Raw genomic sequence first — 72,089 nt, forward strand, 5'->3', positions numbered from 1 at the left:
ATAAAACACACAATAAAACAATACAAACAAAAATTGTAAAAATTACAAATACATCAAAATCAAACAAATTCCCAAGCCCAACCAAACATCCATCCCACCCTCAGTCTTCCACATACAAAAAATTCAAAAAGGAAAAAGAGAATTTTTAAACATTTTAAAAAGAACTCTGCTCCCCTCCGAGTCCTCCTGGACAGTAGCAGCAGTAGCAGCAACCATCCTTATGAGGCCTGTCAGGCCCCACCCTGGGCCAGGTGGTGAGTAGCAAGAGCGGGGACCTCCTGATGACTATTAAAATTGACAATTTGGGTCAAAAAGTGACCAATTTTGGACAAAAAGTGAATATCTATACAGAAACTATTCAGGAATCAACACAGGAATTTATTTTGATATGGCAAACTGTGGAGAACGCGAGGGAGAAAGTTGTTGTTGCTGAACCTAAAGTAATACAAGTGGAGAGGGAGGGAGCCCCAGTTTTACAGAGGGAATTTGATGATTATAAGTTGTTGCCTTCTATGAGTGAATTCAGAGAAAGTCAGATTTTGAGGATTGGAGCCCTGCTTGGACTGGAGAAGGAAAGTTGGATAGATCCCCTCATGCAGGGATTTACTGACCTTTGGGACCTGGACCTGGGTCAGGAGGAGATTGGAGTTGTGGGGACCTTCAGATTTGGAGGAATTTTGAAAAATGTCCTGAAATATCTTTTGGATTTTAGTTTTAACTACGGAGATTTGGCTGACCTGTCGAGAAGGAATAAAAACATTGCTAGGTCGGAGCTTCCCCGAGATCTACTCTTCAGCATCAAAGGAAGGAAATTAAGAACAAGATCAGCAGAAGACAAAGTAAAGTGCATGTATAAATATGAAGAAGACATGCAGAAGGGACTTGGAAAAGAGTTAAGAGCCTCGGACAGAAGATCACCAGGTTGATGTACTATATGGAATTGACGGAAATGACTGGCAGAATCCGAGACCAGGGAGAAGAGACGGTGGAAGAAGATTGGTAAAAGTTTAAAGTTTATTTATAGAAATATTGTAAAATTAATGAGTGTTAGAAAAATGTTGGAATGAAATTATATGGCTTTAGTAGAAATGTTATAAGGAGTTAAGCATAAATAAGTATTATAGTATTAATGGAAAATAAGGTTAAAATAAGTCAAGATAATTATAAGACAGAAAATAGAGAAAGATGGAAAGGAATTGCTGAAACAATTAATAGAATTGGAATACAAAAAGGGAGGTGAGAGGAGGTCGAGGAAACAAGGGAATGAAGGATAAGACATGGAAATGGTATGATGTATGTTTTTTTAAAAAAAATAATTTTTATTAACAGGCCAATCACATCACATTATTCAAATCACATTGGTTCCAAATTATACAGCCAAATTTTAAATTTTTAGAGGTACCCATATATCAAGCTCCGCACGAGTCCAAACTACACCACGCAACAAGCTGTAGAATACAAGTTTAAAATGCAAGCTTTCCTTTGCTTCTTGCAGAACTTTAAATGTAATTCGTGGCTTTTTTCACCTGTCCTCCAAACTTAGGTCTTTTTGCCATTCTTTAAATGGGAAATCAGTAGTCAAGCCATACTTTTTGGTAAAACGTTCGTCTGGATCCCAGAAGTCCTACCTGAGAAGAACAATGGGAGTTTCCGCTAGCACCAGCCACTTCTCCTTCTGCAAGCAGCGCCACCCGAATTCCCACCTGGGATGAGCTGCTTGGCGCACTAAACTGAGCCGCCGCCGGAGAAAGACTGGGGCAGGCGGCAAGTGGGAGGGAGAAGGGTGTGCGTGTGCGTGATCTGAAACACTGGCCTTGGCAACTTGACTGAGCTACCTTGGGCCAGTCCTTGGGCTAGCTTAGCCTCCTTCACAGAGGGTTGTTCTGAAGATACACTCAGGAAAACACCCGAGGCCATGGACATGGGGAGGGAGACCAGGCTGGAAGGAGCGAAGAGGGGGCATGAAGAAGAAGAACAAGGAGAATGGGGTCTGGAAAGGGAAGTGGGGAGCAATACCCCCCCCAGCTGCTCCAGGATGGGAAGTGCGTCCCAGGGGAAACGGGATTCAGGCGGAGGAGGACGTCAGGTTGGGTGGGGGTTGCCAGGAGCAGCATGGTGTCCCTTGAACCCCCGGGTTCCACTCTCCAGGCAGGCGCCCAACGTGGCCAGCTGGCAAGGGCTCTTTCTTACTCCAGCCTTGGCGTGCAGATCCCGGGTTCAGATCCCGGGTTCAGCCCCAGATCTCTGGTGTGGAAAGGCTCTTGGGCGTGAATATGAAAGGCAGCATCTGTCAGAATAGGTCATACTGAGCCAGTACAGATGAACATGACTATTGGTTCGCTTCCTCTGCTATCTGCCTTTTAGGGCACCTCAGAGGTGGTAGAGAGAGGCAGGAGAGAGACTCCGGCCTCTACAGAAGGCTGCACCCCTTACCTCCATGTCCCCACCCCAACTCTTAGGACCAGAAGCAAGAGACAGCTTTTCTGAGCACGTGCCCCTTGCATGGCGAGTTCCTCCCCCCCCCCACTGGAAATAAAAACACATGACACCAATATTTTAGGTTAATGGGAGAAAATTGGCCACAACTTTATTGGTTACAGGTAATGAGCGGTATTGGCTTAGGCATTGGTCCTACCGACTATCCGGCTTCAGCCTGATTGCTTGAAGGGTTAACCACCAGTAGGGGGAGTCCTGCTAATGCACATCAACTAGGAACTCCCCCGGGGTCACCGCTCGGGGGCGTGGCCTTAGGTCCACACCTCCTTAGGCTTCGGACAGGGCCACGCCCCCCAGAATCCTTTACCGGACTACCCTCCGATATGGGGGGAGGTGATGGCGCTTCCTCCCCCCCTCATCTACGTAACAATACCCTTAACAATGCCTAACCGCCACTCGAGCAAGAGCCGTAAATGCTCCACATCAAATCCACACCTTTTCGATAGGCCAAGTCATTCTCCCCCAGGCTGGACGACCAGGACATCCAGCGGGCCTTCCGAAGCGACTCTAGCCTTCACCTCTGGCATAAATTCAGCCCAGCACATTCCCCTCCGAGCAATCCAAGCCACTTCAGCATTTGGAGGTAAGTCCAGCCCGCTCCCCAGGCCAATGCTGATGGCGCGGCTTCTTGCCCAGTGGATGATACTGTGGCCCACGATCCAAATGCGTACCCTCACGCCTCCTGGAAAGGAAATGAAACGACAGGCTCTGGTCAGGTATGGAGCATTTTGTCATAAATTCTTTCTAGCATACCCTTTATAACCATCCAATTTCCATCGACCCATGTCCTTTATCCTTTCTGCCGAGAGACCTAAGTGTACCGCCGTAGTGGCCGCCCCAATACGAAAAGAGTGAGCTGCAAACTCAGCCAGGGGGAGGCCGCAAGCCTTGCCAGGCGGGAGCCATCTACATATATTAAGAATGGGCCGGCAACATTAGGTCTCACATAAAAGAAACGTCTAGTGTCCTTCACTGGGCATGGCCCCGTTTTCTGCGTTGCTAAAAGCCGAATAAGGGCCCCTTTTCCCTGTTGCTCGGTCTTTGAGCTTTGTATATGTATAACTAAATCTGAGCGGGATAACGTCAAGTCGCTCAAAAGGATTCCTCGTGAATTGGAATCCGGGCCACCCTCGCACACAACTTCACCAATGCAAAGTGCGCCAAAGAAGGCGATGGAATAAATGGGCTTCATATTTTGACCAACATATCGCTCTTAGTTTTCTATGAATTTGGCATAGGATGTCATAAGTTATGGGTCGCCTCCTGTGGCTGCTGGGAGGCTGTAGCCTGTGCCAACCTTCCAAAGCCTTATGCACTAGGAAGTCTGCGCAAGGGTCTGAGGAGTAGACGGCCTTGCAGAAAAAAGAGATTGCAGCAGACTGTATGTTAAGAGTCTTTGCTGCCCGGCCCAATCCCTTCAAATGCACCAGGTACCGAATGTCCATTAAACTTTGATTAGTTTAATGTTAAGTAAACGTCCAGTGCGCTTCCAACGCCATAAGTCTTATCTCAGCAGAGAATTTCGTGCAGCGGCTGAAGGAGGCAGGAGAGTCAGTACCTTTTTCTAAATGAAGAATCCTGGAGCAAGCACTTTGGAACTCAGGAAAAAACTTTATTCACAAAAGCAAAACCCTGGCGATAAAGCACACATGCTTTTATCTCCGGCATAAAGAAAAACTTTACTCTAAACTTAACTCATATCAGCAAACACACCCACGGCCACAAACTGAGTCTGCGAGTCAGGTCAAGGGGGGAAGAGAGAGAGAAACACGGGTGAACTGACTATTTATACAAACTAACTCACATTCCTGGATGCTTAATGACTTTCAGCTGCTCAGTGATTAGAGCGACTTGTTACCTCTTAACCCTTTAGTACCAACACCCCCTCTCGCTCGTAACACTGAGCTGTACCAACCTTAATTCAAATTTAAACCTGAACAGAAATATTTATGAGACTGCGGACTCAAAGCTTTTGTAAAACCGTCTGCGAGATTTTCTTTGCTTGGACAATACTTTAGTTCAATTAAACCTTGTTTTACACTTTGGCATACATTTTGATAATGGAGATCCAAGTGTTTTGTGAGTGCCTTGAATTGACCTGATTTAGCTAGTTTAATACAAGGTTGATTGTCTTCCCACACTCTGATAGGTAGGGAACATTCTCCAAACAATTCTTGTACCAATTGCTTATAAAATTCCAGTTCTCTACATACATCTGATAATGCATTGAACTCAGATTCAGTTGAACTTAAAGCTCTAAGTGATTGCTTTCTTGATCTCCAACCAATTAGTGCATTTCCAAATTTTATCGCCATTCCTGACACTGATTTTCTATCTGGTCCAGCATCTGCCCAACTGCTGTCGGCCCAACATTCAAGTTGTGTGCTGCCCTCTGCTGATAGTTTTAAGCGAAACCTTTTGGTAGTTTGGAGATACCTTAAAACTCTTTTTATTCCTTGCCAAGCATGCATTGATGGTTTTTCAGCTTGTCTGCACAGCATGTTGACAGCATATGTTATATCGGGCCGAGTCCACTGTGCAATGTGGAGTAGACTGCCTATCGCTGGCTGGTAAACCCCAGGATTACTGAACTCTGCCTGTTGCTTGGCTTGAACATCCTTTGTGTAACTTAACTCCATTGGGGTTTTAACACCAGCACAGTTGTCCATTTTAAACCTTCCCAGCAACTGCTGGATCTTAGCTTCTTGGCTGAGCCAATAGTTCCCATTTTCATCTTCTTGAATTTTAACTCCTAGATAAACAGATACAGTACCTAGTGATTTTATCTGAAACTTTTCTCCAAGCTTTGTGGCAAATTGTTGTGCAAGTTTATCGTCCTTTCCACTGTATAATAAATCATCAACAAATATCAAAACTGCTTCTTGTTCATATCCCGAGCCTTTTAGATAAAGACACGCATCTGCTGCGCTCTTTCTGAATGCCATGCTCTCTAGAGCATCGTTTAAGCAGGAATTCCAATTACAGGCAGACTGTTTCAACCCATAAATGGATTTGTGTAGGCGCCAGACCTGGTTTGGCTTGTCTCCTTCAAAACCTGGTGGTGGTGTCATATAGACTTCCTCCTGTAAGTCTGCATTTAAATAAGCCACATTGACATCAAAATGAAACAGCTTATTTCCCTTCTTAGCTGAAGAGGCTAGAAGCATTCTTAATGACTCCGATCTTGAAGTAGGGGCATAGTTTTGAGAATAGTGAACACCTTTGCGCTGCGAAAAATCCTTTTGCAACTAGTCGGGCTTTATATTGCAACTCCTCAGTAGTTGTGGGCTTTAAACGATATACCCATCGACAACCTACAGCTTGTTGCCCTTTCGGAAGCTCTGTACTTGTAAACACACCGAGAGACTTCATCTCCTTTTCCATTGCTTCCTGCCACTTTACGGCTTCTGAGCTTGGAATCTGTTGTACCTCTATATAGCTATCTGGCTCACACTGTGCCATATTTACGTATACACTTGTCACCTTAAACCGCTCTGGTGGTTTGCCCTTTGTGGCACGGTTTGACCTGCGCAATTGTTCCTCTTGTGCCCCCTCTGACCGTTGGCTGTCATAATCTGTCTCAGACTTTATATCTGGATGCGCCTCTAGGGATAAAGACCTCCGTTTAGATACCTCCCTTGGGCTTGGTGTTGCAGGCGACCTGCTTCGCTTTTGCTGTCTGCTAGGCCTACTGACTGGCGATGTTGGAACACTCCTAGATTCTGGCTTTTCTACCTTAGGAGAAGAACCTTATGCCTGGTCAGAATCTGCATCTGAACCATGTGCACCATACCCTTCTGGCTCACCACCCTCTGGACTTTCATTCTCAGCATAAATGCCTATATCATCTCTCAAAATGTCAGGGTTAGCATGTAAGTGAGTCCATCCGGATTGCTCACAAAATTCAGCGCTCCTACTGATGACCACTCTAGTAGTATCCCCATTTGGGTTCACGAACCTCCAAGATTTGGCGTGTGGTTCGTACCCACAAAAGATGAGTTTCCTAGCCCTTGGACTTCCCTTTTTCCTTAACGCTTTTGGGATAAGTACATAGGCTTGAGATCCAAACACCCGAAAGTAATTAACTTTGGGCTTCTTCCCATATAAAGCAAAATATGGCGTAGTGTCAATTACCGAATTATATACTCGGTTCAGAATATGAGTCGCCGTCTGCCAGGCTTCCGCCCAGTAACTTTGAGGGAGTTTAGAATCAAACAACATAGAGTTTGCCAACTCTTGTAGAACCCTGTTTTTACGTTTGGCCACGCCTCCTTCTTGGGGGGAATAAGGTGTAGACAGACGATGCTTGATTCCCTTTCTCTTAAAGAAATTCTGCAACACAGACCCGGTAAATTCTGACCCTCTGTCTGTCTGAAAAGCAAGTACTCTAGTACCAAATTAAAGTTCTACTGCACGAACCCAATTTTTAACTGTTTCTGCAGTATCTGCTTTTGTTTTGAGAGGAAAAAACCATGTGACTTTTGTTTTGTCATCCGAGAGACACAGTGCATACCTTGAACCTCCCATGCTAGCAACAGGCATTGGGCCACATAGGTCCATATGCACAAGTTGGAATACTTTGTCAGATTTCCTATCTGAACTGGGATAACTGCATCTATGAACCTTCGCCCTTTTGCACACAGTACAATCCAAATACTTAGTACATTTGTTCATTTTGCACCCTTCTGATAATTCAGGTTGCCTTTTAACATACTGAAAATTAATATGTCCCAAACGGCGGTGCCATAAATGAACACAAGAATTATGGGTGGGCGAGTTCACACAACCAGCATGAACCTGTTCAACTTCATCTGGACTTGTCTCAAAATAATATAACCCATTTCTGCATTCCACCTGCAAAAGAGATACGTTATTCTTTGAAATAGTGCAAACCCTGATTGACATATGGAGGGTTAAGAACCCCCTAGGAAAAGAAGGAACTTTCTTTTCTGAAGCTCATCTGTCATGGACACGAATCGACCAAATATGGATAACTAAAGGACTGGCACCTAAGACTAGAAAAGTGGAAATCTGCCCAAGAACCTGCTCCGACCATAATGCCTTGAAAGTGGAATTGAGATTAAATACAACCGGATCCTTCAGATGGAAAATGAATGACACATTACTAAGAGATCAGGAGATTGTTAAGAAGGCCCAAAAAACTCTAAAGGACTATTTTGAGATAAACTTAAACACTACGGTGGAAAAAAGAACAATCTGGGACGCAAGCAAAGCAGTCATGAGAGGGTTTCTAATACAACAAAATACGATAAAGAAAAGACTCTGGAATGAAAAGAAGGAGAAGATATTGGAGAAAATAAGAGAAGGAGAGAAAAAATTAAGATCTAGGCCTAAGTCGAAGGAAGTGCTGAGAGAAGTGAAATTTTTCCAAGCACAATATTCGAAATTGATAAACCAAGAAGTGGAATGGAAAATTAAGCAAATGAAACAAAGATCTTTTGAATCAGCTAACAAGTGTGGGAAACTGCTAGCATGGCAGTTGAAAAAAAGACAAAAATTAAATATAGTTACAAATCTAGAGATTGAAGGGAGAATTGTTCAGAAACCCGAGGAAATTAGAAAGTGTTTCCAGAGATATTTCAAAGAACTTTATGCACAAGGGCCGCAGAAAGAGTTTGAGGTGGATCAATATGTCAAAACCAATGGATTACAAAAAATACCCCAGGAAATGAGAACAATCCTGAATGGTAAAATTACACGGCAGGAAATCGAAAGTGTCATACAGAACCTCCAACTAGGCAAATCTCCAGGCCCTGATGGACTTACCTCCAAATATTACAAAGTTTTGAAGGACTACTTGATACAACCCTTGATGGAGGTCTGTAATCAGATTATGGAGGGGAGGAAGGCACCGGAAACGTGGAAAGAAGCTTTCATCACATTGATACCTAAACTAGAAACTGAAAAGACCCAACTTAAGAACTACCGTCCCATCTCACTCCTAAATGTGGATTATAAAATCTTTGCGGACATTTTGGCAAATAGATTTTAAAAAGTCCTTAATGAAGTGATCCATAAGGACCAGGCAGGCTTTCTCCCTGGTAGGCATTTGTTTGATAACACAAGAAACATCATCGACATTTTGGAACTTTTACAAACAAATCTTAACACTAGAGCGGTGTTAATATTTATTGATGCGGAGAAAGCCTTTGACAACATTTCTTGGATGTTTATGAAGAAAAATTTGGAAGGGATGGGAGTGGGACGGGGGTTTGAAAATGGAATAGAAGCAATTTATTCAGAGCAAAAAGCTAAATTGATTGTTAACAATGTGGTGACAGAGGAGTTCAAAATGGAAAAAGGGACACGACAGGGGTGCCCCCTATCCCCTCTATTATTTATTTCAGTCCTGGAGGTGCTATTGAACATGATCAGAAAGGACCGGTTGGTACAAGGAATCGAGGTCGGAGTGAAACAATACAAACTGAAAGCATTTGCAGATGACTTGGTATTAACATTACAGGAGCCAGTCTCTAGTTCTAAAAGAGTTTTAGAATTAATTTCTGATTTTGGTCGAGTGGCGGGATTCAAGTTGAACAAGCAAAAGACTAAGGTTTTAGCAAAAAATTTGACATCTACAGAAACAGATGAGTTCCTGAAAGAGACAGAATTAAATGTGGTTAAAAAAGTGAAATACCTAGGGGTGTATCTGACCTCCAAAAATTTGAATTTGTTTAAAGATAATTATGAGAAATGTTGGTCAGAAATTAAACGAGACATGGAAATTTGGTCAAGATTGAAACTTTCCTTGTTAGGTCGAATAGCAGCTATAAAGATGAATGTATTGCCGAAAATGTTATTTTTGTTTCAGACCCTACAGATCGTGGACAAGGTGGAATGTTTTGGAAAGTGGCAGAAGGATATTTCTAAGTTTGTTTGGCAGGGCAAAAAGCCCCGAATAAAGTTTAAAATTTTAACTGATGCGAAAGAAAGAGGGGGATTTGCCCTGCCAGACTTGAGGTTATATTATGAATCTGCAGCCTTCTGCTGGATGAAAGATTGGATTTTGCTGGAGAACACTGATGTCCTAGATCTGGAAGGGTTTGATAATGCTTTTGGGTGGCATGCATATTTGTGGTATGACAAGGTTAAAGTTCATAAACTGTTTAAAAACCATATTGTTAGAAGAGCAATTTTTATGGTCTGGACAAAATACAAAGACTTATTGGAAAGTAAGACCCCGAGGTGGCTTTCACCGGTGGAGGCCAAGGCACGTAAGAGACTCAGTATGGAGGCCTATTGGCCAAAATACTGGGAAATAATTGAAAAAATTGGAGACAATTGGAGGTTACAGAGCTTGGAAAAATTAAAAAACAAGGTGCGAGATTGGTTGCATTATGCCCAAATTCAGGAGGTTTTTAAAGTGGACAAAAAGGTGGGATTCCAGGTGGAAAAATCGAAATTAGAGACAGAATTGTTAGAACCAAAAAATAAACTGCTCTCCAGAATGTACAACTTGCTGCTTAAATGGAACACACAGGACGAGATAGTCAAATCCGCCATGATAAAGTGGGCACAGGATATTGGACACAACATTATGTTTGAAGACTGGGAAAGGTTATGGAACACCGGAATGAAATTCACGGCATGTAGTGCCTTGAAGGAAAATATTATGAAAATGATATACCGGTGGTACATGACCCCAGTCAAGCTTGCTAAGATATATCACCTGTCTGATAATAAATGTTGGAAGTGTAAGGAGGCGGAAGGGACATTCTTTCACCTCTGATGGACATGTCCGAAAGTGAGGGCCTTCTGGGAGATGATTTATAATGAGCTAAAAAAGGTATTTAGATATACCTTACCTAAGAAACCGGAGGCCTTTCTTCTGGGCATTGTAGACCAGAATGTGTTAAAGAAGGATAGAACCTTTTTTATGTATGCTACTACTGCAGCAAGAATTCTCATCGCAAAGCATTGGAAGACACAAGATTTACCCACGCTGGAGGAATGGCAGACGCAGTTGATGGACTATATGGAATTGGCTGAAATGACTGGCAGAATCCGAGACTTGGGAGAAGAAGCAATGGAAGAGGACTGGAAAAAATTTAAGGACTATCTACAAAAATATTATAAGTTGTATGAATGCTAAGAAAATGCACCATTTAGGAAATCTTAGCCCCAGCAATAGCAATTAGGTGAAATGAAAATTAAGGTACAAGAAATTTGAGGTGGAATTAGGAAATAATTTTATTGTGTTTTAATTAAAATATATAAGAATTGGTGTACAATATTTGGAATTTGATAACATGATAAATTGAAAGATACAATAAGTTATGAAATAAGATGACAAATTGCTGAAGTTTGTATTATAAATAATGCAAGGTCTGGAGGATGTGGGGAAGTCCAGTAGATTTGATAAAAGGATTACGGAAATTTGAAACTTTTATATTCTTTTTCTTTTATCTGTTTTTCTTTTCTGTATCTCTGTATCCTGTAAAATTAATAAAAACATTAAAAAAAAATGAAATAGTGCAAACCCCATTTTCAAACACAGTTTTAAACCCATCTCTATCAAGTTCTGACACAGACAAAATAAACCCCTTCATTCCCTTTAGCACATAGGCATCAATTTCTGTATGCAAACAATTCAAGAACACTGTGCCTACGGTCTCTAAGGAACGCTTAGTTGAATCTGCCATTGTCACAACTTTAGGGGTTTGCAAATGCCTGCACTTCTGCAAATGGACACTAGATGGCGCCACCAGGTGGTGAGATGCACCACTGGGAATTTAAAGTGTATATATGGAGATTTTTAATGAGAGATGGAAAAATCGTGGAATGAAATTTTTATGACCCTAGGGGAAATGTCTTAAGAGATTAAGCTCAAATATATTAGTTTTAAGGAGAAATAAGATTAAACAAAGTAAAAATGGATGATTAATTGGTGAAAGAAGAGAATGTTAAATTACAGCATATTAAGATAAATTATTAGGATAAAAACAAAGATGAAGGATTTGCTGAAATATCTAACTGAACCAGAATACAAAGAGGGGAGGTGTGAGGAGGTCAAGGAAATAAGCTAAAGAAAGAAAGTTATGCAAAGGTTTGATTTGTTCTTTTTTTATTGTATGCATTTTTTTCTTATTTTTTTCTTTTTTGTCTGTTTTCTTTTTTATCTTTTTTCTTTGATGGGACTTGTTTTTATGTATTGATTTGCTTTCTTTTTTGGTTTAATTGGGTGTTTTTCTGCTGTTATTTTTTTTATTACTCATGTAACCTTTAAAATTTTAATAAAAATCTATTAAAAAAGAAAAAGAAAAAACAACAACAAAGGAAGTAAACCAGGACATGATGTAAACAGCTTGTTATGCTGTGAACAGAGTGCTTTCGATTTCAGATCAGTCGCTGTACTGAGAGAGAAGGACGCAGAGAAAATGCAGCTACACTCTGATGGCTGTTATGGATTGTAAATACGCTATTTGTTTTCAATAAAGAGATAATAGGATAGAAGTAACATCTGGACTTATTTACTGCCCTTTCTACACAAAGACGCTGTACAATTCTGCTAATTGCTTTACGACGCTCCGAAGCTACACTGCGTAAACAGAAGCTGCAGAGGTCCGCAAGGGAAGCGTGGCTGGGCGCCAAACAATAAAGCAATAAATCTATCAAAAGGTTATGGGTCAATGCGAAGCATGTGAGAAAGGGCTTGGAAGACTTTAAAAGACTGGACGTCAGCTTGATCGATTGCCAAGGTTTCAGAGATCAAAGGGCAGATCGGAGGAGGCTGATGGAGAGAAGGAGCTTCGATGCCAAGGCTTTCCAGGACGCCCGGTTGGCAGAAATAAGTGAGTACTCAAGCCACAGAAGGGAGAGGGAAAGCATGGCTCAGCCCCAGGGACATGGCTTTGATTTTAAAATGCCATGTAAGAAACTGACTAGCCAAAATTGGCTAGAATGGAGTTTTGAAATGGAATTCTTGCTGGTGGGGGAGCAGCTATGGGACTTGGTCCAGCCCCCACAGTCTGCAGCTGGGAAAGCAGAGGCAGAGACGGCTGCAGTTCAAAGTGATTTGGAGCAGCGTGTGTTAGAAATTTTGGCTGAAAATGTGGAAGCTTATCTAGTGCCAGTTTTACTGGGTGCAAGAAAGCCAGAGGCCGCTTGGTAAGCACTCTGGAAAGCTTGTGAAGCTGGGGTGGGAAGCAAGGGCCGAGACATGGCTGCAACAAAGAGAGAGAGCCAAGATGGCGCCGGCCACACTCTTGAGAGCTTATACAAAGCTGAGAGGAGCTTTGAGCCCCCACGGGGGGGGGGGCAAAAGGACTGTTGCTGTTGCTGGTGTGCCTGGTGTCTGGATGCTGCAATGTGTCTGTGTGAGAAACCAGGAGAGAGGCCAAGAGTTGGGAGCCCCGTACCCATCAGAAGGGGTGCAGGCAAAGGTCCTGGAAGCCCCGTGAGCAGTGAAAGCTCAGAGAAGCCTCTTTCTCCAAAAGCTGCCAAGTGTTGTTTACTTCGTGAGCCGGAGCATAGCCATGGGAAGCTGAGTAAGCATAGCCATGGGAATCATAGAATCATAGAATCATAGAGTTGGAAGAGACCACAAGGGCCATCGAGTCCAACCCCCTGCCAAGCAGGAAACACCATCAGAGCACTCCTGACATATGGTTGTCAAGCCTCTGCTTAAAGACCTCCAAAGAAGGAGACTCCACCACACTCCTTGGCAGCAAATGCTCTCACTTTGGCTTTGAAGTTCTAAATCTTGGATCTCTTCACAGGTATACACATCCCTGACATATAACGCCACTCCTCCTCCTTTCTTGCCTTTCTTGTCTGGTCTGTTTTTCTGAAATAGATTGTATCCCTCCATTATTACATTCCAGTCGTGGGACTTATCCCACCAGGTTTCAGTGATGCCTATTATGTCATATTTAGTTTGCTGTACCAAGAGCTCAAGCTCATCTTGTTTATTACCCATGCTTTGCGCATTAGTGTACAGACATTGAAGTCCATTAATCATTCCCCCGTGTCTCTTATTTAAGGATTTTTTCCTCCCACCACTAGGTCTGCGTGCTGTTTGCTCCATTTGGTCTATGACATTTGGATGATCATGTTCATCAATTGATAGACTCCTACCTTCAGACAGCACAGGCAGCACAGATAAGAGCTTCGCAGAAGTGTGGGAACGCCGAGACAAGTCCAGTCTCCATGGCAACTGAGAGAGTTGCATCTACGGAAGCTGTGAAGGTCGTGGGCAAGTCTCCCTGCCGGGGGAAGTCTGTTGCCGTGACAACCAGAGAGGACGTCTGCAGAGGCCCCAGAGAGGGGGGCAGCAAGGGGAGTGTTGCTATGGCAATGATCCAGGAATGTCAACAACAAGACTTTCTTACTGTCGTCATCGACAGTGGAGCCACAAACACTCTCGCACCATCTGCTGGTCTTTTAAGGAATTGCAGGACAGTAAAAACTGATAAATATGTGACGCTTGCGGATGGAAGTAGAAAAAAGGCTCACACAGTCAGGCCTTTTTTACTGTTCCTTCCTTAAACATGAAGTCAAAGCTTTTGCGGTGCCAGGCTTAGCCAACTGTTTGTTAAGTGTGCATGATTTACTTGCTGATGGTTTTTGTGTGTCTTTTGCAGGTACCCAATGTGAGTTTTCCAAGAATGGGAAGCACATGTACACAGTGAAGTCCAAAGGCAATTTGTTTATTGTAAATGTGCCTGTTTCTACAGAAGAGGATGACACCGAAGATGCAAAGGGGCAATGTGTGAATGTGGTGCCCCACGATGGTTGTCCACATTTATGGCACCGCAGATTTGCCCATCTGAATTGGGGGTTCGTTAAGAAGGCGCCAGAACTGACACAAGGGTGCAAATTTAAAGCTTGTGACAAATTTTTAGACTGTAATGCTTGTAAGCAGGCAAAGATTGTGACATGCTCCTATCCAAAGTCAGAGAGACAGACCATGCAACCCTTTGAGTTAATTCATGGAGATTTGTGTGGCCCCGTGTCAGTTGAGTCACTGGGGGGATCAAAGTACTCTCTGCTTCTGACTGATGATTTCTCGAGGTCTGCTTCGACATTTGCCCTGAAAACTAAAGGGGAGGTGGCTAAAATAATCAGGGATTGGATCACCGCAGTTGAGGTAACCTTATTCACCAGAGTGCGTGGCTTTCAAAGTGACAGAGGTTCTGAGTTCACTGGTTTTGCTTTACAGGATTTCTTTAGGGAGAAGGGGATTAACCATCGATTGACCGCTCCTTACTCTCCGCAACAGAATGGGCTGGCAGAGAGAAAGAACAGGACGGTGCAGGAAGCAGTATCTTCTGTTCTGTGGGATGCAGGGCTACCCCAGAAATATTGGTCTGAGGCCTGGCACTACGGAGTTCATACGCAGAACAGAGTGTACAACTCAAGTGTAGGAAATACACCTTATTTCTTGCTGCATGGAAAGAAGCCTAAGGTACACTACCTTCGTGTGTTTGGTTGTGACGCCTGGGTTCTTATTCCAAAGGCTCTACACAAGAAAGGTGAGCCAAGATCTAAAAGAATGATCTTTCTAGGGTATGAGCCTGGCTCAAAGGCCTGGCGGTTTGCGTACCCAAGTGGAAACCAGTCAAGGTTGGTTATCAGCAATAGCGCTGGGTTCTGTGAGCAAGCTGGTTGGAAACGTCTGCACGCTAATCCAGACGTGATTCCACAGCCGTTCTATGACTCAGACGTTGAGGAAGAAGAGGAACCTGTTGCTGGGGACCATGGTCCAGAGCAACAGGGTCTCCCACAGGGACAGAGTCCAAGGCAGGGACAGCTCAGGATCCCTCAGAGGCGGGAACCTAGAACACCTCCTCAGGCAAGTGTCAACTCTGAGCTAAAAAGTGAGCCTTCCTCACCTGCTGGACCAGCTGTAAGGCCCAAGAGGCGCAGCAGGTCAGAGGGGGAAGACACTGAAGTTGAGGATGATTTAGCTGGACCCAGTGAGGCAGCAGTGACACCAGGGTTCATACTGAGGAGATCAGCGAGGACAAGGAGGCCTCCTGATCGGTATGACGCTTCAGGCGTCTGGGTATGTTCAGCCAGGTGTGAACCTGAATCCTTCGAGGATATTCAGAGTTTACCTCAGGAAGAAGCAGGTAAGTGGCACAGGGCAATGGACAAAGAGATGAGGTCCATGGAAGATCTAGGTGTGTTCTCACTCACAGAGTTGCCACCGGGCAAGCAGGCTGTGAGTTGCAGATGGGTTTACTGTTACGAAAAGGAGCAATGCAGCAGCGAGCTGCAGCTGGCTGGAAAAGCCAAACAGGGAGCTTCCGGAGACGGCGCAAAACGGCAATGGCGGTCCTCTTTACCCTGTGAAGAGGGGCTCCGCGAAAAAGGGTCGTCCGCTGCGGCAAAGCGGAGACCCGTTAAGAAAAACCACAGGCAGAGCGAGCCTGTGGCCGTGGGACTCGGCGGGCGCCAAAAGCCCCCCCAGAAACGTAGAAGGAACCTCGTAAGGGGCTCCGGAACGTGAAAGGGGGAGCGGCGCTGTGAGTTCATCGCTCTTTTCGTGGATGCAAAGCCGCGCTGCTGCTGCCAATGAGCGCTGAACTTTCTTCTTGAAAACATCGAATTTGACAGCTACATACCCGTGAGTAAGGGGTACTAAATTTTGGACTAATTTTATGGATTTGGACTGAAAACGGGAGGCGAGTAACAGGAAGTCCGTCTTCCGATCCTGCTAACTAGATCAAAGCAAGGGCTGAAGTGCGCTGTAGCGCCCAAAAAGGATCGTAAAAACAGAACAAAGGTGCATTGATAGACCTTGTTTCTAGAAGTTAAAAGGGAAACTTTTGTGAAGCTTGTGGACTTAATTTTCGGAACTTTCTTCCTATTTTTGAGCTATACGGAGTTAAAAGGGACAACCTAGTCGTCGGGCTGCCAGAGTGTAATAGAGAACTGTCAAACTGCTGATACTGTTGCTGAAGTTCAAACTGTTACATAGACTGAGATATTAACGTTTAAACATTGTTTCTGGGACCATTCTTGACACCTTGTGGCTTTTAATCAAGAAATAGAAAGCTTTGGGAACCTTCCTTTTGTACTCAGGAATTACAAAGACTTAATACGGGATTATAGGAACTTCAATGGCGGAAAAGAGTTCTTTCCTTTCTTGAAACTTTGAAATACTCCCCCTAGAGGATTGTGGAGACATAGAGGCCTGGGAACTGGACTTTATTGAGACTTCTTGTGGTTTAATTGTTTATATTTTGAACTTGTCTCTCTCATGGAATAAAAGACAATTTGACCTTGAACTGAGGCAGGTGTGGAATGAGTGGCCCAGGGAAAACAAGAGCAGCCAAAGCTAAAGAAAAAGAAAAAGAAAAGAAATCTGTGCAACTTGTTCAAACAACTTTAACTCATCAACGCAGATCATCTGTCCCAACTGTGCTAACAGCACAGGAGGTGGAAATCGAGCAGCCTGCTACAGAAGATATGGCAACTGGAGGATCTGAAACAGTCCTGAAACAAATTTTGGAGCAACTGGCAATTTTAAACCAAAAGGTGGACAATCAATCATTAAAAATTGACCAAGCTACATCCTCTATTAGTAAATTATCTGATCAGGTTTCCCAGCATACTCAGGCAATAGAGAATTTGCAAGGAGCTACGGCTGAAAATTATAAATTAGCTGTGGAAGCCAATCAAAAAGCAGAGCAGGCAAACCGAAAAGTTGATGAGATTAAGGGGGAAGTAAGGCCTCTGAAAAGACAGGTAGGGGAACAACAAGCCTACCTGTCACTGGTTGAATTGAAAAGTAAGGAAAATAATCTCAGGTTAAGGGCCATCCCAGAATTGGAGGCAGGCAACTTAGAGGGATTTCTGACACTTCTATTTTCCAAATTCTGGGGAATTGAGGAAGATAAAGATTTCAAAATCGTGACGGCCTTTAGACTGGGAAGATCGGTAAAGAAAGATAAGGCTAGAGACTGTTTGGTTATTTTGAGATCAAGAGAGGAAAGAGATAAGATATTAGGCCTACATTTTAAAAAATCCTTGGAGATAGAAGGTAAAAAGGCTGAAATCTACAGAGATATACCTAAACATTTATTGGATCTTAGGACCACTTACACAGACCTGACCAAATTGTTAAGACATAACGCAATTCCTTATAGGTGGGAGTTTCCACAAGGACTATCATTTACTTATAAAGAAAGGAAAGTAAGAATCAAAACACCTGAGGATCAGCAGAAGTTCCTACACGACCACGAGGAGGACCTCCAAAAAGGAGCTGCAGCTTCTTGGCCACCACCACCACCAGGACCACCACCAAAACCTATACCGTCTGGATCTGGACCAGCACCACCACCTCCGGGACCGGAGGAAAACCTAGACACCCCATTGTAAGACCCACCAATTAAACCAGGATGTCTCTGCAGCTTCTTAGCTGGAATATAAATGGCGGAAACTCTCCGGAAAAAAGAAGGAAAGTATTTCATATTTTGAAAAAAGAACAATTGGACATTATTTGCCTGCAAGAAACACATGTGACAAGGCTCCACAGAAAAGTGTTAATCAATAAAAGATTAGGTCAAGAATTTATTTCTTCGGATAAAGTCAAGAAAAGAGGAGTGGTGATTTATGCAAAGGAGAGCCTGTCACCGAAATTTCTATTTAAAGATGAACATGGCAGAATTTTGGCGATTGAAATTCAGACGCAAGGAGAAAAATTTTTGATACTAGGAATATATGCTCCAAATGAAGGAAAATCGGAATTCTTTAGGAAGCTGCATGAGATTATGCTGGACTATTTAGACTATAACAACATCATTATGTTGGGCGATATGAATGGGGTTGTATCTGTAAACATGGATAAGTCGCAAAGTGCTAACATAACGAAAGATGGCAGACTACCTAAAACTTTCTTTGAAATGACTGACAATATGGACTTAATTGACATATGGAGGGTTAAGAACCCCTTAGGAAAAGAAGGAACTTTCTTTTCTGAAGCTCATCTGACATGGACACGAATAGACCAAATATGGACAACTAGAGGACTGGCACCTAAGACTAGAAAAGTGGAAATCTGCCCAAAAACCTGCTCCGACCATAATGCGTTGAAAGTGGAATTGAGACTAAACATAACCGGATCCTTTAGATGGAAAATGAATGACACCTTATTAAGGGATCAGGAGATTGTTAAGAAGGCCCAAAAAACTTTAAAGGACTGTTTTGAAATAAATCTAAACACCACTGTGGAAAAAAGAACAATCTGGGACGCAAGTAAAGCAGTTATGAGAGGGTTTCTAATACAACAAAATACGATTAAGAAAAAGCTCTGGAATGAAAAGAGGGAGAAGATATTGGAGAAAATAAGAGAAGGAGAGAAAAAATTAAGATCTAGGCCTAAGTCGGTGGAAGTGCTCAGAGAAGTGAAATTTTTCCAGGCACAATATTTGAAATTGATAAATCAGGAGGTGGAATGGAAAATTAAACAGATGAAACAAAGATCCTTTGAATCAGCAAACAAGTGTGGGAAACTGCTAGCATGGCAGTTGAAAAAGAGACAAAAACTTAACACAGTTACAAATCTAGAGATTGAAGGGAGAATGGTTCAGAAACCCGAGGAAATTAGAAAGTGTTTCCAGAGATATTTTAAAGAACTCTATTCACAAGGGCCACAGAAAGACTTTGAGATGGATCAATTCCTTAAAACTAATGGATTACAAAAAATAACTCAAGAAATGAGAACTATCCTGAATAGTAATATCACCCAGCAAGAAATTGAAAGTGCCATCCAGAATCTTCAATTAGGCAAATTTCCAGGCCCTGATGGACTTACCTCCAAATACTATAAGGTTTTGAAGGATTATTTGATACAACCTTTGATGGAGGTCTGTAATCAGATTATGGAGGGGAGGAAGGCACCGGAGACGTGGAAAGAAGCCTTCATCACATTGATACCTAAACAAGAAACTGAAAAGACCCAGCTTAAGAACTACCGCCCCATCTCACTCCTAAACGTGGATTACAAAATTTTTGCGTATATTTTGGCAAGTAGGTTTAAAAAGGTGCTTAATGAAGTGATCCATAAGGATCAGGCCGGCTTTCTCCCCGGTAGGCATTTGTTTGATAATACAAGAAATATCATTGACATTTTGGAACTCCTACAAACAAATCTTAATACTAGAGCGGTTTTAATTTTCATTGATGCGGAGAAAGCCTTCGACAACATTTCTTGGATGTTCATGAAGAAAAATTTGGAAGGGATGGGTGTGGGGCGGGGGTTTGAAAATGGAATAGAAGCAATTTATTCAGAGCAAAAAGCTAAATTGATTGTTAATAATGTGGTGACAGAGGAGTTCAAAATAGAAAAAGGGACACGACAGGGGTGCCCCCTATCCCCCCTATTGTTTATTTCAGTCCTGGAGGTGCTACTGAACATGATTAGAAAGGACCGGTCTGTACAAGGAATTGAGGTCGGAGTGAAACAGTATAAACTGAAAGCTTTTGCAGACGACTTGGTATTAACATTACAGGAGCCGGTCTCTAGTACTAAAAGAGTGTTAGAATTAATTTCTGATTTTGGTCGGGTGGCGGGATTTAAGTTGAACAAGCAAAAAACTAAGGTTCTAGCAAAAAATTTGACAACTACAGAAACAGATGAGTTCCTGAAAGAAACGGAATTAAATGTGGTTAAAAAAGTAAAATACCTAGGGGTGTATCTGACCTCCAAAAATCTGAATTTGTTTAAAGATAATTATGAGAAATGCTGGTCAGAAATTAAAAGAGATTTGGAAATATGGTCAAGATTGAAACTTTCCTTGTTGGGCCGAATAGCAGCTATAAAGATGAATGTATTGCCGAAAATGTTATTTCTGTTCCAGGCCCTGCAGATCGTGGACAAAGTGGAATGTTTTGGAAAATGGCAGAAGGATATTTCCAAGTTTGTTTGGCAGGGCAAAAAGCCCCGAATAAAGTTTAAAATACTAACTGATGCGAAAGAAAGAGGGGGATTTGCCCTGCCGGACTTGAGGTTATATTATGAATCTGCAGCCTTCTGCTGGTTGAAAGATTGGATTCTATTGGAAAACACTGATGTCCTAGATCTGGAGGGGTTTGATAATGCTTTTGGGTGGCATGCATATTTGTGGTATGACAAGGTTAAAGTTCATAAATTGTTTAAAAACCATATTGTCAGAAGAGCAATTTTGATGGTCTGGACAAAATATAAGGACTTATTGGAGAGTAAGACTCCGAGGTGGCTCTCACCGGTGGAGGCCAAGGCACGTAAGAGACTTAACATGGAAGCCTACTGGCCTAAATATTGGGAAATAATTGAAAAAATTGGAGACAATTGGAGGTTGCTGAGCTTGGAAAAATTGAAAAACAAGGTGCGAGATTGGTTGCACTATGCTCAAATCCAGGAGGTTTTTAAAGTGGATAAAAAGGTTGGATTCCAGGTGGAAAAATCGAAATTAGAGACAGAATTGTTAGAGCCAAAAAATAAACTACTTTCGAGAATGTATAACTTGCTACTTAAATGGAATACACAGGACGAGACAGTCAAATCCGCCATGATAAAATGGGCACAGGACTTGGGGCACAACATTATGTTTGAAGACTGGGAAAGGTTATGGAACACCGGAATGAAATTTACGGCATGTAGTGCCTTGAAGGAAAATATTATGAAAATGATATACCGGTGGTACATGACCCCAGTCAAGCTTGCTAAGATATATCACCTGTCTGATAACAAATGTTGGAAATGTAAAGAGGCGGAAGGGACATTCTTCCATCTCTGGTGGACTTGCCCGAAAGTGAAGGCCTTTTGGGAGATGATTCATAATGAACTAAAAAAGGTACTTAGATTTACCTTACCTAAGAAACCGGAGGCCTTTCTTCTGGGCATTGTAGACCAGAGAGTACTTAAGAAAGATAGAATCTTTTTTATGTATGCTACCACAGCAGCAAGGGTCCTGATTGCTAAGCATTGGAAGACACAAGATTTACCCACGCTGGAGGAATGGCAGACGCAGTTGATGGACTATATGGAACTGGCCGAAATGACTGGCAGAATCCGAGAATTGGGAGAAGAAACAATCGAGGAGGACTGGGAAAAATTTAAAGACTATTTGAAAAAACATTACAAGTTGTATGAATGTTAAAAAATGCACTTTTTAGAAATTCTTGCTTCAGCATCGGTAAATTAATGAAATGGAAATTAAGGTACAAGAAGTCAAAGGTGGAATAATGAAATAACTTTATTATGTTTAAGCTAAAACATATAAGATTTGGGTTACAATAGTTTTGAAATTAGGCAACATGATAAAATGAAAGATACAATAAGCTTTGAAATAAGTTAACAAATTGCTGATGTTTTGTATTACAGAGAATGCAGGGTTTGGAGGATGTGGGGAAGTCCAATAGATGTGCTGGAAAAAAGGATTATGGAAATTTGTAATTTCTCTACTGTATTTTCTATTTCTGTCTTTATCTCTTTTTTCTGTATTTCATAAACTTAATAAAAATATTATAACAGAAAAAAAAGGAAAAGCCAAACAGGATGTTGATGTTTGTGACTGTACCGTGGGAGCAAAAGTACAGTTTATTCACTGTACTGAGCACCGGATGTTAGCTCAGTGTGTCACCTGACATGTACTGGAAGTACAGGGGTGGAGTTTACTCTCTCTGCTGTTGGTGTTTGAAGAGTAGGGACGTGTTTCTCTGTACTGCTGCATAGACAGAAATAAAGGCATGTAAATACATTTCTGTCTGTCTCTTCCCCCCCTCCTGGGGAAAACAGGGAGGAGGGAGAGTGGTGTGTTCTTCTCACGTTTGAGAAGGATCGCCGATAGAGACCCCGCCTGTCTCCTGAAGACAGGGAGGTCAACAAGTAATCGGAGCCGGGTGCCTGGAGTATGGCACATTCCTCTGACTAGGCTCGAAGATTACAACATTTACCGTCTTAAGCCCACTGACGCTGGAGAACCACAGTATAAAGCTAGGTTAGTTGCTCGAGGATTCACTCAGAGAAAGGCAATACACTTCACGGAGGTGTATTCGCCAACCTCACGAACAGAGACTCTGAGAACGCTTTTAGCTTGTGCAGCACAGAGAGGCTGGAAGGTAAACCACTTTGATGTGGATGTTGCCTACCTAAACTCAGATCTCCAGGAGGAGCTGTACATGATTCCCCCTCCAGGGTTTGAGATCTTGAGACAAGGTGTTGTGTGGAGATTGCACAAATCCATCTATGGATTACGTCAATCTGTCAGAAACTGGAACATGTGCCTGAATGAAGCCTTAGAAGAGCTAGGTTTCAGAAGAAGTGTTGCTGATAGTTGCCTTTATTTAAGAGGAACAGGTGCAACACAAGAATTTCTTCAACTTTGGGTTGATGATTTGTTATTTTTCTCAGAGACAGATAAACAGGCAGAGAAGTTCGTCAAAGAGCTAGGTAAACGGTTCAAGCTTAAGCAGCTTGGGGCTGTCAAAACCTATCTAGGTGTGAATGTTGACCGAGCACAGGATGGAAGCTTCTTGCTCAGCCAGAGAGGCAAAATTGAGCAACTGCTTCAGAAGTTCAGGATGAGTGATTGTGCAGGAGTGAGAAGTCCTGTGGAGACTAGTTTTGTGAAGGACAGTCAGCAAGTAGAACGCGCCGTGTTCGAAAATGCTGAGGTGTTTCAGTCAGACCTAGGGAGCTTGCTGTACTTGTCCCAGTGGAGCAGACCTGATATAGCGTTTGCTGTCAATCTGCTCAGCAGGGAAGCTTCAAACCCTAGTGTGCAAGCCTGGAATGGCATCAAGAGAGTTCTGAGGTATTTGCAGGAAACCAAAGATTTTTGTCTTAGGTTGCCAGCGCAAGGTGAAGTCAAACTGACTTGTTTTGTGGACTCGGACTGGGCTAATCTGGAAGACCGCAAGTCCGTGTCTGGTCTAGTGGTGAAGTTTGGGAACTCAGTAGTCGGGTGGAGGTCCAAGAAGCAGAGTCTTATAGCGCTCTCATCCACTGAGACTGAGTTCAGTGCTCTTTCAGAGGTGTGCAGAGAAGTAGAGTTCTATGCTTGTTTGGTCCAGGAACTCTGCGGAGTGGATTGTCTGCCGATACGTGTTTTCGAAGACAATCAACCATGCCTTCGTTTGGCCGAGTCGGGTCAATTCAAGGCCAGGACTAAACACCTAGACATTCGCTTTCAGAATGTGTGTCAGAGTGTTCAGGAGGGGTTAGTTGCGCTGAAGTACTGTTCCTCTGCCAAGAACCTAGCTGATGGGTTCACGAAGCGACTATCCTTCCAAAGACATGGGGAGTTTTGCGAAGGTCTGGGTTTGGGGGAACCAAGGGTCAATGTCCCCCTCAGGCGCGAGACAAGAGGGGGTGTTGGGTATAGTGAAGGGTTAACCTTCTGTGTCTCGAGCTTGAGGGGACGGGCTTACAAGGGAAGTAAGCCAGGATGTGACGTAAACAGCTTGTTATGCTGTGAACAGAGTGCTTTCGATTTCAGATCAGTCGCTGCACTGAGAGAGAAGGACGCAGAGAAAATGCAGCTATACTCTGATGGCTGTTATGGATTGTAAATACGCTATTTGTTTTCAATGAAGAGATAATAGGATAGAAGTAATGTCTGGACTTATTTACTGCCCTTTCTACACAAAGACGCTGTGCAATTCTGCTAATTGCTTTACGGCGCTCCGAAGCTACACTGCGTAAACAGAAGCTGCAGAGGTCCTCAAGGGAAGCGTGGCTGGGCGCCAAACAATAAAGCAATAAATCTATCATGAGTTTCCAGACACAACAAAATCAGGCAGAAGCACAAGAAAGATGTTGTACAGGAATAGCAAGCAGATACTTAGACCTTCACCACTTTGGATTCAATTTCAATAGAGTTCATTTTAATTTAATATAACTTAATTCATCCTATATCATTTATACCCCACTTGATTGTCAAAAAAACTTAAAGCAAATTTACAAAAGCACCTCATGAAAATGTTTAATGATACAGTGAAATACAGGCACACATTTCAAAATATTGCCATGACAATTAAAATCAGCAGTAAGCAAAAGGCTTTCCACACCGTGCAGCCTTCCACATGTTTTCCAAAGGCCCCTAAACCATAATGTTTTACGGAGGTGTGGGGAAGAGTACAGTGAAGGCAGCTGCCTGGGGTCCCTAGGCAGGGAGTTCCAAAGTGTTACTGCTGTTGCACTAAAATATAGATTTCTTGCAAGTGTGGAATGTGTCTTACGTGGCAGCTCCCAGTTGTGCAGGTTGAATTGGTTGAGTAGGCACACAAGGCTTAAGGCGATTCCCTCAAGTGTAGAAGATGCCAACCAAGCCAAGGTGCTTGAAAAAACTGCAGCGCCACATCCGCATCTCCTCCACAGGTGTCTCAAAAGACACCTCACCTGTGCTATCTGTATATCACAAATGACCAAGCATCAGCAAAGCCTGCACACTTTCTCCATCCCTCGAAGTCACATTTCACCATGACACCAACTTGGGAAGGGTAGCTAATGCTGGAATGTAATGGAGCCCGGCACGCTTCCCTGTGCCGATCTGAGCCTCAAGCTCTCTTCCTGGCTCTTAATAATAATAATAATATAATAATAAATTTTATTTATATCCCGCCCACCTCAGCCGAAGCTGGGCTGAGTGTGGCTAACAACATTAAAATGATACAACATTCTAAAATCATTTCATTATAAAATCAATTCAAAACAGATTAATGGCAACCATTGGGCTAGAGTTCTGTGAGAATTGCCAAAGGAGGGGGTCAGGCTGTGCCCTGGCCAAAGGCCTGGTGGAACAGCTCTGTCTTGCAGGCCCTGCAGAAAGATGTCAAGTCCCTAGTCGCTTGTAACAGAGCGTTCCACCAGATCGGAGTCACAGCCGAAAAAACCCTGGCTCTGGTTGAGACCAACCTAACCTCTCTGTGGCCTGGGACCTCCAAGATGTTTTTGTTTGAAGACCGTAAGGTCCTCTGTGGGACATACCAGGAGAGGCGGTCCCGTAGGTACGAGGGTCCTAGGCCGTAGAGTGCTTTAAAGGTTAAAACCAGCACCTTAAACCTGATCCTGTACCCCACCGGGAGCCAGTGCAGCTGGTATAGCACCGGGTGAATGTGAACTCGCAGTGAGGACCCTGTAAGGAGTCTCGCCGCGGCATTCTGGACGCGCTGGAGTTTCTGGGTCAGTCTCAAGGGCAGCCCCACATAGAGCGAGTTACAATAATCCAGTCTGGAGGTGACTGTCGTGTGGATCACAGTGGCTAGGTCAGGGCGAGAGAGGTAAGGAGCCAACTGCTTAGCTTGGCGGAGATGAAAAAATGCCGCCTTTGTTATAGCTGCAATCTGCGCCTCCATGGAAAGGGAAGTGTTGAAAATTGTTAGTTTGTCCAGCTCCGGCCCATCTGGAGCTGGTACAGCAGAGTATAGTTCGCAGACGAAAGGATAAGCAGGTATTGTGCTACATGCTAATTTTAGTTCTCATCTATACCGAGAACACACAAACATACATCTTGCCTCTGTGAGAGCAGAGAGCAACCCTCTCAACTCTCTAACAAAGAAAATGACTGAACACTGAAAAACAGGAAACCAGTGTACGTCACATCCAGTCTCCCTTTCCCGTGGGAACCCAACAGTAACTTGGACTGTGGAATGCAAACAATGTCTTGTGAGATGCATTTGCTGCTCAGTGAGGGAAATAGAAACCAACATCCTCCCCCTTTCTGTGAACATTAATATTGTACTGAATATCAGTACAAACCCAACTTCCATACATAGGTACAGTGGTTTTTTTTTAAAAAAAATATTTTTTATTAATTTCCAATAGAAAATTTAGTCATACATTTTCAATACAATCACAAATACATATTTTTGACCTCCATCAGTTCATCCGTGAATCCTCCGTGTTCTCGTCTTTATTCTGCAAGCTCGAAATTTATCATTGCCTTTTATCTTAAAATCTACCTACTCCCTCTCTTCCCTTTTTTACAATGTTTACATATTTCTTCACAAAGCTTCCTGTAAACCCACAAACGTTATCTTTTCATCACATATGCTTTTCATATAATCCACAAATTTACTCCAGTCCTGGGTGAACTTGTGATCTCGTTGGTTTCGGACTTTCCCTGTTAATTTATCTAGTTCTGCGTAGTGTGTTAATTTCATTCTCCACTCTTCTATAGATGGTAATTCCTCCTGCTTCCATTTTTGGGCCAGTGGTATCCTTGCTGCCGTCACTGCATATAAAAATAATTTCTGATCTTTTCTATTTATTTTATTTCCAACCATTCCTAACAAAAAAGCCTCTGGTTTTTTAACAAATGTATATTTCAACATCTTTTCCCACTCATTATATATCTGTTCCCAGAATACTTTAACCTTATTATTATTATTATTTTAAATAATATTTATTAAAGTTTCAAAAAAGTTACAAGAATAAAAGAAGAAAAAAGAAAAAAAAGAAGCAAAAAAAATACAAAATACAAAAAAGTAAAACCAATTAAAAACAAATCAACCTTTCCATGTCTTGACTTTCATTTACTTGTTTCCCTGACCTCCTCGCACCTCCCTTTTTTGTATTCTAGTTCAATTAGTTGTTTCAGCAAATCCTTTCCATTTTTGCTTTTATCTTAATAATTTATCTTAATATATTATAACTTTACATTCTCACCTGTTAACAATCCATTTTTAAATACTCCTTTATAACATTACTGCTAAAACCACATAACTTCATTCCAACATCCTTCTAACATTCCTTAATTTTACAATATTTTTGTGAATAGTCTTTAAATTTCTTCCAATCTTCTTCTACCGACTCTTCTCCCAGGCCTCGGATTCTGCCAGTCATTTCTGCCAACTCCATGTACTCCATCACCTTCATCTGCCATTCTTCCCGGGTGGGTAGATCTTGTGTCTTCTAATACTTTGCGATGAGTATTCTTGCTGCTGTTGTGGCATACATAAAAAAAGTTCTATCCTTCTTTAACACCAATTGGCCGACCATGCCCAGGAGAAAGGCCTCTGGTTTCTTCAGGAAGGTATATTTAAATACCTTTTTCATTTCATTATAGATCATCTCCCAGAAAGCCTTAATCCTTGGGCACGTCCACCAAAGGTGAAAGAATGTACCTTCATTTTCTTTACATTTTCAACATTTATTATCGGGCAAATGATATATTTTTGCAAGCTTGACTGGTGTCATGTACCACCTGTATATCATTTTCATAATATTCTCTCTTAAGGCATTACATGCCGTAAACTTCATACCTGTGGTCCATGACTGTTCCCAGTCAGCCAGCATAATGTTGTGTCCCACATCTTGTGCCCATTTTATCATAGCAGATTTCACCATTTCGTCCTGAGTGTTCCATTTCAACAGCAAGTTATACATTCTTAACAGAGTCTTAGTTTTGGGATCTAACAGTTCTGTTTCCAGTTTTGATTTTTCCACCTGGAAGCCAATTTTCTTGTCCAATTTGTATGCCTCCATTATTTGATAATAGTGAAGCCAATCTTGCACTTTGTCTTTTAGTTTTTCAAAGCTCTGCAATTTCAATTTATCTCCCTCTTGTTCCAAAATTTCCCAATATTTCGGCCATTTGGCCTCCATATTGAGCTTTTTCAGAGCCTTCACTTCCATTGGTGACAACCACCTTGGGGTTTTATTTTCAAGTAGGTCTTTATATCTTATCCAAACATTAAACAATGCTTTCCTAACAATATGGTTTTTAAATGCTTTATGTGCCTTGACCTTGTCATACCACAGATATGCATGCCACCCAAATACATTATTGAAACCTTCTAAGTCCCAAATGTCTGTGTTTTCAAGAAGCAGCCATTCTCTCAGCCAGCAAAATGCGGCTGATTCATAATAAAGTTTAAGGTCTGGCAGGGCAAATCCACCTCTTTCTTTTGCATCCGTTAGTATTTTAAATTTTATTCTGGGCTTCTTGCCCTGCCAGACAAATCTAGAAATATCTCTCTGCCACTTCTTGAAGCAATCCATTTTGTCCAAAATTTGCAGTGTTTGAAACAAAAACAACATTCTTGGCAATACATTCATTTTTATCGCAGCAATACGGCCTAGCAATGAAAGCTTCAAATTTGACCATATTTCTAAATCTTTTTTCACTTCCGTCCAGCATTTTTCATAATTATCCTTAAATAGATTCACATTCTTAGCTGTCATATTAACCCCCAAATATTTCACTTTCTTGACCAATGTTAAACCTGTCTCCTTCTGAAACCTCTCTCTCTCAATCACTGTTAGATTTTTCTCTAAAACCTTAGTTTTTAACTTATTCAACTTAAATCCTGCAACCTGAACAAATTCCTGAATCAGGTCCAATACTCTTTTAGTACTAGATTCTGGCACCTGTAATGTCAATACTAAGTCATCTGCAAATGCTTTCAATTTGTACTGTTTGGCTCCGACTTGTATACCCTTAACCAATTGGTCCCTTCTAATCATATTTAAAAGGACCTCCAGGACCGATATAAAAAGCAATGGGGAGATTGGGCAACCTTGTCGTGTCCCTTTCTCTATCTTAAATTCCTCCGTCACCACATTATTAACAATTAGTTTAGCCTTTTGTTCAGAATATATTGCACCTATACCATTTCCAAAACTTTGACCAACCCCCATCCCCTGTAAGTTCTTCTTCATAAAGCTCCAAGAGATATTGTCAAAAGCTTTCTCCGCGTCCACAAATATCAAAACTGCCTTAGTATTAATATTCACTTGTAATTTTTCTAAAATGTTAATTATATTTCTCGTATTATCAGATAAGTGTCTACCCGGGAGAAAGCCTGCTTGATCTGTATGTATCTCTTCCACTAATACTTTTTTTAATCTTTTGGCTAAAATATCTGCAAAAATTTTATAATCCACATTAAGCAGAGATATGGGGCGGTAATTCTTAAGCTGTGTCTTTTCAGACTCAGTTTTCGGTATAAGTGTAATGTAAGCTTCCTTCCACGACTCTGGTGCTTTTTTCCCTTCCAAAATTTCATTACAAACTTCCTTTAATGGTTGTATTATCCAATCTTTCAAGGATCTATAATATCTTGAAGTTAAGCCGTCCGGCCCTGGAGATTTACCCAGTTGCATATTCTGAATGGCACCTTCTACCTCCTGTTCAGTTATTTTACAGTTCAGCATTAGCTTGTTTTCTTGAGAGATTTTTTGTAGTCCATTTGTTTTCAAGAATCGATCTATATCAATTTATATCAATTTCTTTCTTCCTTCCACTTCCAAGTTTGTAATGGTGTTAAGCTTTTGTCTTTTTTTCATTTGCCAAGCCAGCAATTTCCCACATTTGTTAGCCGACTCAAATGTCTTTTGTCTCATCTGTTTAATTTTCCATTCTATTTCCTGATTCATCATTTTCATATATTGTACTTGATATAACTTTATTTCTCTCAAAATCTCTTGCGACTTTGGTTTCGCTCTCAATTTCTTCTCACCTTCCTTTATTTTCTCCAAAATTTTGTCTTTTTTCTCGTTTTGAGTTCTCTTCTTTATTGCATTCTGTTGTATCAGAAACCCTCTCATAACCGCTTTGCTTGCGTCCCAAATTACTCTTTTTTCAACAGTAGTATTCATATTTATCTCAAAATAATCTCTCAAGGTTTTTTGGGCCTTCTTAGCCACTTCTTCATCCCTAAACAAGGTGTCATTCATCCTCCACCTGAAGGAGCCAATTGGTGCTAGTTTCATCTCCATTTTCACAGCATTATGGTCGGAGCAAGTTTTAGGACAAATTTTCCACTTTTCTTATCTTTGGAGCCAGTCCTCTAGTTACCCAAATTTGGTCAATTCTTGTCCATGTCATTTTGGCTTCAGAGAAGAAAGTTCCCTCTCTACCCAAGGGGTTCTTACTTTAACCTTATTACACTCCCACCACATATGGTGAAATATTCCTTCTTTTTCTTTACATTTCCAACATTTGTTACTTACTTTATACATTTTTGCTAATTTTACTGGAGTGATATACCATCTATAAACCATCTTCATCACATTTTCTTTCAATGCAGTACAGGTTGTAAATTTTATCCTTTCGTTCCATAATTTATTCCACTCGTCAAATTGTATATTGTACCCCAAATCCCTGGCCCATTGAATCATTACTGATTTTACCACTTCATCTTTAGTATGCCATTCTAGCAACAATTTATACATTTTGACAGGTTTTTAATTTCATTACTCAATATTTATTTTTGAAACTTTGACTCTTTTTCCGAAAAACCTCTCTCTTTTAGCTCTTTTTTAAACATTTCATTAATCTGATAGTAATGCAACCAATCATGAACATATTCCTTGACTTCCTCATATGGTTTTAACTTCCATTTTCCCTCTTCTTTAATAATCAAATCACCGTAAGTTATTCACCCCCCTTTCATGTTGATTTTTTTCACACTCATAACTTCTAAAAGTGATAACCAATGGGGTATTTTTTGCTTCTAATAGGTTTTTATACCTATCCCATACTTCTATCAAAGATCTTCGAAATATGTGGCTTACAAAACCTTTATGTGCTTTTTTCTTATCATACCATAAATAAGCGTGCCATCCAAATCTATTATCAAATCCTTCCAGGTCCAACAGTTCCGTATTTTCTAATTTCACCCACTCCTTTAACCAACAGAGGCAAGATGCTTCATAATATAATTTCAAGTCCGGCAGGGCGAAGCCTCCTCTTTCTTTCGCATCTGTCAACAGTTTAATATCTGTCAAGTTTAATACCTTGAAATTATTTTTTGCCAATCCTTAAATATAGTTGCCCCTTTTATAACCAGAATTGTCTGGAATAAAAATATCATTGCTAGGGCATTATTGTACATTTTGACATCTTTCCAAAAGAAAAGTATATCATCAACATAAAACAAGCAATACAGCTTCTTTTGCCCTTCCTCTTTGACAAATACACATGGATCAGCTTTCCCTTGCTGAAAACCTAGAGAAAACAATACCTCAGTGAGTTTAGTGTGCCAACATCGTGCACTCTGTTTGAGACCATAAAGGGATTTCTTCAGAGAACAAACAAATCCCTGTTTTACCTGTACGCCATCAGGTGGAAGCAGATAAAGTGATTCAACTAGAGATCCGTACAAAAATGCTGTATTTTTAAAAAATAAATAATATTTATTAAAATTTTAAGGGTTACAAAAAGCAAAAGTAAAAGTAATAACACCATATTAAACAAAAGCAAAACAACACATCACAATAAGAGAAAAAGAAAAAAAAAACCACAAAAACAAAAACACAACTAATCTTCCCAACTTATCTTTCATTTGCTTGTTTCCTTGACCTCCTCACACCTCCCTTTTTTGTATTCTAATTCGATTAACTATTTCAGCAAATCCTTTCCATCTTTTCCAATTTTTGTTCTGTAATTTATCTCAATATAATGTAACTTTATTTTCCCTCCTTTCACCAATTTTTTTTAACCTTATTTTAACATTAAAACTAAAATACTTATATACGCTTAACTCCTTATAACATTTCTGCTAAATCCATAAAATATCAAACCACCAATTTTCTATCACTCATTAATTTTGCAATATTTCTATATATAAACTTTAAATTTTCCAATCTTCTTCCATCAACTCCTCTCCCTGGTTTCGGATTCTGCCAGTCCTTTCCGTCAATTCCATATAGTCCATCAACCTGGAGATCTTATGTCCGAGGCTCTTAACTCTTTTCCAGGTCCCTTCGGCAGATCTTCTTCATATTCTTTAATGCTAAAGAGCAAATCTCGAGAGAACTCCATCCGAACATTACTTTTATTCCTTCTGGACAGTTCAGCCAAATTTCCATAGTTGAAGCTAGAGTCTATACAGTGTTTCAGGACGTATTCCCCAAGCCCGTTCTTTCTGGCAGCCCGTTCCCAGGTTCAGAGCTGTGGTAATTTGATTTCCCCCTCACTCCTGCAGGCTTACTAAGTTCAAAATTTTCCCCCCTTCACCTGCTCCCAAGGGGGGTTCTGTATTTTTAACCGATGGAGATTTAATCCTTTATAAAAAGCTTTCAAAGACTTTAGCTTGTAACGTTTTTGCTTCAGTCTATTTACAAATGTGGAAGGCGGACTTCCTGTTTATGACCTTCCCACTTCGGCACCAAATTAAGGTACGTAAAGATCCAATTTTCCGTTCTACTCATGGGTAGTTGTTTAAAATCCAATTGTCCGTCGCATTCTTCAGAGGGAGTCTGAGGCATCGTATTACAGGGTCGTTGTTTTCCCTTTTTGTGCTAGCAATCTCGCCGCATCGAGCTCTTCAAAAAAAAGACCCAGAAAAACGGCAGACCGCATCCACACGGCTAGGGACTCTTTCCCTCAAGGGATTCCCCCCTTGAGCTTTGTAGGGGGGCGCAGTGCCCTTGCGACACCCCCAAGCCCCTGTATTACTCGGAAAACCCCTCCGGAGTTTTTCCGCACTCCCTTTCTGTTCACGACGGAAACCGGAAGCCCCAAGTTTGATCTTATCGATACCTGGGAGAATTTGAGCTGTATTCTACGGCGACGGACCTCCAAAATTATTAGAGCGGAACCCTTAGTGTGAGTAGTTGCATTTTATATTGAAAAGATTGAATTTACACTAAGAGAACGTCGGATGTTTGAAGATTTAATTTGGGAATTTATTTCGGTAGAGGACTAAAATGGCGCTGGTTACAAAGTAGCAAGGAAGAGACAGGAAACTTTTTATTCTGCCTGACTGTGTGAGTTACAAAGTAACTGTCTTGGACTTTTAGAGTATCCAGTGCAAAGAAACATTCCACAGTTTCGGATTGCCAGCCTCTTTGGAAAGGAATGCCAGCCTCTTTGGAAAGGAATGGTTAAAACTAAAAAAGAGTAAATAACGGAGTACAGCAGAGCAGCTTAAGATGGAGGTTTGCAGATTTGATTGAGTGAAGAACTGCCTGTGGAATAGCACAGAAGTGCAGCTCGAGAGAACTGTACGGCTTGAGAGAACTGTTGGGAATATAATCCAAAACTCAAAAGAACTATTAACAAAAAGAACCCTCCCAAACCACCTTGTGAAATCTACACACACACTACGTTTATAGCTTCCGTGACCTGCTCTTCCCCCCTGCCCCCCTTGCTTTAAGTTTAGCTATACCATTTATGATATTTGTACTTTTACACCATTTATGGCATTTATACTTCCGTGCCAAATCAGAGAGCTATTGGGTCACTTTGGTTACTTTGTATATATATATATACATATATTTTCTTTCTTTCTCCTCCTCTCCTGCCCCCCCTCCTCCGCCTTAATAATATAACTAACAACCTTTTTCAACCTATTACTCGTACACCCAATTTTGGATGAAATACAAATCATTTGAACAATACTTAACCCAGGACGCTTCTCTATTTCTTGAAAACATATTCAACGGAATACAGTGTGTTAAAGCTGGTTATTATATGAGACACTTAGTGGTCTCCCGTACACAATTATACCTCACCTAAGACCACAAAAAGAGACATATTGGATTTTGGGACTGGAACCGGAGACTCCAGAGGGTAAGAAAACCCAACACAGCCCCCACGAAGTGGATTAAGCCAATAAGTGGCTGAAAACTACAGGAATATACAAGTGGCTGAAGACTGCAGAATATATAAAGACTATACAACTCCCTTCCTCTTCGGACTATAAAAGAAGGACACCGCACCTGACTTTTTGCTCATTTTCTCTTGTTTTCTCTTGTTTTGCTCACCTCTCCTCTGTCTCTGAAACAGCTATACTAACTTACTAATACAAACCAAATACTCAACAGCAAAAGGTCCTTGGAAATGTATGTGGGAATGGGTAATATTGAGTGAATAATTGAATTAGACAAACTAAAATAAGATATTGAAAGATATTGAAAGTCTCCCATAGTTACCCGAAAAACAAAAGAGGACAGGAGGGTAGGAGAATAAGAGGATAAGTTAATATAAGACTATACAGTTAAGGTGTTTAATATAGGACTATACAGTTAAGGTGTTTATGGTGTTTATGGTGTGGAGAACATAAAAAAGATAAAAGAGATTGTGAGCCCCTTAGGGGAGAGAGGAACAAATCATAGGATGTCGGGGGAAAATGGTAAAAAAGCTGGAGGGACTCCGGGAGAAAGAAAGACATCCCGACAGGAGGAGATTAAAGACTTAGACATTCTATGGCTTAAGATCAAAGAGGAATTTAAGCAAAGGGAAACACACATGGAAAGCAAACTAGGAGAAATACAGGAGCAAATAGATAGTAAAATAGAAAGCGCTGTAGGTGAACTCTCGAAAAAAATACAAGATTTGACAGTTAAATCAAAAATAATTGAAGACTCTAATAAAAAAACACAAAAAGATTTGAGGGACCAAAAGAAAGAAACAGAAAAGCTAAAGGAAGAAGTAAAAAACCTAAATAAAACCCAAGATCAATTATGGGACAATTTAGCTATGACAGAGATGCGTCAAAAGAATCTTAATCTAAAATTTAGAGGGATCGCCGAAGAAGTAAATGAAAACATAAGAGAAAAAATAGTTCAGGAACTCGCAAAATGGTTGGAGATGAAAGAAGAACAAGTAGCATACACAATAGAGAATGCGTTCAGAATAAGAGGAAAACCGCAACAAATTAAATAAAAAAAAACTACCTGGAGATTGTTTAGTAATATTCAACTCCATTGAAATGAAAAATATAATATTAAGAAATAGCTTTAAAAGAAAGTTAATGATCGGAGACCGTCCAATTACCATTTTAAAAGAAATTCCAATTAGGATTCTGCGCAAAAGGGAAGGATACAGACAGCTAACAAGTGTGCTGAAGAGAAACGCAATACAGTACAAATGGGAATTCCCAGAGGGGGTTTCCTTCTACCATAAAAATAAAAAATTCAAGTTGACTGATATCCTTGAAGCAGAAAAGTTCCTGAGAAGGTACGAAAAAGATCTGGGTAAAGAAGAAACAAGACTGCGAGGAGGTGACTTAGATAGAGAGGGGAGGGGGGGAGAGGAGGGAGCGGAGTCGAGGGGGAGGGGGAGGAGTCAGAGGAGGAAACGGATGACATAAGATCGGAGGAGGAAGAGGAGGGAGAAGACAGAGAGTCCAACAGAAAGAGAAATACTAGACTTTAAAATAGAATTTAGGATAAAGTGTACTTAGTTATAATTTGAGATGACTCTCAAGTTTCTTTCATGGAATGTGAATGGCTTTAACGATAAGTCCAAGAGAAATAAATTTGAAAAAATTATAAAGAATAAAAACATTGATGTCATTTGTTGCCAAGAAACCCATGTTGCCAAAAAACACAAGCATATTCTAATAAACAAGAAGTTGGGAATAGAATTCATCAACTCAGACTCAATGAAAAAAAGAGGGGTGGTAATTTATGTGAAAGAAAAACTAGAACCCAAACAAATCTGTAAGGATGAAGAAGGAAGAATCCTAGGAGCACAAATTAACTATCAGGGAGAAAAAATAAATGTGGTTACAGTATATGCCCCAAACTCAAATAGACTAGAGTTTTTTAAAAAAACTGGAGCAATTTTTATTGGACTTAGATAATAATAAATTGGTCTTACTCGGAGACTTTAATGGAGTATCGACACCAGAACTAGATAGAAGCGCAAGAAAAAAGAATTTAAACCAAGGGAAATTACCGAAATCTTTCAACGACTTGGAGGAAAATTTGGACCTAATAGACATATGGAGATATAAAAACCCTATGATAAAACAATTCACCCACTTCTCTGAACCACACCAGAGCTGGAGTAGGTTAGATCAGATATGGATCTCAAGAGAATTAATAATAAGAGTGGTGAAATGTGAGATCCAGCCTAGAACTCTGTCGGACCATAGCCCAATAATATTACAACTAAAGGGGAAGACCCAGGGGCTGTACAGATGGAGAATGAATGATTACTTATTCGAAAAAGAAGAAGTGATTGGAAAAGCTAAAACTGCTATAAAAGACTACTTTGACCTAAATATTAACAAGGGGACAGATATAGATATAGTGTGGGATGCCAGTAAAGCAGTGTTAAGAGGTCTCCTGATACAGCAGAATACCCAAAGAAAAAGAGCCAAAGAACAAAAAAGAAGAAGATTTAATTAAACAAATGAGAGAATGTGAGAAAAATATGATAAGAAATCCTAATAATGATGGCTACAAGCAACAATATAAGATGCTCCAAACACAATACTCAATATTAATAAGTCAAGAGGTGGAATGGGGAATTAAACTAATGAAACAAAAGTTCTTCGAATCGGCAAATAAAACTGGAAAGTTCCTGGCGTGGCAACTGAGAAAAAGGAGAAAACTCAGTTTCATTAATAAAATAAAAGTTGATGAACAAGTCCTGGAGGACCCTAATGAAATAAAGAAGAACTTCCTTAAATTCTATGAAAATTTATACAAAAAAGAAGAAGATGATTTAATAGGTATAGGAAAATATTTAGAAGAAAATAGCCCCAACAATATATTGGAAGATGAAAGAAATAACTTAAATACACCCATAAAAGCAGAGGAAATTTGAGAGGCAATTAAGAGAATGAAACTGGGGAAAGCCCCAGGCCCAGATGGGTTATCTGCCAAGTATTACAAGACCCTAGAGGAATATATAACACCGGTACTATGTGAGGTAATGAATGCGATATTAAGAGGAGGAAAAACGCCAACATCCTGGAAAGAAGCATACATCACGTTGATTCCGAAATCAGATTCAGATAAACTTAGCATTAAGAATTACAGACCAATTTCATTATTGAATAATGATTATAAGATCTTTGCTGACATAATGGCACATCGACTTAAAAAGTGTTTAACTAATCTTATCCATACTGACCAGGCTGGCTTTCTACCCAACAGACAAATAAAAGACAACATAAGGCATACAATAGACATCATTGAATATTTAGAATGCCACAATGAAATACCAGCAGTTTTAATGTTTGTTGATGCCGAAAAGGCTTTTGATAATGTTTCCTGGGGTTTTCTGATAAAATGTTTGGAAAAGTCAGGGATAGTGGGCACATTCCTGGAAGGAATTAAAGCAATTTATACACAACAAAGTGCTAGATTGATGATCAATAATAACCTGACAGAACCGTTTGAAATAGCGAAAGGTACCCGACAGGGATGCCCTCTGTCACCATTACTGTTTATTATGGTGTTAGAGATAATCACTAATAAGATAAGGAAAACCCCAGAGATTCGTGGCATAAAAATCGGAGTGAAAGAATATAAACTGAAAACATATGCAGATGATCTTATGTTGTCGCTGGAAGATCCAAAAAAGAGTGTTGGCAAGGTGTTAGAGCTACTAGAAGAATTTGGAAAATTATCTGGATTTAAATTGAACAGAGAAAAAACCAAAATAATGACTAAAAACCTGGAAAAAGAGATAAAAAACGACCTTGAAATTCAAACTGGGATTAAAACTGCCAAAAAAGTAAAATATCTTGGAATCTGGTTAACTATGAAGAATATAAATCTGATTGAAAATAATTATAAGAACACATGGAAAGAAATAACAAAGGATTTGGATACGTGGAACAGATTACAACTCTCTTGGTTGGGGAGAATGGCAGCGATTAAAATGAACCTATTACCAAAACTACTTTTTTTATTCCAAAATATACCGATAATCAGGGGAACCTCACTATTCAAAGACTGGCAGAGACTACTATCCAAATTCATCTGGCAAGGGAAAAGACCAAGAATTAAATTCAAACTGCTCACAGATCAAAAAGACAGGGGTGGACTCGCGGTTCCAAATTTAAAGCTATATTATGAGGCGGCATGCCTCTGCTGGGTAAAAGAATGGATTCTCATTAAAAACAGAGATTTGTTAGACCTAGAGGGATTTAATTTGAGATTTGGTTGGCATGCCTACTTATGGCGGGACAAGGGAAGGGTACACAAAGGTTTTTCTAACCATATTTTTAGGGGGCCACTGCTAGAAGTGTGGGAAAGGAATAAAAAATTGTTGGAACAGAAAACCCCCTGGTGGTTATCACCAATTGATATCCTTACAATAAAAAAGACAAACATCGAGGGGAAAAGATGGACATATGAAGATCTATTGACCAAAACAGAGTTCGGGTGGAAGATTATTATTTTTTTTTAATAATTTTTATTAATTTTCATAAAACCAAAAAACACACAAATAAACAACACATGACTTCCCCACGCCTCCCCTTCACTGCACCCCTGTTTCAGAAATTTTTAGCAATCCTTCATTCGTTTTCAATATTTCGTTTCCCTCAAAATTTTCTTAACTTAACTATTTACAGCTATAGTTCTTTATTTCTTGACCCTTAACATTTTATCAGTCCGAAATTTTGCAACAGTTCTTAAGATATAGTTTAAATTTTTTCCAGTCTTCTTCCACCGTCTCTCTCCTTTGATCACGGATTCTGCCGGTCATCTCTGCCAGTCCCATAAATTCAGTCACCTTCGTCTGCCATTCTTCCAGAGTAGGTAATTCTTGCATCTTCCAATACTTTGCCAGGAGAATTCTTGCTGCTGTGGTTGCGTACATAAAAAAGGTTTTATCTTTCTTTGGTACCAATTGGCCGACCATGCCCAAGAGAAAAGCCTCCGGTTTCTTTGCAAATGTCCACTTAAGGACTTTCTTAATTTCATTATAGATCATTTCCCAGTAGGCTTTAACCTTTGGGCAGGTCCACCAAAGATGATAGAAAGTTCCTTCGCATTCATTACATTTCCAGCATTTATTATTGGGCAAATGATATATCTTTGCAAGCTTGACTGGAGTCATGTACCACCTATAGATCATTTTCATTATGTTTTCTTTCAAGGCACTACATGCCGTAAATTTAAGGCCTGTGGTCCATAACTGCTCCCAGTCAGCAAACATAATATCATGACCAACATCTTGTGCCCACTTAATCATAGCTGATTTAACTGTTTCATCCTGTGTATTCCATTTCAGCAACAAGTTATACATTTTAGACAAATTCTTAATATTGGTCTCTAACAGTTCTGTTTCCAATTTTGACCTCTCTTTCTGAAATCCTAATTTCTTGTCCTGCTTAAAAGTCTCATTTATCTGATAATAATGTAACCAGTCTCGAACTTTGGATTTTAATTTCTCAAAGCTCTGTAATTTGACTTTTTCACCATCATACTCTATAATTTCACTATATTTTGGCCAATTTGAATCCATATTAAGTTTTTTGACTGCTCTAGCTTCCATTGGTGACAACCATCTGGGTGTTTTATTTTCCAACAAATCCTTATATCGATTCCAAACATTATATAAAGCTTTCCTGACAATATGATTTTTAAAGCCTTTATAGATCTTTGCCTTGTCATACCATAAATATGCATGCCAGCCAAAATTGTTATCATACCCTTCCAAATCTAAAATATCTGTGTCTTCAAGAAGTAGCCATTGCTTCAGCCAGCAGAAAGCTGCTGCTTCATAATAGAGTCTTAAGTCCGGCAGCGCAAAACCCCCCCTTTCTTTTGCATCAGTTAAAATCTTAAATTTTATTCTGGGTTTTTTGCCCTGCCAGACAAATTTTGATATATCTTTCTGCCACTTCTTGAAACAATCCATCTTATCTATAATTTGTAGTGTCTGGAACAAAAACAACAATCTCGGCAATACATTCATCTTAATAACAGCAATTCGGCCTAACAAGGATAATCTCAATCTAGACCATGTGTCAAAATCTTTCTTCACTTCCGACCAACATTTCTCATAGTTGTCTTTAAACAAATTCATATTTTTAGATGTTAGATTCACCCCTAGATATTTCACCTTTTTTGTTATCTCCAAGCCAGTTTCTCTTTGAAAACTATCTTTTTCCCCCATCGTTAGATTTTTTTCCAGTACCTTTGTCTTTTGTTTGTTTAATTTAAAACCAGCCACCTGACCAAATATTTCAATTAACTCTAAAACTCTTTTTGTGCTGGCTCCTGGCTGTTGTAAAGTCAAAACTAGATCATCTGCAAATGCTCTTAACTTATATTGTTTAGCTCCGAGGTGTATTCCTTCAACCAGCTGGTCCCTTCTAATCATATTCAACAACACCTCCAGGACCGATATAAACAATAGAGGGGATATTGGGCAACCCTGTCGTGTCCCTTTTTCTATTGGAATTTCATCCATGACTACACCATTCACAATTAATTTAGCTTTTTGCTCTGAATATATTGCACCTATACCGTTTTCAAAGTTTTGGCCTACCCCCATCCCATGGAGATTCCTCTTCATAAAACTCCAAGAGATATTGTCAAAGGCTTTCTCCGCGTCCACAAAAATTAAAACTGCTTTTCTATTTATATCAGTCTCCAGTAGTTCCAAAATATCTATAATATTCCTTACATTATCTGACATATGTCTCCCTGGGAGAAAGCCTGTTTGATCTTTATGAATCTCCTCTAACAACACTTTTTTAAATCTTTTTGCTAAAATGTCTGCAAAAATTTTATAATCCACATTTAAGAGTGATATAGGGCGGTAGTTCTTAACTTGATGTTTCTCAGTTTCTGTCTTCGGTATAAGTGAGATGAATGCTTCTTTCCACGATTCGGGAGCCTTTTTCCCCTCCAAAATTTGGTTACACACTTCTTTCAGTGGTTGTATTAACCATTCCTTCATTTCTTTATAATATCTTGCCGTCAGTCCATCTGGCCCTGGTGATTTTCCTAATTGCATATTCTGGATGGCACCCTCGATTTCCTGATTCGTAATTTTTTCATTTAAACTCCTCTTATTTTTTTCCGAGATCTTTGATAGTCCATATTTTTTAATAAATTCTTCTATCTCTTGTTCATCTTTCGGCCCTTGTGCATATAATTTCTTAAAGAAACTTTGAAAACAATTACTAATTTCATTTGGTTTATTTATAAATTTTCCCTCTACTTCAAGGGACGTCACAGTGTTCAGCTTTTGTCTCTTTTTCAATTGCCATGACAGCAATTTCCCACATTTGTCAGCTGATTCAAAAGTTTTTTGCCTCATTTGTTTTATTTTCCATTCTATTTCTTGGTTCATCAGTTCCATGTATTGGGTCTGGTAGTATTTTATTTCTCTTAAAATCTCCTGAGATTTTGGTTTTGACCTCAGTTTCTTCTCTCCTTCTTTCATCTGATTCCAAATTTTTTCTTTCTTCTCATTCTGTTGTTTCCTTTTTATCAAATTTTGTTGAATTAGGAAACCATGCATGACAGCCTTACTTGCGTCCCATATTATTCTTCTTTCCAGGTCTGTTCCTAGATTTATTTCAAAGTAATCTTTCAGAGTCTTTTGGGCCTTTTTTACAATTGCTTCATCTCTAAAAAGGGTGTCATTCATTCTCCATCTAAAGGTTCCAGCTGTTGTCAATTTCATTTCCATCTTTACTGCGTTATGATCAGAGCAAGTTTTTGGGCAGATTTCTGTATTTTTAACCCTTGGTGCCAGATTACTAGAAATCCATATTTGGTCAATCCTGGTCCATGTCATTTTTGCTTCAGAGAAGAAGGTCCCCTCTCTTTCCAGAGGATTCCTTGTTCTCCAAATGTCAATCAAGTCCATTGTGTCAGTCAGTTCAAAAAAAGTCTTTGGAAGTCTCCCATCCTTAGAGATTACTTGTCTTTGAGCTTTATCCATGTTTGTGGAGACAACTCCATTCATATCGCCCATCATTATAATTTTATAGTCCATAAAATCGGTTAATGTCTCATGCAACTTCTTAAAAAACTCAGCCTTCCCCTCATTAGGTGCATAAATACCTACAATCAAAATTTTTTCTCCTTGCATTTGAATTTCCACTGCCAGAAATCTTCCTTGTTCATCCTTGAAAATCATTTTTGGTTCCCATTTCTCCTTAACATAGATCACCACTCCTCTTTTCTTAACCTTATCTGAGGAAATAAATTCCAGTCCTAATCTTTTATTTGTCAAAAGTTTTCTATGTATTCTGGCAATATGAGTTTCTTGAAAACATATTATGTCTAATTGCTCTTTCTTTAATATATGAAACACTTGAGTCCTTTTTCGGGGATGGTTAAGACCATTGCAGTTCCAACTCAGAAGTTGCAGAGACATATTTGTTATTGGGTGTCTTTTCCACCAACCGCTCCAAGTTCTTGTTCCTGATCAGTCGGTGCTGGAGTCAGTCCAAATGATAAGTTTGCAATATCCGGTATTTCCCTCTCACTCACGGTTCCTTTCTGAAAGTCCTCAAAATTTCTCTCCAGAAAATGTTCCTTATCTTGGATTGTTTTTATTTTAATTTTCTTCCCTTTAAAGTTAAAGGACAACCCTTGTGGGAACTCCCATCTGAATGGAGTGTTGTTTTGTTTCAGCAAGTCCACTAAGTCTTTAAATTGAGTCCTCACTCCCAAAAAATATTTAGGAATATCTTTGTAAATCTGTATTTGAGAATTCTTAATAATCAGTGCCTTCTGGAAATGTAGGTTCAATATTTTATCTCTTTCTTCCTTGGATCTTAAAGTGATTAAACAATCCCTTGGTTTCTTGCCTTGCTTCCTGCCAATCCGGAAGGCTGTAGTTATTACAAATTCATCTTCTTCTCCTTCTAATTCATCAGTCCAAAATTCTTGAAATTTGTCTATGAGAAATTCCCCAAGGTTGCCCTCTTCCTCCTCTGGTACCAGTCTCAATTTCAGATTCTTGCCTTTCCTCTCCAGTTCCATAAGAGCTAAGGTTGCATCATGTTCATGTACCTTCTTTACAATAGGTACAAATTTTCCCTTGACTTCCTCGGCAGTAATTTTAGCAGTCTCGGCTATTTTCCTTGTTTCCATACTTTCTTGTATTAAACGATTTATAGACTCTGTGTTAGACGATATTGTCGTTGTGTTCAAGTCCAATCTTGTTGTTAATTCTGTCAATTTCTTAGAGTTCTCTGTAGATTGCTTAGTGAGTACTTCTAAAGATTGATTTATTTTGAGCAGTGCCTGTGTCATAGAATCCATTGATGCTGTTGTTACTTTTTCTTGTCCAGCTGCTGCTCCTGATATAGAGCTTCTTTTCTGAGCCTGCTTTTGAGCTTGCTTTGTTTTGCTTCTTGTTGATATTTCATCCAGTGGCGTGCTCATAACTCAAGGTCGTTCCCACAGGAAGATTACAAGTGGAAAAACCCAGTTCTTGCCTCAGTACTGCAGTCTTTCTTTTAATCCTCTAGAGGGGGAAATTGTATCCAAGCAGGAATAACAAAGAAACAGGGAAGCAAGTAGCCATACAATGTCCCAAAGGAGATAAAATCCAACCCAAAGTCCTACTTTGTTGCCATTTGAAAATCTGGGTCTGCCAAGTAAAGTCCCGTTACTATGTTTCAAATATAGTCTTACTTTATATCCGTAGTCCTCTCTTTTTTGACAGTTCGTTTCTAGGCGCTCACCGCTCAGGCAGCCTGATCAAAGGTATCGGCAGCGGAGAGTTTCCCTTTCAAAGCTTACTTCTTCTAGCGGGTTAGATTAAGCCAAATTTCCCTTCCCCCCTACTCCCGCTCCGTGGGGGGAAGGTCTTTTCAATGTCGGGGTTTAGCAAAGTTCAAATAAAACGTTCCCTTTAAATACAGCTAGCTCTTTTCATTGCTGCGTTAATCGTGCAGTTCCGGGAGGCTGACTTCCTTAATTTTGCCTTTCCCGTTTTCAGCCGAATCTTCTTAAAAATAGTCCTTTTCAAATATTTTGTAATTCCTACTCACAGGTTTTGTTGCCAATCGGTAATTTTCAGGAAGGAATCGGCGCTCTCCGTCAATGGCGACGCGGCTTCGCTCCACGAGCTGGGTTGCGATCCTCAGCACCGCACTCACACCCGATGCCGCTCCGGAGCCTTTAAAAAGGCTCCTTCGCAATACCGGGGGGTGCAAAGGTGCCCACCGAATCTCCTTGTTCACAGGCTTCAGCGCCTGTGATTTTAGGGGTCCCCCGCTCGCCGTAGCGGGTCAGACCCGAACCCGTGGAGCAGTCCTGCCTCGGAGCTCAAGGCAAAGACCGCCATTAAGACGCTGGCGCCGACCGGAAGTCTCGGGTGGAAGATTAGACCATATGAAGAAATAAAAAATAAGTTGACTGGTTGGATCCAATATCACCAAATTAACTCTATGTGGACGGAAGATAAAAAGATTGGAATAAGTGAGAAGAAATCCAGATTTCAGATCGAAATAATAGAAGGCAAAACAAAACTATTATCAAAAATGTACAACCAGCTACTTGAGTGGGACACCAAAGATGAGGAAGTAAAGGAGGTAATGGTGAAGTGGGCAGTGGATTTAGGATATAACATAGAGTTTGACAGGTGGAAGGCACTATGGTGTAAAGGCATGAGCTTTTCGGCATGTACAACACTTAAGGAAAACATGTACAAGATGATGTACAGATGGTATATAACACCTGTAAAACTGAAAAATTTTTACAAAATAGGTGATAAAATGTGTTGGAAATGCAAGAGAAAGGAGGGTGATTTCATTCATATGTGGTGGTCGTGTGGGATACTCAAAAAATTTTGGGAATCTATCTATAATGAATTTAAAAAAAATCTTTAAATACACCTTTAGTAAAAAACCAGAAGCCTTCCTGTTGGGGATAATTGGTGAAGAAATTAAAAAGGAAGATAAAACTTTTTTTCAATATGCAACAGTGGCCGCCAGAATCCTCATAGCACAGTACTGGAAAACATCAAAGACCCCAACAATAAAAGAGTGGCAATCTAAATTATTCGATTATTTACAACTGGCAAAATTGACACAGAAAATAAGGAACCAAAAAAGTACAAAGTTTAATAATGAATGGAATAAATTCAGGATATACATGGAAACAGAGATAAAGGGAAATTAAAATGTTGATAATAAATACATATGTATATGTAAAAATCACAGTAGGTATGACACAACGCTTACTACGAAAAATTTTCTTTTTTGTGAAAAGATACTGCAGATAGATAAATAAGATAACTTTTTCCGAAATCGAAATAAAGGGAAGTCAATCAGTGTTACTGTTAAGCCAATGTAAGTTGAGTTGTCTATGTTTTATGTACTTTATGTTTTGTTTTTTCGTTCTTAACTTTAATTTTCTTTCTCTCTTTTTTTTTTCCTTACCTTTTTGGTTATGTATTTTGTAACTTGTATGTTTGTGGTATGTATGTATGTTAAAATGCAATAAAAATAATAATTAAAAAAAATAAAAATCCAATTGCCCACAGAAAAAAGTCAGCGCTCTCCAGCAACAGCAATGCGGCTTCACTCCGTGAAAGAAGCAGTCGATTCAAAGCACCGCGCCGCTCACCCCACATCGCTCCGGATCCCCAAAACAGGGTTTCCCCGCGAGTAGGTGCCAGCCGAATCCCAGGTTCACAGGCTTCTTCCGCCTGTGATTTCAGTGGGTCTCCGCCTTCGCCATGGCGGTCAGACCCTATTTTCCACGGAGTAAGTTCCTCCCGATCGGAGGAGCTCAGCCATTGCCGGAGGCGCCAACCCGGAAGTCCCAAAAATGCTGTATTCACGTTGTGGTGAGAAACGTGAAGATTCTCCTCTGCAGCAAGCTTGAGCCTAATGCTCTCATACCTCACGGTGGGTGAGTAGGTCTCGTGATAGTCTTCACCTGGTACCTGTGAAAAACCTCTGGCTACCAATCTGGCTTTGTGTCTGACTATCTTGCCATTTTGATCTGTCTTCGCTTTGAAGACCCATTTGCTTCCAAGCAGTATCATTCCTGGAACTACTGGAACTAGCCCCCATGTTTTGTTCCTCTCTAAGAAATCAAGCTCAGCCTTCATGGCATTTAACCATGGCTCAGCATCCTTTGAATCCAAAGCCTGGATTTCTTGGAAACTTGAAGGTTCAAATACCTTCTTGGAGCTTTTAACAGCTGCAACTGCTGTTTTAGCAAATTCATCAGCAAATCTCTTTGGAGGTCTACCTTTAGTGGCTCTCTTAGACCTGTGAATTAGCCGTAAGTCTTCAACACTCTCCTCTTCCTTCTTAGGAGAATAGTGACCTATAGTGAACAATCGTTCCTCCAATTCTCGATCAGAGCCTTCAGAGGGTCGCATAGAGGCTTTCGCACTCTTGAAATCCTCTGAATCATCCAATTCAGTCTCAGATTCAGAATCAGGACCTTCATCAGTGGGTGTAGGGTGTGGCTGTTGCTGTGATTATTGCTTATCTTCAGTCTCGTCACTGTCATCAGGATAACATTGGAAAATTCCCACATTATCCCCCCACTTGGCATTGTACTCAACACTTCTAGTGAGCCTAATTGTCTTAGAGTCAGTCATCATTACTCTGTAAGAACCTTTCTGGTATCCTAGAAAGATACCATGCAATCCACGCTTGCCTAACTTGGAGCTTTGTGGTGTGTGAACCCACATGTCAGAACCAAAAATTCTCATCTGTTTGATGTATGGTTTCTTGCCAAACATCTTTTCATAGGGGGTACAACCAATCGATGATGATAATCTCCGATTATAACTGTAAACAAAACAGCTCAAAGATTCTGCCCAATAACTCTCTGGAAGATTGGCATCATGCAGCAAGGTTTTCAACCCTTGAAGCAATGTTTGATTTGCTCTCTCACAAAGTCCATTCTGCTATGGCGAACGAGGACTAGACAAATCGTGTTGAATTCCTTTCTCAGTCAGAAAAGCTTCAAACTGCTGAGAAGTGAATTCCCCCCGCGATCAGTGAAAAAAATATCTTCTTACCATGCACATTTTCCAACCAAGCACAGAATTCCTTGAACCTTTGAAAAGCCTCTGATTTCTGCTTGAGATTGAACACATAAATATTGTTATATGAGCTTGAAGGGCAGCAGCTGAAGAAGGAGCAAAAAGGGTTTTCTTGTGTGTGTGTTTCTTTGTGGCTGAATAGCTGCTCTCCCTGTGCAAGGGTCAGAGGGGGCAGGGTTTCTGTTGAGGCAGGTGATTAGCTGTGGGAGGAGCTTATCAGAGCTTGCAGGGCAGCAGCTGAAGAAGGAGCAAAAAGGGTTTTCTTGTGTGTGTGTTTCTTTGTGGCTGATTAGCTGCTCTCCCTGTGCAAAGGTCAGAGGGGGCAGGGTTTCTGTTGAGGCAGGTGATTAGCTGTGGGAGGAGCTTATCAGAGCTTGCAGGGCAGCGGCGCGCGCCTTGCGGCGCACGCAGTTTGATCCATTATTTGATTTAGGGGAGCTAGTCTCAAACGTTTGTTGGGGGAGACCTAGGGTTTTTTTGGGGGGGGGAGTTATTTGTCCTGTCTTCACGCTTTTTATGATGGAGGACCACTGTAGCCACCCCCAACGACACGTTCTCAAGATGGAGGGTGAGGGAACAGCTGCAGTCGCCTGCGGTTCCTGCGCAATGTTTGCCATCTTGCCAAAGGTTGCAGGCAGCTTTACCTGCAGCAATTGCATGTTGATTGCCCTCTTTGAAGACAAAGTCCAGCAACTGGAGGAACGTGTAGCTACGCTCCAAAGAATTAGAGAGCTGGAGCTCTTCTTGGAAGCAACAGAGCACACCGTCTCCACCAAGGAGGAGATAGGGGACTCCCCTGAGAAGGAGGCTAGTTCACCAACACAGGAGCCAGATATATGGAGAAACGTGACTCAAAGAAGTAGGAGGCCCAGGGTTCGCTCTGATTGTTTAGAAATACACAATCGCTTTGAGGTCCTCTCCCCTAGTATGGAAGACGAAGAGCAGACTCCATTTGAGGATCTCTCCCTCATTCAAAGTGTTGGTGCTGACCTTTAAAGCCCTAAACGGCCTCGGTCCAGTATACCTGAAGGAGCGTCTCCACCCCCATCATTCTGCCCGGACGCTGAGGTCCAGCGCCGAGGGCCTTCTGGCGGTTCCCTCATTGCGAGAAGCAAAGCTACAGGGAACCAGGCAGAGGGCCTTCTCGGTAGTGGCCCCCGCCCTGTGGAACGCTCTTCCAGCAGATGTCAAAACGATAAACAACTACCTGACATTCAGAAGACATCTTAAGGCAGCCCTGTTCAGGGAAGTTTTTAACGTGTGATTTTACTGTATTTTTGGTTTTTATGGAAGCCGCCCAGAGTGGCTGGGGAGGCCCAGCCAGATGGGCGGGGTATAAATAATAAATTATTATTATTATTATTATTATTATTATTACAGCCGATCAGGTATATGAAGACGAGCAGCAAAGTCAGTCCTCAGGGAATGTGCAGGCGACCTTGAAACGGACAGCTCACGGAAAAACCCCGACCAAACCTAAGAGGAGGCATGTAGTGGTCATAGGGGATTCCCTACTGAGGGGAATAGAAACAGTGATCTGTGGGCCTGACAAGATGTCTCAGGAAGTGTGCTGTCTCCCCGGGGCTAAGATCCAAGATGTAACTGAACGACTGCAAGGAATCATAAAACCCACTGACAAATACCCCTTCCTCTTGGTTCATGTGGGAACCAATGACACTGCAAGCAATAGCCTCCAGAAGATCAAAAGAGACTATGGGGCTGTGGGCAGGAAATTGAAGCAATTAATTGCACAAATTGTCATCTCATCTGTCCTCCCAGTTGAACGACATGGCCCAGGGAGAGAGGGAAAAATAGTGGAAGTGAACAGCTGGCTTCGCAAATGGTGTAAACAGGAACGGTTTGGATTCTTAGATCACGGACTGCAGTTTCTGGAAGATGGACTTCTGGCAAGCAATGGGCTGTACCTCACAACGGTTGGGAGGAATGTTTTTGCCAAAAATCTCAGAAACCTCATCAGGAGGGCTTTAAACTGACTAATGTGGGGGAGGGAGACAGTGCTCCTGAAGGTAGGAGTCTATCAATTGATGAAGATGATCATCCAAATGTCATAGACCAAATGGAGCAAACAGCACGCAGACCTAGTGGTGGGAGGAAAAAATCCTTAAATAAGAGACACGGGGGAATGATTAATGGACTTCAACGTCTGTACACTAATGCGCAAAGCATGGGAAATAAACAAGATAAGCTTGAGCTCTTGGTACAGCAAACTAAATATGACATAATAGGCATCACTGAAACCTGGTGGGATAAGTCCCACGACTGGAATGTAATAATGGAGGGATACAATCTATTTCAGAGAAACAGACCAGACAAGAAAGGAGGAGGAGTGGCGCTATATGTCAGGGATGTGTATACCTGTGAAGAGATCCAAGATTTAGAACCTCAAAGCCAAAGTGAGAGCATTTGGGTCAAAATTAAGGGAGAGAAGAATAACAGTGACCTCATTGTGGAAGTTTACTATAGATCCCCAAGCCAAACGGAGGACATAGATGCCTTCCTGGAACAGATGGCCAAGCATGCAAAAGGAAGGGAGATAGTAGTAATGGGGGACTTCAATTACCCGGATATTTGTTGGATGTCAAACTCAGCCAAGCGCATAAGGTCAAACAGATTCCTCACTGGCCTTGCAGACAACTTCGTTGTCCAGAAAGTGGGAGAAGCAACAAGAGGAACAGCCATTTTAGATCTGGTCCTAACCAATGTTGATGACCTGGTTAGTGGAGTAGAAGTGGAAGGATCATTAGGCGTGAGTGATCATGCTCTTCTGAAGTTTACTATACAGCGGAAAGGAGCAGCCAAGCATACTAGGACTCAATTTCTTGACTTTAAGAAAGCCGACTTCATAAAACTTAGGGAAGTGCTGGGTGAGATCCCATGGACAGTAATACTAAAAGGAAAGGGAGTTCATGATGGCTGGGAGTTTGTTAAGAGGGAGATAGTAAAAGCACAACTTCAGGCAATACCAATGAGACGGAAACATGGAAGGTGCCTAAAGAAGCCAGGGTGGCTATCTAAAGAACTTTTAACTGAGTTAAGATTAAAAAAGGATGTGTACAAAAAATGGAAAAGGGGGGAAACCACCAAAGAGGAATTCAAACAAATAGCCAGCAAGTGTAGAGACAAAGTCAGAAAAGCTAAAGCACAGAATGAACTCAGGCTTGCTAGAGAGGTTAAAAGCAACAAAAAAGGCTTTTATGGGTATGTTCATAGCAAAAGGAAGAACAAAGAAACAGTGGGGTCCCTCAGAGGAGAAGATGGTGTAATGCAAACAGGGGACACAGAAAGGGCTGAACTCCTCAATGCCTTCTTTGCCTCAGTCTTCTCCGATAAAGAAAACAATGCCCGACCTGAAGAATTTGGAGCAAATGATTCAGCAGAGGAAACACAGCCCAGAATAACTAAGGAGATAGTACAAGAATACTTGGCTAGTTTAGATGTATTCAAGTCTCCAGGGCCAGATGAACTGCATCCAAGAGTATTAAAAGAACTGACAGATGTGATCTCAGAACCACTGGCAGTCATCATTGAGAATTCCTGGAGAACAGGTGAAGTCCCGGCAGACTGGAGGAGGGCAAATGTTGTCCCTATTTTCAAAAAGGGGAAAAGAGAGGACCCAAATAATTACCGCCCAGTCAGTCTGACATCAATACCAGGGAAGATTCTGGAGCAGATCATTAAGCAAACAGTCTGTGAGACCTAGAAAGGGATGCTGTGATCACCAATAGTCAGCATGGATTTCTGAAAAATAAGTCATGTCATACTAACCTGATCTCATTTTTTGACAGAATTACAAGCCTGGTAGATGAAGGGAACGCAGTGGATGTAGCCTACCTTGATTTCAGCAAGGCATTTGACAAGGTGCCCCATGATATTCTTGTAAAGAAGCTGGTAAAATGCGGTCTTGACTATGCTACCACTCAGTGGATTTGTAACTGGCTGACTGACCGAACCCAAAGGGTGCTCATCAATGGTTCCTCTTCATCCTGGAGAAGAGTGACTAGTGGGGTGCCACAGGGTTCTGTCTTGGGCCCGGTCTTATTCAACATCTTTATCAACGACTTGGATGATGGACTCAAGGGCATCATGATCAAATTTGCAGATGACACCAAACTGGGAGGGGTGGCTAACACCCCAGAGGACAGGATCACACTTCAAAACGACCTTGACAGATTAGAGAACTGGGCCAAAACAAACAAGATGAATTTTAACAGGGAGAAATGTAAAGTATTGCACTTGGGCAAAAAAAAAATGATAGGCACAAATACAAGATGGGTGACACCTGGCTTGAGAGCAGTACATGTGAAAAGGATCTAGGAGTCTTGGTTGACCACAAACTTGACATGAGCCAACAGTGTGACACGGCAGCTAAAAAAGCCAATGCAATTCTGGGCTGCATCAATAGGAGTATTGCATCTAGATCAAGGGAAGTAATAGTGCCACTGTATTCTGCTCTGGTCAGACCTCACCTGGAGTACTGTGTCCAGTTCTGGGCACCACAGTTCAAGAAGGACACTGGCAAACTGGAACGTGTCCAGAGGAGGGCAACCAAAATGGTCAAAGGCCTGGAAACGATGCCTTATGAAGAACGGCTAAGGGAGCTGGGCATGTTTAGCCTGGAGAAGAGGAGGTTAAGGGGTGATATGATAGCCATGTTCAAATATATAAAAGGATGTCACATAGAGGAGGGAGAAAGGTTGTTTTCTGCTGCTCCAGAGAAGCGGACACAGAGCAATGGATCCAAACTACAAGAAAGAAGATTCCACCTAAACATTAGGAAGAACTTCCTGACAGTAAGAGCTGTTCGACAGTGGAATTTGCTGCCAAGGAGTGTGGTGGAGTCTCCTTCTTTGGAGGTCTTTAAGCAGAGGCTTGACAACCATATGTCAGGAGTGCTCTGATGGTGTTTCCTGCTTGGCAGGGGGTTGGACTCGATGGCCCTTGTGGTCTCTTCCAACTCTATGATTCTATGATTCTATGATATACCTGGAAAATGTATCAATGAGAACCATGAAGTACCTGTTTCCACCCAAAGAGGGCGATAGTGGACCAACTAGATCAGCAGGCATAACGTGGTATGGTTCTGTAGTTTGCCTACTAGATACCTTACCTTTCGCAGCCATTTTCACCTTGCTTGCTGCGCATGCCTTACACTTCATGTGGTACCTGCAGGGTTTAATAGTCATACCTTCAACCAAGGCAGGCATTTTGGATACTGCCTCAAAGTGTAAATGACCAAATTTTCTGTGAAAATCATGAATACATCCTGCATGCAAAACCTTGTTAGAACCTGCAATGCAACAAGTCTCATCCTGCACAACATCATCATAATACAATACAAACAAATGATCAACATATTCAGCATGCAATACATAATCGTTTTTCTTTGTGATGGTGCACCTCTTGTTCTTGAAGGAAACGTCAATGTTCCGTTCATTCAGCTGCGCGACGCTGAGTAGATTGTGTGCAGCATCTGGAACGTAGAGAACGTCATGTATCGACACGTCCAAACTGTGAAGAACAACAGTTCCGTAGCCTTGACTGGAGATCGTGTGGTCATCCGCCTGGTGAATCGCACCTTCCTGCAGTTTAAAAGACACGAACAGTCCCTTGTCATTGCAAATGTGGTGGGTGGCTCCTGAATCCATGACGAAGAAAGATCTAGACGTCTTCTGGACCTTTGCAACCTTTGGAGTGAAGCATGAGACCATATTGTGTTGCGTTGTCCTGGACACCGGACCTTTGCCTTTGCCTTTGCCTTTGCCTTTGCGTCTTTGCGTCTTTGCGTCTTTTTGCCTTTTTGCCTTTTTGCCTTTTTGCCTTTTTGCCTTTTTGCCTTTTTGCCTTTTTGCCTTTTTGCCTTTTTGCCTTTTTGCCTTTTTGCCTTTGCCATGCAATGAGCTTTTGCTGCGCTGCTCTGTCTTGGCCTTGTTGGGATACTTGCATTCCCTTTTCATATGGCCCGGACGTCCACACAAGTAGCATTTCTCTGCCTTCAAAGCTTTGGCGCCATCTAGTGGTTCCACTGCATACTGGGATGACGTCTGTGAAGACTCCCCCTTACCGATGCAGCTAGCACTACGCCGGTCCGCTTCGTTCAGAACAACAGCAGTAACATGCGCTACCGTGAGCTGAGCAGTTGGCAGAACAGCAATCTGAGTGGCAATGGATTCCCAGCTTGAACCCAAAGAATGTAGTATCATGAAGGAATACACAGCCTCTGGAAAAGTGATTCCTCTCTGTTGCAGCTCATGTCTCAGATTCTGCATCTCCATCAAATGAGCACGCACATCTGCACCTTCAGCAAGTGCCATATCATGCAACTTGGCATAGTAGAACAAAGAAGCACCAGCCTCTGTTCTCAAATGAGCGTCTCTTAAAGTGTCCCAGATTTCTTTGGCTGAGGTCTTATCACGCAATAGGCATAGCAATTCTGGGGATACAATCAGCGTAAGAGTTCCCCTTGCTTTTGAATCCTTAGCTCTCCATTCACCCGTCATCGGAGCTGGGGGGGGGGCATCTGTTATGACATTGAACAGACCCTCTTTTCGTAGCAGTGCTTCTGTATACAACACCCATTCCGCGTAATTCTTTTTATTGAGCTTTGGAATTCCAAAAGCATCAGCGAGCCTTGCATTAGCCATCTCTGCTGCTTTAAAGCAAGCTGCGTCTGTTTACAGCAGCTGCATTCCAAAAGCACTTTCGATTTCAAGCCTCTCAAGCCTCTGCTGCAGCAAACGGCTGCTTTGACTTAAAAGTTCAAAGTCCAGCCTTAAAGCCATTAATTAGGAACTGGCAGGCTTCCCAGGGCAAGAGCACATACCTTGTTGGGTGTAGTGAAGGGTTAACCTTCTATGCCTCGAGCCTGAGAGGTGGGGCTTACAAGGGAAGTAAGCCAGGACGTGACGAAAGCAGCTTGGAATGTTGTGAGCTGAGTGGAAATCAAAAGCAGTTAGTTAAGACGCTGCAAGCAGAGAGAGAAGATGCAGCTTAACACGGATGGCTGTTGGAGATTGTAAATACACTATTTGTTTTCAATAAAGAGACTTTAGGACAGAAGAAACGTTTGGGGCTGATTTACTGTTCTTTCGACACACGACCACTGTGCAACTTGGTAATTGCTAATTGCTTTACGACCTGCAGAGGCTCGCAGGGGGAAGTGTGGCTGGACACCGAACAATAAAGCAATAAAACTATCCAAGAGGTTATGGATCAACGGCAAGCGTGTGAGAAAGGGCTTTGAAGCTTTAGAAGGCTGAACGTCAGCTTGATCGACTGCCAAGGCTTCAAAGAAAGTAAAGGGCAGATCGGAGGAGGCTGACGGAGCAAGGGCGCTGCGATGCCAGGTCTTTCCGGAACACCCAGTTGGCAGAAATGAGTGAGTACTGCAAACGCCGGAGAAGGGAGGCATGGCACAGCCCCAAGGACATGGCTTTGAGTTTAAACTGCCATGTAAGAAACTGAATAGTCAAAATTGGCTACAGTGGAGTTTTGAAGTGGAACTCTTGCTGGTGGGGGAGCAGCTCTGGGACGTAGTCCAGCCCCCACAGCATGCAGCTGGGAAAGAAGAGGCTAAAAAGGCTGCAGAGCAAAGTGAAGTGGAGAAGCGTATGCTTGCTTTTTTGGCAGAAAATGTGGATGCTCATCTAGTGCCAGTTGTCCTGGCTGCAAAAAGGCCAGAGGCCGCTTGGCAATCACTCCGAGAGGTTTGTGGAGCTGGGGTGGGAAGCAAGGGCCAAGACGTGGCTGCATCCGAAATGGAGAGGCAAGATGGCGCCGGCCACTCTCTTGAGAGCCAATACACAGCTGGGAGGAGCCGTGAGTCCCCACGGGGGGGCGAAGGGACTGTTGCTGTTGCTGGCAATGCTGCTGGTGCTTTTGCTGAGCCTGGGAGCTGTTTGCATGCTGCAACGTGTCTGTGTGAGGAGCCAGGAGAGAGGCCAAGAGATGGGAGCCCCATACCCATCAGAGGGGGTGCAGGCAAACGTCCTGGAGATCCCGTGAGTAGTGGGGGGGGGGCAGTGAGCAGTAAAAGCTCAGAGACGCCTCTTTCTCCGAAAGCTGCCAAGAGTTGTTTACAATGTGAGCTGGAGCCTAGCCGTGCGAAGCTGAATCCAGCTAGAGGCTTCAAGGTCGCGCAGCTGGGAACTTTGCTGATAGCGGGCGGCTATCAGGAGGAGCTGCGTGAGAACGCCAGGAGCAGTCTGGTTTCCAAGGCAACTGAGAGAGTTGCATCTATGGAAGCTGTGAAGGTCGTGGGCAAGTCTCCCTGCCGGGGGGAGTCTGTTGCCGTGACATCCAAAGAGGACATCTGCAGAGGCCCCAAGGAGGGGGGTAGCGAGGAAATTATTGCCTTGGCGACCCAGGAATGTCAACAACAAGACTTTCTTACTGTCGTCATCGACTCTGGAGCGACAAACACGCTAGTGCCATGTAGTGGTCTTTTAAGGAATTGCAGGACAGTAAAAACTGATAGATTTGTGACAATCGCAGATGGAAGTAGAAGAAGGCTAACAGAGACAGGCTTTTTCTTCTGTCCTTTTCTTAAGCATGAAGTCAAAGCTTATGCAGTGCCCGGTTTAACTAACTGTTTGTTAAGTGTACATGATTTACTCGCTGATGGTTATCATGTGTCTTTTGCAGGTACCAAATGTGAATTTTCCAAGGATGGGAAACACGTGTACACAGTAGAGTCTAAAGGCAATTTGTTTGTTGTAAATGTGCCTTTTTCTACAGGAGAGGATGACACCGAAGATGCGAAGGGGCAATGTGTGAATGTAGCGCCCCACCATGGTTGTTCGCATATTTGGCACAGATGCTTCACCCATCTGAATTGGGGGTATCTTAAGAAAGCACCAGAACTGACATAAGGGTGCAAATTTAATGCTTGTAACAAATGGTTAGATTGCAATGCATGTAAACAAGCGAAAATTGTGACATGCTCCTATCCAAAGTCAGAGAGACAGACCACACAACCCTTTGAATTAATTCATGCAGATTTGTGTGGACCCATGTCAGCTGAGTCACTGGGGGGATCAAAGTACTCTCTGCTTCTGGTTGATGATTTTTCGAGGTCTGCTTGGACCTTTTCTCTGAGAAAGATAGGGGAGGCGGCTAAAATGATCAGGGATTGGATCACTGCTGTTGAGGTAACCTTTTCCACCAAAGTGCGTGGCTTTCAAAGTGACAGAGGTTCTGAATTCACTGGTTCTGCTTTACAGGATTTCTTCAGGGAGAAGGGGATTAGCCACAGACTGTCCGCTCCTTACTCTCCGCAACAGAATGGGCTGGCAGAGAGAAAGAACAGGACGGTGGAGGAAGCTGTGTCTGCGATCCTGTGGGACGCAGGGCTATCCCAGAAATATTGGTCTGAGGCTTGGAGATTTGTGGTTCATATGCAGAATAGAGTGTACAACTCTAGTGTAGGAAATACACCTTATTTCTTGCTGCATGGAAAGAAGCCTAAGGTACACTACCTTCGTGTGTTTGGTTGTGAGGCTTGGGTGCTTATTCCAAAAGCTCTACGCAAGAAAGGTGAGCCAAGATCTAAAAGAATGATCTTTGTAGGGTATGAGCCTGGCTCAAAGGCCTGGCGGTTTGCGTACCCAAGTGGAAATCAGTCTAGGTTGGTTATCAGCAATAGCGCTGAGTTCTGTGAGCAAGCCGGGTGGAAACGTCTGCACGCTAATCCAGACGTGATTCCACAGCTGTTCTATGACTCAGACGTTGAGGAGGAAGAGGAACTTGTTGCTGGGGACCACGGTCCAGAGCAACAGGGTCTCCCACAGGGACAGAGTCCAAGGCAGGGACAGCTCAGGATCCCTCAGAGGCGGGAACCTAGAACACCTCCTCAGGCAAGTGTCAACTCTGAGCTAAAGAGTGAGCCTTCTTCACCTGCTGGACCAGCTGTAAGGCCCAAGAGGCGCAGCAGGTCAGAGGGGGAAGACACTGAAGTTGAGGATGCTTTAGCTGGACCCAGTGAAGCAGCAGGGTCACCAGGATTCACACTGAGGAGATCAGCAAGGACAAGGAGGCCTCCTGATCGGTACGACGCTTTAGGCGTCTGGGTAGGTTCAGCCAGGTGTGAACCTGAATCCTTCAAGGATATTCAGAGTTTACCTGAGGAAGAAGCAGGCAAGTGGCACAGGACAATGGACAAAGAGATGAAGTCCATGAAAGATCTAGGTGTGTTCTCACTCACAGAGTTGCCACCGGGAAAGCAGGCTGTGAGTTGCAGGTGGGTTTACCGCTTGAAACCCACTGACACTGGAGAGCCACAGTATAAAGCTAGGTTAGTTGCTCGAGGATTCACTCAGAGAAAGGCAATACACTTCACAGAGGTGTATTCGCCAACCTCACGAGCAGAGACTCTGAGAACGCTTTTAGCTTGTGCAGCCCAGAGAGGCTGGAAGGTAAACCACTTTGATGTGGATGTTGCCTACCTAAACTCAGATCTCCAGGAGGAGCTGTACATGATTCCTCCTCCGGGGTTTGAGAACTTGAGGCAGGGTGTTGTGTAGAGATTGCACAAATCCATCTATGGATTACGTCAATCTGTCAGAAACTGGAACATGTGCCTGAATGAAGCCTTAGAAGAGCTAGGTTTCAGAAGAAGTGTTGCTGATAGTTGCCTTTATTTGAGAGGACCAGGTGCAACACAAGAGTATTTGCAGATTTGGGTTGATGATTTGTTATACTTCTCAGAGACAGGTGAACAGGCAGAGAGGTTTGCCAAAGAGCTACGTAAATGGTTCAAGCTTAAGCAGCTTGGTGCTGTCAAAACTTATCTAGGTGTCAGTGTTGACCGAGCACAGGATGGAAGCTTCTTGCTCAGCCAGAGAGGTAAAATTGAGTGATTGTGCAGGAGTGAGAAGTCCTGTGGAGACTAGTTTTTTGAAGGACAGCCAGCAAGTAGAACACGCTGTGTTTGAAAATGCTGAAGTGATTCAGTCAGCCCTAGGGAGTTTGCTGTACTTGTCTCAGTGGAGCAGACCTGATATAGCGTTTGCTGTCAATCTGCTCAGCAGGGAAGCTTCCAACCCTAGTGTGCAAGCCTGGAGTGGCATCAAGAGAGTTCTGAGGTATTTGCAGGAAACCAAAGATTTTTGTCTTAGGTTGCCAGCACAAGGAGAAGTCAAACTGACTTGTTTTGTGGACTCAGACTGGGCTAATCTTGAGGATCGCAAGTCTGTGTCTGGCCTAGTGGTGAAGTTTGGAAACTCAGTAGTTGGCTGGAGGTCCAAGAAGCAAAGTCTTATAGCGCTCTCATCCACTGAGGCTGAGTTCAGTGCTCTTTCAGAGGTATGCAGAGAAGTAGAGTTCTATGCTTGCTTAGTGCAGGAGCTCTGCAGAGTGGATTGTCTGCCGATACGTGTTTTCAAGGACAATCAACCATGCCTTCGTTTGGCCGAGACGGGTCAATTCAAGGCCAGGACTAAACACCTAGACATTCGCTTTCAGAATGTGTGCCAGAGTGTTCAGGAGGGGTTAGTTGCGCTGAAGTACTGTCCCTCTGCCAAGAACCTAGCTGATGGGTTCACAAAGCCACTCTCCTTCCAAAGACATGGAGAGTTTTGCGAAGGTCTGGGTTTGGGACGACCAAGGGTCGATTCTCCCCTCAGGAGCAAGACAAGAGGGGGTGTTGGGTGTAGTGAAGGGTTAACCTTCTATGCCTCGAGCCTGAGAGGTGGGGCTTACAAGGGAAGTAAGCCAGGACGTGACGAAAGCAGCTTGGAATGCTGTGAGCTGAGTGGAAAGCGAAAGCAGTTAGTTAAGACGCTGCAAGCAGAGAGAGAAGATGCAGCTTAACACTGTTGGAGATTGTAAATACGCTATTTGTTTTCAATAAAGATACTTTAGGACAGAAGAAACGTTTGGGACTGATTTACTGCTCTTTCGACACATGACCGCTGTGCACCTTTGCTAATTGCTAATTGCTTTACGACCTGCAGAGGCTCGCAGGGGAAAGTGTGGCTGGACGCCGAACAATAAAGCAATAAAACTATCCAAGATACCTCTCATCAATCTTCTTGACATGCAGAGCAGATAACACCGTTCCATTCCTCTGCCTGCAGCCATTCATCATTCCGATCCGACTTCTGGGCCCGGAACCCAAAAATGTTAGTTTGTCCAGCTCCGGCCCATCCGGAGCTGGTACAGCAGAGTATAGTTCGCAGACGAAAGGATAAGCAGGTATTGTGCTACATGCTAATTTTATTTCTCATCTATACCGAGAACACACAAACATACATCTTGCCTCTGTGAGAGCAGAGAGCAACCCTCTCAACTCTCTAACAAAGAAAACGACTGAACACTGAAAAACAGGAAACCAGTGTACATCACATCCAGTCTCCCTTTCCCGTGGGAACCCAACAGTAAATTGGACTGTGGAATGTAAACAATGTCTTGTGACATGCATTTGCTGCTCAGTGAGGGAAATAGAAACCAACAAAAATTACACCCAAACTCTTAACGGACGGTGCTGGCACTAACTGCACCCCCGCAAAAGATGGGAGTTGCCCCCCCCCAATCCCATATCATCCCTTCCCAGCCAAAGGACCTCTGTCTTCGAAGGATTTATCTTCAACCGGCTCCCACGTAACCATCCAGCCACAGCTTCCAAACATCTGATCAGTGTGTCTGGGGCCGAGTCAGTATGGCCATCCATCAACAGCTAGAGTTGGTTGTCATCCGCTTACTAGTGGCAGCCCAGCTCAAAACTCCAGACAAGCTAGGCGAGGGGGCGCATAAAGATGTTGAAAAGCATCAGGGAGAGTATCGCACCCTGAGGTACTCCACACACCAAGGAGTGGCGCGATGACAGTTCCCCCCCCCCAAGCGTCACCCTCTGTCCCCGACCAGAGAGAAACGAGCAGAGTATCGCAGCAGCAGAAAGGTGCCTTGTGTGGGTGATAAATCAAAGACTGTACACAGGCTTCTTGCTAATCTAAACAGTCTTTAATGAGTAGAAAAAACATCATAAATCAACCCGGAGATGGAGTGGACATCTTCTCGACTCGACAGCCAAAACGAAAGTAACTCACACACGAAGGAAAATTCCCTGATGTGAACAAAACCACGCCTCAGAATGTGAGACGTCACACAGAACTGTTTAAGCCTCACACCCCCTCTCGTCTCGCATACTGAGGGAAACTGTAAGTACAACCACTTACCATAAACACAACCCTTCACAGAACTCCCCATGATGCTTGAAGCTCAAGGGTTTAGTAAACCCATCAGCTAGGTTCTCCCGGCTTGAACAATACTTGAGCCGTACTGCCTCTGTCCAGCAACCAGGTATTATGCCTGTTGAATCGATGTATGTAAATATTGACGCCATTATAGGAGCCCACCAACTGATATTGTTCTTCATGAGCTCTGCTGGAATGTGGTCTATGCCCGGCGCTTTGTTGTTTTTCAGTTGGGCAATTAGTTTCCCCACCTCCTCTATGGAGACAGGAGGCCAATATGGTAAATTCTCGGAGTAGGCACTTGGATCATTGTGCTGAGCTTTGTCGTCATAGAAGAGGGTTTGAAAATATTTCATCCACTCCTGGGGTTCTACAGTACATGTGGGACCAATCCGCTCCTGGCCCAGGAGGCCCATAATGGTACGCCAGAAGGAGGTTGAGTCTTTCTCATTCGAGGCCTTCACTAAATTACACCAGGCCAATCTCTTAGCTTTTTGTTTTTTTTACCTTTAATAGCTGTTTGTAGTTTCGTCTTAAATAGATGTAAGCCATAAATAGCGAGGGTGCTCCGGTGTTTCTGTAATTCCGATCGGTTGATCTCAGACGTTTCCTTACTTGTCTACACTCCAAATCAAACCATCTCTCTTGATCCTTTGCCCGCTTTGTAACAGAATTAAGTATCTCAGTTGTTAAGAAGGTCTTTAGTCTTGCTAATAACTCGTTGAACGAGTCCATGGCCTTTTCCCCGGTATTAGCTGATACAATGGCTGAGTAGATGGTCTTCACATCTTCTGAATGGAGGAGATAAGTTAGCTCTGTATTGAGCATGGGGGTCCATTTAATTCTTCTGGGGGCCAGTGATCCCAGATTAACGATGGGGGTGTAGTAAAGGTTAGCTGTGGGTTTGTTAAACGATGGGCCATTGAGCACTAAAATTAGTGGGAGGTGGTCGCTTTCGGTGTTATGTCCCACTTGAAACTTTGACACAGAGTTATAGGCGAATCTTGATATCAGAATATAGTCTATCACACTTCCTCCCATCTTTGAAAAATGGGTATACTCCCCTGGGCGATCCTCTTCCTTACTACCGTTTAATATCATCAGCTCCCTTCTTTTTGCGACCTGGGCTAGACATAGCCCCGAGAAGTTGCATTTATTATCTTTAGAAAGTCGTGAAACGCCTGCTTCGGTTGGACTTTCAGGGTCCTGAATCTGATTATATTGGCTGTAAAGATTGTTATCATCAATTCCCATACGGGCATTGAAATCTTGCAGTACGGGGTGTCACCTACCACTGAATTGTACGACCTGTTCAACGTGAAATTGGCCGTCCTCCAAGCCTCGCCCCAAAAACTCTGAGGCAAACCAGAGTCAAACAGTAGAGCGTCAGCTGCTTCAGCCAGTGCCCTGCTCCTGCGCTCCACCACGCCAATCTCCTGAGGAAAAGTAGCAACTGTCAACCTGTGACGTATTCCCTTCTGGCGGAAGAAACTCTGCAGAGCAGACCCAGTGAACTGCTCGCCTCGGTCACTCTGAAAACCCTGCACTTTGGTGGAAAACTGTAGTTCCACCGCCGCAACCCAGTCTTTGATCAGTTGCGCTGCCTCGCTTTGCTGTTTCAGTGAGAAGACCCACGCGTTCTGGGTAAAATCATCTGTCAGCGTAAGCACAAACCTGGCCCCGCCCAGACTCGGCCTTGGCATGGGACCACTAAGGTCTGTGTGCACAAGCTCAAAAGGCTTTGTGGTTACCCTCTCCAATCTGGGATAACTGCACCTTTTTACCTTTGCTCTTCTGCATGCCCTACAATCTAGGAATTTATCACATGCTTTCATCTTGCAACCTACAGTGCATTCGGGCAACTTCTGGATATCTTTCCAACAGCCACGTGACATTCTCCTGTGCCACAGGTGAGCACACGAATCATGAATGGGAACATTTGCACACTTCGCCTGTGCTTCCTCAGCGTCCCCCTTACCCTCCAGAGGTGTCTCCAGAACAAAGAGGTTGTTATGACATGCAACACTGACCAGTTGTCTCCCACCCCTGGAAATAGAACAGACATTATTTTCAAAGCAAACCTTGTAACCGTCCTGTAAAAGAGCAGATACAGATAAAAGACAATATTTCATTCCAGGCACAACGTAGACCTCCAGCTCTGCCTGAAAAAAAGAAACAAACACATTGCCAACAGTAGTTAAATGTCTCTGTGAGCCATCAGCAAAAACGACTGTTTTCCCAGTTGAAACAGCCCTGCAGTTCCACATTTCACCACTAGGTGGCGCTGGCATCAGGTGGTGGCTGGCTCCTGAGTCGATGACCCAACGCAGCATTCTGTCCCCACTGGAGTTGTTCTCTAGCGTTGCCATGGAGGCAGCTAGGTGATAAGGACCGTCCTGACTTCCTGTGTCACGTCCGCCCTTCGCATTCCCACGCTGGCCTCCTCTCCTAGACTGGCTGCCATGGAAACCTGGCTGACTGCCATGGGAAGCGACCTTGGAGACATCCTGCCCAGCCTCTCTGGCTCTCCGCGGACAGGATTGACGCAAATGGTCAACAGACCCACAGATAAAGCAGTGACGAGTGGAAAAAGCCTGAACTGTGCCTTCCGCTGGCTTGCCCCCCCACCCCCTGCTGCAACCGGCAGGGCTCTCTGTGCCAGCTCGGCCCTCTCTGGTTTTTTTTAATAATATATTTATTTAATTTTACAGAAGAACAAAAGAAATTCAAAACAACAAAACCAATCACAAACATACATCAAAATACAAAAAAACAAATTAAAAGTAAAAACTCCAATTTTTAAATTCATGTTTACAAAGCTTTCTTTCTTGACTTCCTCACGCCTCCCTTTTTTGTGTTCCTCTTTGTCCAATCAGATACAGCAAATCCTTACCCTCTTTCGAAAGTCATTTCTAATTATTAAAATCACTTCTATTATGTCTCCAATCTTTCCTCCTTATGTTTAAACACCTTTAACATATTGTTTACTTTTGACATAATATAACTTTAATCTTTCACCCTTTTTCTATTACGTTTTTGCATACTTTTTAACACTGTATCACCAATGCCATATTATTTTTATATCCAACATCATTTTAGCATTCATAAACCTTGCAGTATTTCTGCAGATAAGTCTTAAACTTCTTCCAGTCCTCTTCCACCGCTTCTTCTCCCAGGTCTCGGATTCTGCCAGTCATTTCTGCCAATTCCATATAGTCTATTACTTGCATCTGCCATTCTTCCAAGGTGGGCAAATCTTGTGTCTTCCAGTACTTTGCGATGAGTATTCTTGCTGCTGTTGTCGCATACATAAAAAACGTTCTATCTTTCTTTAACACCAATTGGCCGACTATGCCCAAGAGAAAGGCCTCTGGTTTCTTAAGGAAGGTATATTTAAATACCTTTTTCAGTTCATTATATATCATCTCCCAGAAAGCCTTAATCTTCGGGCACGTCCACCAAAGGTGAAAGAATGTACCCTCAGTTTCTTTACATTTCCAACATTTGTTATCAGGCAGATGGTAAATTTTAGCAAGCTTGACTGGGGTCATGTACCACCTATAAATCATTTTCATAATATTCTCTCTTAAGGCATTGCATGCCGTAAACTTCATACCGGTGGTCCACAACTTTTCCCAGTCAGCAAACAAAATGTTATGACCTATGTCCTGTGCCCATTTAATCATAGCTGATTTAACTGTTTCATCCTGAGTATTCCATTTCAACAGCAAGTTATACATTCTTGAAAGAATCTTAGTTTTAGGTTCTGTTGAGATAACGATCTTTGGACCCCGATCGTTGAGCCGTGGCCTCTGATTAGTTTACGATCCCAATCAGTCATTTACAGCGTCCGGCACACTTCCTTCTTAGCTGCGCAATAAATTCTGCTGTCTCTTTAGCCACAGCTTAGCAGAGTAGCATACAGCGGTGTAAAGCAGTCTTTTCTCCTTTTCTCCATGCAAGCATACACAGACAGGTTCGTCTATTTACAGCTCTTTATTGGAACATTTCAGCCCATCGCTGCTTGCGGCCATCTCTCTCTCAAACACAGAGAGAAAACATGTCCGTCTCTCTCAAGACACACAGAGAGAACAACAAGTACAGTCTCCTCCCAGACTCCTCCCAGCTTCTATAGCTGACGTCAGAAAGTGACGCACATCTCAGAACACTTAACCAGTTAAGTTCTGAACTCTCACACACCCCCTTGCGTTGCTTTCTGACAAGACCTGTGTAACATCTTCAGCAACACCCTGTGAGATCAATCCCTTCCCCAATGCCTTGTGCCCTCCCCTGGAGTACCTGTTAGGCATCTGTGGAATCACCTCACAACTCTCAGAATCGCACTGTGCGAAACTTACCCACGCACCTGTGGCCTGGTACCTCTCAGGTGGAATACCCTTGGTTGTGCGACTGGAACGCCTGGGCACAAACTCTGGTGTTTCCTCTGGCTCTCTGTCACCAGCAGGTGTGTCCTCTGCATCACGGGATTCCCCCTCTGACTTAAAGCGTCTTCGAATCCTCTCCATTACACTCACAGGAGAACTAGGCTCACTCTTGGGCTGTCCTTTTCTAACAACTCGTGGAGACGCCCCATCCTGCTCCTGACTCTGGTCAGTGACCTGATCGTCATCAGCAGACTCAGCCTCTTCTTCCTCCTCAACAGAACTGTCCTCTGGATCAGAGAGACATTCTGAAAGAACATCACGCTGTGCAGAAATCTTTGGCCTTTCATCCTGCTCAAAGAACTCAGCGTGTTTACTGATCAGCACCTTACTCTGATCACCTGACGGGTACGCAAACCTCCATGCACGAGCTTCTGGCTCATACCCACAGAAGATCATTTTCTGGACTTTGGCTCCATCTGGCCCTTGCAAAGCCTTAGGCACAGGGACAACCGCAGGAGATCCAAACTTGCGCAGAAAGTGAACCTGGGGTTTTCTGCCATTCAACAAAGAGTACGGTGTGTCACCTACCAGTGAGTTGTAGACACGATTCCAGGTGAAAGACACACATCGAACTGCCTCCAGCCAAAACTTTGGAGGTAACCTAGCTTCTGTCAGCATCACTTGTGCAGCCTTAACCAGAGCTTCACTCCTCAGCTCTGCCACCCCCCTCTTACTGGGTGAAGTAACTGTGTAACCTATCCCTCTTTTGTGAAAGAACTGCTGCAAAGCAGAACCAGTGTACTTAGCATTTCTGTCACTGATGATTGCTTTCACCTTGGTGGAGAACCTTAGTTCCACCCCCTCAATCCAGCTCCTGATCAGCTGTGCTGCATCCTCCCTGGATTTGAGACCATGAGTCCAGGTGTTCTGCGAAAAATCATCCTGAAACGTTAGCAGATACCTGGCCCCCCCTAGACTCTGTTCCTTGACAGAATCGAACAGATCTATGTGTACCAGCTGAAAAGGTTTAGTGGTTACCCGTTCCACCTTTGGGTAACTGCACCCTTTCTTCTTCGCCTGCTTGCATGTGTCACAATTAATGGCACGTCCACAATCTCTAATTTTACACCCTCTGGTAACCTCAGGAAGCACTTGCAGATCCTCTAGAGAACCATGAAAAGTCCTCTAATGCCATGCGCAAGCACATTGAACATGAGTGGGAACTGTAGCACGCTGCGCCTGTGCTCTCTCAACCTTCCCCTCACCCCCAAGAGACGTTTTAAGAATGAAAAGGTCATTCTGCCCCTTCTTAACCTTGGCAAGTACCCTCTCCCCTTTGGAGATTGTGCAGACATCATCCTGGAAACAAACCTGAAACCCTTTTTTCAACAAATAAGGCACAGATAACAAACAGTGATGCACCTCTGGGACAACACAAAAATCCATCTGTTCCTGCAAAACAGAAAGATAAACATTAGCAAACTTAGAAATTTTAGTTCTTTGTCCATTTGCAAACTTAACAGTTTGTCCCTGTCCTTTTGGAACTGCCGTGCAATTCCACATCTCGACTGCAGGGGTCTCTGGAACCATGTTGCGGTTAGCTGCAGAGTCAATGACAAGACTAAGCTCGGAATTTTCCACACTGCTGTTCTCAAACAAAGCCATGCTAGCAGTGACTTGATAAGACTCTTCCTGTTGTTCACCACGTCGGCCGGACTCAATCCCACGCCTGCCTGCCTTTGCAGGCTTGTTGCCATGGAAACCCGCCTGATTCCCATGAGAAGTGTCCTTCACAACATCCTGCCTCGGCTCTGTGCTCCGGTGGGGGCAACTGCCACGCAGACGTTGAACTCCAGTGGAAAAACACTGCCCGGGGCTCCTCCCAGCTGGCCTGGCCTTCCTTCTCCTGGAACGGCGCCTCCCACCAGCCTCGCCCCTTCTGAAGCTCCTCTCCGCTTCAGGACTTCCTGTGGAAAGTTTCTTAAACTTGCCTTTGGAACTCTTCGCCCCCCCGATCTGCTCACCAGCGCTCCTAGAGGCCGATACATCGGGAAATGGGCCTGCCAGTCCAGCGTCTCCAGGGCTCTTGCCTTCTGCTGAAGCTTCACACAAGCCCTTCAGCACATCCCAGGCAGCCCTTGCTGACTGTACACCCTCCAAATGAGGCTTCAGCGATGCATGAACGCATGCTCTGAGCATATTCAGCTCTTGTTGCAATTTCTGCTGGCCATCTTCCCAGCTAAGGGGTGGTGCTTTTGGCTCCCTCTGGCTTCCTTCCCAAAGCCCATGGACCAGGAACCAGCCCCTTACTCTTCTGCTCCAGGTTGCCCAACTTTTTAAAGTGAGCTTTTCCACCGGTATATCCTGGCTCTCAGCCATCATCTCCCGTTCTCCCAAGGTGCCCCACAAGCTGTACTCACTCTGTACCAGCTGATTCCGGCTCCTGTACGTGGAGAAACGGCCCAGCTGCTCCGGCTCTCCCTTCAGTGGAGAAACGATTTCAGCTGCTCTTAGCTGCTCTGTGTCTCAGCAGCTCTCTTGCCTCTCGGAAGCAGGCAAAAACTTCCTCTGCTTTCCGGCATCAGGCTAGACTCACGGAATGCAGCTTCCAACCTCCGGCTAGCTTCAAAGCATTCCAGTAGCTCAAAGCCGACTGCTTTTACGAGCGTTGACTGACCTTCCATAACCTGTTGAGATAACGATCTTTGGACCCCGATCGTTGAGCCGTGGCCTCTGATTAGTTTACGATCCCAATCAGTCATTTACAGCGTCCGGCACACTTCCTTCTTAGCTGCGCAATAAATTCTGCTGTCTCTTTAGCCACAGCTTAGCAGAGTAGCATACAGCGGTGTAAAGCAGTCTTTTCTCCTTTTCTCCATGCAAGCATACACAGACAGGTTCGTCTATTTACAGCTCTTTATTGGAACATTTCAGCCCATCGCTGCTTGCGGCCATCTCTCTCTCAAACACAGAGAGAAAACATGTCCGTCTCTCTCAAGACACACAGAGAGAACAACAAGCACAGTCTCCTCCCAGACTCCTCCCAGCTTCTATAGCTGACGTCAGAAAGTGACGCACATCTCAGAACACTTAACCAGTTAAGTTCTGAACTCTCACAGGTTCTAACAGTTCTGTTTCCAGTTTCGATTTCTCCACCTGGAAGCCCATTTTTTAATCCAAATTATAGGCCTCTCTTATTTGATAATAATGAAGCCAATCTCGCACTTTATCTTTTAGTTTCTCAAAACTCTGCAATTTCAATGTATCTCCTTCTTGTTCTAGTATCTCCCAATATTTCGGCCACTTGGCCTCCATATTGAGTCTTTTCAGAGCCTTAGCTTCCAAAGGTGACAACCACCTTGGGGTCTTGCTTTCCAGTAAGTCTTTGTATCTTGTCCAGACATTAAACACCGCTTTCCTGACAATATGATTTTTGAATGCTCTATGAGCTTTAACCTTGTCGTACCATAGATATGCATGCCACCCAAAAGCATTATTAAAACCTTCTAGATCCAAAATGTCAGTGTTCTCAAGAAGTAGCCAATCTTTCAACCAGCAGAATGCTGCTGATTCATAGTAAAGCTTAATGTCTGGCAGGGCAAACCCTTCTCTTTCCTTTACATCAGTTAGTATTTTAAATTTTATTCTGGGCTTTTTGCCCTGCCAGACAAATTTAGAAATATCTCTCTGCCACCTCTTGAAACAATCCATCTTGTCCACAATCTGCAAAGTTTGAAACAGAAATAACATTTTTGGCAATACATTCATCTTTATAGCTGCATTTCGACCCAACAAGGAAAGCTTCAAATTAGACCAAATTTCTAAATCTTTTTTAACTTCTGACCAACATTTCTCATAATTATCTTTAAATAAATTCAAGTTTTTTGCAGTCATGTTAATCCCTAGGTATTTCACTTTCTTAGCCACAGTTAAACCTGTCTCATTCTGAAACCCTTCTTTTTCCATTGATGTTAATTTTTTCTCTAAAACCTTAGTTTTTAGCTTGTTTAATTTGAATCCTGCCACATGACCAAATTCTTGAATCAGTTCTAAAACCCTTTTCGTACTAGATTCTGGCTCCTGTAATGTCAAAACCAGGTCATCTGCAAAAGCCTTCCAGCTCGGCCCTCTCTGAGACGGCGTTCCTGTTCGTCACACAAGCGACCAGTCACATACTGAAGCGTAAGATCGGCTGGATTCATCGATTCCAAAGTTAGACACAAATTGTCATTACTTTTGTCCAAAGAGCTGTGCAAAATATAAACTTTCAGTTCCTCAGAAAAGTTGACTTGCAACAGTCTCAGCTGGTTGAAAACAGAAAGCATCTCAGTCACATGCTGTCTGATGCTATCACCAGGACGCAGCTTCATCTCAAACAAGCGTCTGGTAGTGTGGATTTTTGCCCCAGCTGTGGTCCTGTGGTGCACCCTCTCTAGTGCCTGGTAGGCCTCATGAGCAGTCTCCAGCCCCTCTACCAAAGGCAGCTGTGAGCCCTCCAAACTGAGCACGATAGCTCCCAGGGCTTTCTGATTTTTTCTCTGCGAAGCATGGGCAGCTGCGATATCTGCTGCCGAAGCACCGGCTGCAGCTTGCTGTGGAGGCCCTCGGACCACCTCCCACAGACCCTTGGCTACCAGCCATGCCTTCAGCTTCCTACTCCACTCCTCCCAATTTCTCCCATTTAATTTTTCAAAAGGGACGGAATATGACTCCTGGCCGTCTGCCATCTTCTCCCCCAGGGCTCAGTGTACTCACGTAACAGCAGCTCCTTGGCACCCGGTCCCGAAGATGAGATCCTCCCCAGCGAGCTTTGCTGCCTCAAAATGTTAGGCAAAAGCTCCAACTGGCTCCAGCTCAGCTGGCTTCTCCCACACACAAAGGCACGACGTGGCAACAGCTTCCAAAGCTTGGCTGACTTCCATAACCTCTGAAGATAAAATGGCGTCCGGCACGTTCCTTGCTGCGCCACTGGACGTCTGTGCGGATCGAAAATAACTTCGGCTCCCTTGGCTCTCTTACTTAAGGCTTTAGCAGAGTTCACGCAGCGGGGAAAGACTGTTGCCTTGTGTGGGTAATAAATTAGACTGAATGCAGGCTTTCTTTCTAATCTCCAACAGTCTTTAATGAGTAGAAAAACATCGTAAATCAGCCCGGCGACAGAGTCGGGATCTTTCGCCTCTCAGTCAAAAGCGAAAGAACTCACACACACAGAGAAAGGTTCCCGTATGTGAACATAACCACGCCTCAGAATGTGAGATGTCACTCAGAACTGTTTAACCCTGTAAGTTCTGATTCTCCTCACAAAACAGACCAGTCAACTGCTGAAAAAACATTAAGGTCTGGGAGGACTTGGCAGCAACCCAGGAGAGGCTCAACATCAGGCCTCCCTGCTTCTTCTGCGGCTGCTTCTGTACCAGTACACTCAAAACCAAGAGGAATGTCGACAAAAGAGGCCTTAGTGGTTGCATTAAATAAGATAAATGATTCACTGGGACAGCTTAACAAGAAAACACGATAAACGTGAAAGTGGATGCTGCAACTACTAAAATTGACTTAATTACAGAAAGTATAAATAATCTGGGACAAAAGGTGAATACCAATACAGAAACCATCCAGAAATTGATACAGGAATCTACTTTGATATGGCAGACTGCGGAAGAAGCCAGGGAGAAAGCCGTTGCTGCTGAATGCAAAGTAACACAACTCGAGAGAGAGAGAGTCCTAGCCCTACAGAGGCAACTTGATGAACATAAGTTGACGCTTGCTATGATTGAACTTAAAGAAAAACAGACGAATTTGAGGATCAGAGCCCTACCTGAATTGGAGAAGAAAAGCTTGACAGATTTTCTCACACAGGAATTTGCTGACTTTTGGGACTTGGACTTGGGCCAAGAAGAGTTTAGAATTGTGAGGGCCTTCAGACTTGGAAGAGGAGGGGGAAAAGAGAAGAATAGAATAAGAGACTGCTTGATCACTCTTTGAACTAAAGAAGAGAGAGATAGAATCTTGGGTTGGCATTACCAGAAGAACCTAGAAGTACAACAGTCAAGAGTGGAAATTTTTAAAGACGTCCCGAAATATCTTTTGGATTTTAGGCCTAACTACGGAGATATTGTTGCCCTGCTGAGAAGGAATAAAATCATCTTTAGGTGGGAGTTTCCCCAGGGTCTATCCTTCAGTTTCAAAGGAAGGAAAATAAAAAATAAGATCAGTAGAAGATAAAGTTTTTGTATAAATACGAAGAAGATCTCCAGAAGGGACTTGGAAAAGAGCCAAGAGCATCGGATAGAAGATCACCAGGATGAAGTTGATGGACTATATGGAACTGGCGGAAATGACCGGCAGAATCCGAGACCAGGGAGAAGAGTCGGTGGAAGAAGACTGGAAAAAGTTTAAAAAATTTTTACGGAAATACTGTAAAATTAATGAATGTTAGCAAAATGTTGGAATGAAATGTTATAAGGAATTAAGTATAAATAGATTAATAGAGTATTAAAGGAAAAAATAAGGTTAGAATGTGTTAAGATAATTATAGAATAATAATAATAATAATAATAATAATAATAATAATAATAATAATAATAAATTTTATTTATATCCCGCCCTCCCCAGCCGAAGCCGGGCTCAGGGCGGCTAACAATAATCAAATAATCAAACAATCAAATAATCACACACTCTAAAAATATTTCATTATAAAAATTAATTGAAATCAAATTAATGGCAACCGATTAAGCAAAATTCTGTGCAGGTTGCCAGAGGAGGGAGTCAGGCTGCGCCCTGACCAAAGGCCTGGTGGAACAACTCTGTCTTGCAGGCCCTGCGGAAAGATGTCAGGTCCCGCAGGGCCCTTGTCTCTTGTGACAGAGCGTTCCACCAGATTGGAGCCGCAGCCGAGAAGGCCCTGGCTCTAGTTGAGGCCAGCCTAACCTCTCTGAGGCCTGGGACGTTGAGGATGTTATTATTTGCAGACCGTAGGTTTCTCTGTGGGGCATACCAGGAGAGGCGGTCCCGTAGGTACGAGGGTCCTAGGCCGTATAGGGCTTTAAAGGTTAAAACCAGCACCTTAAACCTGATCCTGTACTCCACCGGGAGCCAGTGCAGCTGGTATAGTACCGGATGAATGTGATCTCGCAGCGAAGACCCCATAAGGAGTCTCGCCGCGGCATTCTGGACCCGCTGGAGTTTCTGGGTCAGTCTCAAGGGCAGCCCCACGTAGAGCGAGTTACAATAATCCAGTCTGGAGGTGACCGTCGCATGGATCACAGTGGCTAGGTCAGGGCGAGAGAGATAAGGGGCCAACTGCTTAGCTTGGCGGAGATGAAAAAATGCCGCCTTTGTTATAGCTGTAATCTGCGCCTCCATAG

General features: G+C 42.7%; 1 protein-coding gene across 1 annotated transcript; it reads left to right on the top strand.

Annotated features, from left to right (window-relative positions):
- Window positions 1–12,055: 12,055 nt before the first annotated feature.
- LOC309333213 (uncharacterized protein) lies at window positions 12,056–56,914 on the top strand. Its single transcript, XM_081846632.1, has 2 exons — window positions 12,056–12,215; window positions 54,443–56,914. Exon 2 carries the CDS (start codon window positions 54,560–54,562, stop codon window positions 56,018–56,020), a length of 1,461 nt encoding a protein of 486 aa, XP_081702758.1. The 5' UTR covers window positions 12,056–12,215; window positions 54,443–54,559; the 3' UTR covers window positions 56,021–56,914.
- The last annotated feature ends 15,175 nt before the right edge of the window (window positions 56,915–72,089 follow it).

Source organism: Podarcis erhardii (assembly GCF_964252035.2).
Source record: "Podarcis erhardii genome assembly, chromosome: W".
NCBI lineage: Eukaryota > Metazoa > Chordata > Lepidosauria > Squamata > Lacertidae > Podarcis > Podarcis erhardii.

Bases quoted from the DNA above. Each gene is read 5' to 3' on its own strand.
- LOC309333213 (XM_081846632.1), top strand. From the start codon at position 54,560: ATGGCACAGCCCCAAGGACATGGCTTTGAGTTTAAACTGCCATGTAAG.